The 64,050-nt window shown below is 63.3% G+C and overlaps 2 protein-coding genes across 8 annotated transcripts; both read left to right on the top strand.

Annotated features, from left to right (window-relative positions):
- The first annotated feature begins 22,241 nt into the window (after window positions 1-22,241).
- On the top strand, window positions 22,242-24,027 carry ISG15 (ISG15 ubiquitin like modifier). Its single transcript, XM_046018375.1, has 2 exons — window positions 22,242-22,990; window positions 23,454-24,027. Exons 1-2 carry the CDS (start codon window positions 22,988-22,990, stop codon window positions 23,979-23,981), a joined length of 531 nt encoding a protein of 176 aa, XP_045874331.1. The 5' UTR covers window positions 22,242-22,987; the 3' UTR covers window positions 23,982-24,027.
- Window positions 24,028-26,143: 2,116 nt separating this feature from the next.
- Window positions 26,144-58,637, top strand: AGRN (agrin). 7 transcript variants are annotated; one of them, XM_046007238.1, is made up of 39 exons: window positions 26,144-26,475; window positions 28,628-28,889; window positions 40,605-40,652; window positions 44,284-44,499; window positions 44,661-44,885; window positions 44,993-45,217; window positions 45,409-45,615; window positions 46,650-46,868; window positions 46,949-47,143; window positions 47,229-47,429; window positions 47,512-47,660; window positions 47,741-47,846; window positions 48,589-48,705; window positions 48,788-48,952; window positions 49,137-49,280; window positions 49,384-49,508; window positions 49,581-49,686; window positions 49,784-50,116; window positions 50,198-50,335; window positions 50,777-50,904; window positions 51,039-51,153; window positions 51,236-51,355; window positions 51,464-51,814; window positions 52,019-52,211; window positions 52,348-52,563; window positions 53,011-53,240; window positions 53,326-53,460; window positions 53,674-53,770; window positions 53,864-54,028; window positions 54,149-54,260; window positions 54,475-54,486; window positions 54,710-54,826; window positions 54,992-55,184; window positions 55,272-55,359; window positions 55,530-55,553; window positions 56,059-56,091; window positions 56,325-56,549; window positions 56,952-57,055; window positions 57,413-58,637. In XM_046007238.1, exons 1-39 carry the CDS (start codon window positions 26,269-26,271, stop codon window positions 57,568-57,570), a joined length of 6,204 nt encoding a protein of 2,067 aa, XP_045863194.1. In that variant the 5' UTR covers window positions 26,144-26,268; the 3' UTR covers window positions 57,571-58,637. The 7 variants fall into 7 exon arrangements, with proteins under 7 accessions (XP_045863194.1, XP_045863200.1, XP_045863209.1 ...); XM_046007244.1 differs by lacking the exon at window positions 54,475-54,486 and having other exon boundaries at window positions 26,146-26,475; XM_046007284.1 differs by lacking the exons at window positions 26,144-26,475; window positions 28,628-28,889 and adding an exon at window positions 37,628-37,746.
- The last annotated feature ends 5,413 nt before the right edge of the window (window positions 58,638-64,050 follow it).

The following is a 64,050-nucleotide window of genomic DNA, read 5'->3' as shown; positions in this document are numbered from 1 at the left end:
GGAGAGAGAGCACAAGCAGGGGGAGCAGCAGAGAGAGAGGAGGAAGCAGGCCCCCCCACTCAGCAGGGAGCCTGATGTGGGACTCCATCCCAGGACCCGAGATCATGACCCCCACCGAAGGCAGAGGCTTAACCCACTGAGTCACCCAGGCGCCCCATTTGCTCTTCTTTTTCAAGAGTATTTGGCTTTTCTGGGTTGCTTGAATTTCCATATGAATTTTAACGGCAGCTTGTCAGTTTCTGCAAAAATCTTAGCTGGAATTATGGTAGAGATTGCATTGAACCTAAAGGTCAATTTGGGAAGTATTAACATCTTAATGACATTTCATCTTCTGATCCATGAACATGGGATATCTTTTCCTTTATTTAGAACTTTAATCTCTTTCAGTAATGCTGTGTTGATTTCAAAGTGTGAGCTTTGCCTTCTTTTATTAAATATATTCCTAAGTATTTTATTCTTTTTGATGTTATTGTAAATGGATTTGGTTTCTTGATTTCATTTTTTTTTCTTGCAATGAGCACTTTTTTAAAAGATTTTATTTATTTGTCAAAGAGAGCACACAAGCAGGGAGGATGGCAGGTAGAGGGAGAAGCAGGCTCCCTACTGAGCGAGGAACCCGATGTGGGACTCATCCTAGCACCCTGAGATCATGCCCCGAGCTGAAGGCAGACACTTAACCAACTGAGCCACTCAGGAGTCCCGCAATGAGCATTTTAAAAAGTCAACACTTGGGGCACCTGGGCGGCTCAGTGAGTTAAGCCTCTGCCTTAGGCTCAGGTCATGATCTCAGGGTCCTGGGATCGAGCCCCGCATCGGGCGCTCTGCTCAGTGGGGAGCCTGCTTCCCTTCCTCTCTCTCTCTGCCTGCTTGTGATCTCTGTCAAATAGATAAATAAAATCTTTAAAAAAAAAAAAGTCAACACTTTATTTTTTTATGTAAATGCTATTAAGCAACATATAGTGTATTATTAGTTTCAGAGGTAGAGGACAGTGATCCATCGGTCCTATATAACACCCAGTGCTCATTCCATCCTGTGCCCTCTTTAATGTCTAACACCCGGTTACCACATTCCCCTCACCCTTTAATTTCATTCTCGAATTACTGCCAGTATGTAGAAATACCACTGATTTTTAAAATATCAATCTTGTACCCTGAATCCTTACTTAACCCATTTATTAGTTTCAATAGTTTTCTTAGTAGATTTCTTTTGATTTTTTTTTTAAGATTTTATTTATTTGACAGAGATCACAAGCAGGCAGAGAGGCAGGCAGAGAGAGAGGAAGGGAAGCAGGCTCCACGTTGAGCAGAGAGCCCGATGCGGGGCTCGATCCCAGGACCCTGAGATCATGACTTGAGCCGAAGGCAGAGGCTTTAACCCACTGAGCCACCCAGGAGCCCCTGATTTTTTTTTTTTTTAAATATATAAGGTCATATCATTTGAACATAGACAGTTTTACTTCTTCCTTTCCAATCTGGGTGCCTTTTATTTTGTTTCCTTGCCTAATTGGCCTAGCTAGAACTCGCCACAGTGCTGGACAGAAGCGTCACGAGCAGACACCATGGTTTTAACCCTGCATGGTAGCAATTTGATTATGTGGTAGTTTTCTGATGTAGTTTTCTTCAAACTTCTAATGCTTGAGTTGCATTGAGCTTCTTGGATCCCTGGGTTTATAGTTTGCATCAAGATTGGAAAAATTCCAGTCATTCCTTCTTTCAGTGTTTCCTGACTCTTCCCCTCCTTCTGGGACTCCAGTTACACATGCTAACCCATTTCAGGGTGCCCCACGACTCCCTAATGCTCTTATTCTTGTCTTTCCTTCTTTTCCAGTTTTAAAATCTCTTTCAATTTGAATGGTTTTTATTGTTATGTTTGCAGTATTTTAGCTTCTTGAACACATGAAGTGTGACTTTCACAACCGCTTTAATGTCCTTGTCTACTAATCCTATTATCTGTGACATTTCTAGGGTTCCTTCCAATTGATTAATTTCTCTCCTATTAGGAGTCATATTTTCCCGCTTCTTTGTATTCCTGGTAATTTTTTACTGGCTGCCAGACAACATGAATTTTAATGTGTTGGGTGCTGGATATTTCTGTGTTCCTATAAATATTTTGGGGCTTCATTCTGGGGCACAGTTGAGTTACTTGGACACAGTTTGGTCCTCTGGGGACTTGCTCATAAACTTGGTCAGGCAACACCAGCACTCACTGTAAGGTTAATTATCCCTCACCACTGGGATAAGGTCCCACTGAATACGCTACTGCATGCCCTCTGAATTATGGACTTTTCCAGTCTGGCTGGAGGTGACCCTGGGTGAACTCAAAGGGTTTTTCTCTCTATCTTTTCAGGTGGTTCTTTTCCTGGCCTCGAGGAGTTTCTCCCAGCATGTTCTAATCAACCTTGAGGGAGACCCTCTACAATGCTCAGTAGTTCTCTCTCTGGCATCTCTTTTCCTGCTGACCCTAGGGGCCCTGGCTCCCCACCCCCACCCACGGAAGTCAGCGCAGCTGTCTGGCTTCCCGCTGCCAGCAGTCAAGGCCTGAACACCAGCTTCTGGCAGCCTTGGGGCAACGAGGGCTCGGGTCATTGGTTTCCCGCTTCTCAGGGACCACTGTCTTTCAGGTCTGCTATTTCATCTATTTGTTCAGTTTTTAGTTGTTTTAGGCAGGAGGGAAAACCTGTTCTTGCTACTTCCTCTGCGGCAGAAGCAACGCACTATGCAGATTACTTCATTTAATTCCTGCAACCACCGAGCACTGGAGATAAGTAGTATTACAAATCCTATTCTACATCTAAGATTTCGTGACTTGCCCAAGGTCAAACAACTGAGCGACAGCAGAAATAAAATTCAACCCCAGTCTATGCTGGAAGCCTTCCCTGAACCACTGCTGTGCTGACGAGACCTCGAGGGAGTGCCCAACACGGGAGCTTCACGCAGAGACTCGGGTGCAGGGAGCACGTCTGCGGCCTTCCCAGACACAGAGCGACTGAAGGAAGTTCAGAGACGTGCACGAGAAGCGAGAGGGCCTGAGTCTGTCTGTCTTGGTGGGAAAGGACCTGGCTGTCTCTGAGGGGTTCTCTGTGCCAACTCAGTCTCTATCTCTGACCATGGGACTGTGTGTCTCCCGCTCTGCGGGTTTGTCCTCCTCAATTATGGTCCCAGGTGGAGCTGGCTTCCAGGTGGGACAATTCTGGGAAGCCCAGAGGGAGGTGCTGCTCTGGGCTTCCCTCCCCATTCCCTTCTCCAAACTTCCACCAACGCCACGTGGCAAGCCCGAGGGGACTGTGTGCCCCAGACTCCAGTGGACGGCGGCCACCAAACCCACAGCCTGGTCACACACGTACTCACAGTCGCAGCCACGGGCCCGGTTATGGCCGCCAGCTCTAAGTGCTTCTTGGGGCCTGGAACATCCCAGCACTACCTCATTCACTCCACACAACCCTCCCAAGTTCCAGGCTGGGGGGGCCTAGACATTCCCCAGCATTCTGGGCTTCGCATGTAGGTCTCCCCACTCAGGAAGGAGCTGCCTTGCTGCATTTGGGCGAGACGTCAAATTGAGGCTGCGGCAGAGGCTCACGGGACGGCGGTGGGGGTCATCTGAGGAAGCCCACTGACCCTCAGACTCCATCCTCCCAGCTGTCTGTGCCTCTGTGCCAGGGGCAGTCCCTGCATGTCCATCTGGGGAGGGTCTCCGGTGCACTCTTGTGCCCGGAGCAGCCACAGGCATAAACGAGGGTCAGCCCCGACACCTGAAGTTGTTTCTGCCCTCCAGAGGGGCAGGCGTTTGCCCCGCGACTTCTGGAAAGTCAACAACAGCCTCCTGCCACCAACCTACTGGGTGAAAAGCAGCTCTGGTGTCCTTTGAGGTCACTATGACAAAATCCCACAGACTGGGTGCTAACCCACACCAGAAACAAACTCCTCGCGGTTCTGGAGGCTGGAAGTCCGAGATCAGGGTGCCAACAGGGACTGATTTAGGTGAGGGCCCCCTCCAGCTTGCAGACCGCCACCCTCTCCCTGTTTTGACATGCCTGTGTCTCTCTGATAAGGACACCAATCTCATCCCATCATGGAGGGCACCCTTGTGACCTGATGACCCCCAGAAGGCCCCATGTTCTAAAGCCATCACCTTGGGGTGGGGGGGTCTGTCCGTCTAGAGCACCTGCTCTCTGCTCGGGAAAAGTCGGACCAAACATTGCTAGCTCTAAGTGAGCAGACCGGTCAGCTCAGACTCTGGGTGGTGACCCTTTCCTCCTAGTTTTGCAAACCGAATCCCTAGAGACACATTCATGGAGCTTTTTCTCTTTTCCTGAAGTGACCAGAAGAGAAAGGAGTGGCTTGCTCACGCCAGCGGATGACGGCCGGTTCCACACACCATGTCGTTCACAGCCAGTCTCTGAATGTAGGGAAAGGAGCTCGGCTACGGCTTACACTTTCCTGACCCTTGGCGGGCAGGAGAGCTGAGGCCCGTGGCGCTGCAGGGTGTGGGGCCTCGAAGAACAATGAGAGGGGAGGGCAGGAGCCCAGTCAGCCCCCAGCCCTTGGGTATGAGTGTTTGTTGCAGCCAGTGGTCTGCGCCCGGGAGGTGAGACAGTGCCCCTCCTCACCCCCAGCGGCCGCTGACCTCTCCCTCACTGTGCCGAACAGGGCAAGGGGTGCTGGGGACGCCCTAAGGGAGGGGAGGGGGCAGGCCGGGAAGCCTCCTCTCCACCAGCCTCTGGTTGGGCCAAGCAGTTGCAGGAAGGTTCCCTCCCTGCGCGCACTGTGTGGGCAAGGAAGGATGGTGGGACGTTCCTGCCGGCTCCGATGCGCACACCTGCTTGCAGTGAGGTTAGGGGTTGGTGAGGGCCAAGCACGGGGCCTTCCAACACTGACCTTCTGGTCACTGCTGAGCTCCTTTCTCCCCACACAGGCGTGGGACTCCTCACTCACCGTGGAGGCCCAGGAGGGAGGCCTGAGGCTACCGGCGGGCGTCGGGGTCGGGTGCGATTCACAAGGAGACACCTGAAGTGACGGCAGATGGTACTTTCGGTCACCAGGTCACCAGGCTGCAGACAGGGTCGATGCTCCCCACCGGGGACAGGGCAGTGCGGCCCGGGAGTCGGACAGGGTCAGCTGAGGCCAGGCCCACCGAGGGTGGGGTACCACAGCTCTCAGCAGAAGGCATCTCTCACCTGTCCTTGTTGCAAACCCAGAGCCTGTGACTCCCCAGTCCCGTGCTCTGACCCAGGGCACCCCATCAGTTCCTGCCCCAGAAACGACCCCCAGCCCTGCCTGGAGTCCAGGGGGTGGAACTGGACTGTGGCTGGTCAGCACCACGGCAGGGCCCTGGGCCTGTCCCTGCTCCCATCTGTGGGGGCTAGGAAACTGCTTCCAGGTCAAAGTCAGTCCGACCCCTCTCTGCTTAGGACGACACACAGTTCAGGGACTATTTCTGGGGCTCCTCCCACCATGAGTCCCGTCCTCACCCCTGCCCCACCCCACCCCGCCTCTGCACACTCCCGGCGGAAGGCAGATGGGGGTGACTGCTGGTTAGGGCACATTAGTTGTTTATTGCTATCGTTACTTAAGAGTTACAACTCCCGCTGTTCCTTTACAACTTACTGTTATGTATCGCGGCATAACAAATTAACCTGGAGTTTAGCAGCTTCAAATGACAAATGCTGATTATCTCACAGTTTCTGAGAGAGAAACCCAGGAGCGGCTCAGCCGGGGGCGCTGGTTCAGGACCTCCCCTGACGCCGCGGTCGGGATGGTGGCCGTGCTGGGACCTCATCTGAAGGCTCAGGAACTTGGAGAACCTGCTTCTAAACTCACTCTCCCTCGGGTCCACACTCTTCGGGCCTCTCCTCCCTTCTGCACGGTCGTGGGAGCCAACCTCAGCACACTGACAAGGCTGCAGGCCGGGAGGGGTCCTCCGTGGCCTTCTCGGAAACTGTCGGCCCCAGGGCCTGTCTCCTTGACCACCGTGCGTCCCAGGGGGGGTCTAGTCCCCAGGGCCCAGCGAGCAGACAGGGCACCAGCACAGCTGTGGGGCCCTTTGGGGTCAGCCTCCTGCTCTGGAAAGCTTCCGGGTAATGGGAGGAGGCTGCCGAGGCCTGGAGATAATCGGGGGACTGCTGGGGCTTTGGTGCGGAGCACAGGCCTCACCCCTCACAAACCAGGGCTCCAAATAGCCCAGCCCCTCCCCAAGTCCGAATTTCCAACCGACTGGTTTCCTGGGCCAACTTCTGGGACCCATTCTTTCCCCGAATTTCTAACACCCATGATACGCTGTCATCGTTCAGTCCCCAAGCCCCGGCCCCACAGGCAGATGGGACCCAGACATGCAGGGATCCCACACCCAGAGAGGCAGAGAGTTCTGCTGACCGTGTGCACGAATTTAGCAAACATTTATTGGCCCTTGGTTTTTGCCAGGAACTGGGCTGGAAGGAGACGCCAGACACTGAATGAGACTCCACCTACCGGAGGAGGGAAATGGTCAGCAACCCTTCCCGCCTCCCACTCCCCAGACAGAGGTCCCGATTCCTCCCCCACCCCTGCCGCACAGCCCGGACGGGAGAAGGTGCTTCATCAGGACGTGTCTGCAAGACAAAAGCCAAGACAAAGATAGCTGGGTGGGTGGTGAGGAGGTCAGGGACAGCGAAATCCCAGAGTCCATCTGGGGGCCCCATCTGAGGACCCGGAAGGAGGGGGGCGGGGCAGGAAATGGAGGGAAGGGTGGGGAGGGTAGGAAGGAGGACCCTGGTGTGAGGGGATTACTCCACGTTTTAGGCCCCCCCCACCCCCCCAGGCCTGTAGAAAAGCACCTGAGGGGTTCCCTGGACTGGGCAGTTGTCCAGGCTGGGTGTGGGGAAGGGTGCGGTTCCTTCCACAGCCGGAGGCAAGGATGCTCTTCTTTTTTTTTTTTAAGATTTTATTTATTTATTTGCCAGAGAGCAAGAGAGCACAAGCCAGGGCAACAGGGCACAGTGAAGGGAGACGCCACGCGGGACTCGGCCCCAGGGTCCTAGGGTCATGGCCTGAGCGGAAAGCAGACACTTCACAACGGAGCCACCCAAATGCCGAGGATGCTGTTAAGACCCGGGTGTTGGGGCGCCTGGGGGGCTCAGTGGGTTAAAGCCTCTGCCTTTGGCTCAGGTCATGGTCCCAGGGTCCTGGGATGGAGCCCTGCATGGGCTCTCTGCTCAGCGGGGAGCCTGCTTCCCCCTCTCTCTCTGCCTGCCTCTCTGCCTGCTTGTGATCTCTCTGTCAAATAAATAAATAAAATCTTTAAAAAATAAAAAAAAGGACCCAAGTGCCCTCAGCTGCTGAAAAGGGGCAGCCTGGGGAGGAGGCCAGCTTCGGCCTGAGCTGTGCTCCCTCAGACGTCCCCGATGGAAGCAAGGATGAAACCCTCCGCCAGGGGTGCCTGCGCTGGCTCAGCTGGTTTAGTGGGGAAGCATCCGACTTCAGCTCGGTCCATGGTCTCAGGGTCCTGGGATGGAGCGACCCTCCCAGCCTCCCCCGCGAGCCCCCAGTCAGGAGCTGCTTGTCCCCTGCCCCTCCTTCCCTGCGCATGTGCTCTCAAACAAAATAAAATCTTTTAAAAAAAAGAAAAGAAAACACCCCTCTCAGCCATAAAAAAGCACGAAATTTGCCACTTGTAACAACACGGATGGACCTAGATGTTATGCTAAGTCAAACAATTCAGACAGAAAAAGACAAATACCACATGTTTTCAGTTACATGTAGAATCTACAAAACAAGACAAATGAACAAACAAAAAGTATGCTCGGGGAGCCTGGCTGACCCAGCTGGTGGAGCACAGGACTCTGTCTCAGGGCTGAGTTCAAGCCCCCAGCTGGGGGTAGAGATGACTTAAAGATAACATCCTCAAGAAAAAAATACTCCTAAATACAGAGAACAAACAGGTGTTTCCCAGAGGAAAGGTGGACGGGGCGGGAGGAACAGGAGAAGGGGAGAAGGGGAGTCAGCGTACAAGCGCAGGTACGCACATAGTAAACACACGGAGAGGAGAAGGACGGAAGAGGGAATGCGGTCACGGTCACGGGTGCTACAGCAATTCTGCTGCGGCAGGGAGCACCACCTACGTGACAATTGTGAACAACTCAGCAACCATCGACTGACTCTGTTAATAGAGCACGGTGTGTCGGCCACACTCCAGAAACCCTTCCCAACCCTCGACTCTGTCATTCCGTTCATCAGGTCAGCAGGAATCAAACTGCTCCAAGCAGGTGCTGGGCCCAAAGTGAGGCGCACAGACCTGGCGTTAGCCTCTGGGGCCCCCGGAGCCTGGCGTGGCTGCCTCCAGTGGGAAAGTGGGGAGGGAGTTCCAGCAGAGAGGCTGAGTTCAAAGGGACAGAGAGCCCTGTCGGAGGGACGGCGTGCGGTCCCCACAGAGCCCTGTCGGAGGGACGGCGTGCGGTCCCCACAGAGCCCGAGTGGTCCTCGGTGGGCCCTCACTCCCAAGCTCCCTTCGGCAACACCGCTGAGAAGAGAGTACCAGAAACGGGAAGAGCGGAGCGGGGCAGTGGGGGTGGGAAAGACCGGAAGCGAGGGGAGGGAATGGGAGGGGGGGGTCTACTCTGGAGGTATCCCTGCCCTCTCCTGGGAGGAGGGAGATCTTGATGGCCCAAGTTCCAGGTTACTTCCCCAGGTAACCCTTTCTCCTTTGGCCACACAGGTAGGGAGGTCCCCCTTTTTCCTGCAGGAGGCGTGGGCCCCAGCTTTGTACAGACCCTAATCACCCCCTACCGACCCCAGGCTTCGGATCCCACAGCGCTCCCCGCACCCCTGCAGCTTCCGCCCTGAGGCCCCGAGCAGCTCCCCTTCCCCAAGCAGGTCGAGCTTCCAGCTTAGGCAACAGACCCAGTGCTTCCCGGGTGTGACAACTCTTCCTCCCCACAGTCCTGCTGATGCCCCAACTCTGAAGAAAGAGGAATTACCCTGCAGCTCCCCCAGGGCCAGGATCACTGCCTGTGTACATGTCCAAGGGCACAGCACCTGGCCCACGTGGCCGCCACCATCTAGGACACAGATCCAGGCCCTTGACTCGGGGAGATGGGCGAGGAAACCAGAGGGCAGGGGTGACTGGCTTGGTGGGGATTTGGAGGTCCCTGCAGGGTAAGCGTAGCTGAGGGCAGGAGAGCCCAGGTGAATCCTGCCGGTGACACAGCCACAGAAGCCACTAGAGGAAGAGCAAGCTAACCTCTAGCAGTGACTCACCCTCCTCCTCGATGGGCCCCGGCCAGGCACGCAGCCCGCAACCATCTGATGGACTCAGCTGCAGTCGGGAAGGGAGTCTTGGCTCAGCATCTAATGGGCTCAGGATGAGACATTCCAGTCTCTGCTTGTCCCAGACCACCCCCTCGTTGCAACTGGAGCACAGCCCCCAGCAGCAGCTCAGGGAGACCTGGGATCACAGGACAGGGACTCCAGGGCTGATGGCCAATGCGGCCTGCCATTACTGCCGGGGACTGTAGGGCAGCCACTGGGAGGGGGCTGGGGACAGAGGCAGAGGCAGGGGCAGGCCCACTCTCCAGGTTTTCTCACCAGGGGAGACCTCCCCTCCCAAGGCACACAGCAGGACTGGGCTCCGGTGGGACAGCGCCCTCCGCCAGCTCCTGGCATTAAGCGCTCTTGGCCAGTCTTGCCCTAATCCCCTGTCCCTGGGACTCAGGCACCCGCTCCCGCCGGCTCTCCTCTCCTGAACTGACAAGGCCTGGGTAGGCTCAGTCCCGGCAGCTTCATGTTGGACCCTGAGAACAAGGGAGGAAGTGGACCAAGCCAGGACAGAAACTTCAGGACGCCGTCACCTCTCGCCACAGCTCAGCGGCCCAGGACAAGGGGGAGACACCTTTCGAGGTCCACAGGAGTGGGAGTGGGCTGAAGCACCTTACAAAACAGACAAGAATCCTTGCCCAGTGGTGCGGCCGGGCTGCTTTCCAGAACTGGGATGCGCTGTGGGAAATGGGCCGCCTGTCACTCCGTGAGCCACTTCTCCCGTCCTCCACGCTTCCACGAGGGCCCATACGGCTCAGGGCCAAGCCCGGGGGCTAGAGGAAGGGTCGATGCGGGGCACAGAGCCCCGGGAAGGGCCACCCGCAGTCCCGCCCCAGAAGCCAGCACAAAGCAACCAGCAGACCCCCCACCACCCCACCCAGAACTAAGGACTGAAGGAAACTGCAGACTAGAGACTCCGCAAAGACAAGAACAGGTGAGAACTGTCTGGACGCGGCCTCTCGAAACAAACCCCTGGCTCACTCCGAGGCCCCAGAACGGGGCGCGGCCTCCGCAGCAGTGAGGGTCCAGGCCTCACCGCAGCCACGGCCTCCAGGGCGCGCCCCGGTTCTGCAGCCCCGCCCTGGGGGCGTTGCGGGGCGCCCCAGTCAGGCCTGGCGGGAGCCGCAGCGCGAAGGCGGACCTAGGGCGCAGCAAGGGGAAGGGGCAGCCGAACGCCGGGAGCGGCGGGGGGCGGTGGAGCCGGGCGGCGCGAGGGCCCCAGCGGACCCAGGCAGGCCGCCAAGTGGCCAAGCAGGCGAGAACGCACGTCGGCCGGGACGCCGCCGCAGCCGGCCAAGAAGCGGTTCACCTCCGCGAGACCCTCTCTGAAGCCGGCGCGGCACTTGCCCAGGACCGCGGGGTCAGCGCTGAGCGCGGCTGCGCGGGCGGCCCGGGACAGGCGGTCGGTTCCCGCCGCGGAGGCCCCGTGCGCCTCGCCTGCGCCCGCACCCGCCGCTGGCTCCGCAGGCGCCGCACGGTCATCTCCAGGATGTCTGCTTTCTCCAGCTTCGGGCGCCGGGAGCTCTGGCGGCACGGCGGGGGGAGGCTCGACCCCACTAGAGCGCCAAGACTTCCGAGCGCCGCACCCTCCACCCCGACCTCGCCTCCCGACCCCGACCTCCCTCCTGGTGGCGTCCAGGGGGAGGGTCTCGAGCCGCGCGAGGCTTTCACTGATGCGCGCGGCGCCGCTTCTCCATGACCGGCTTGGAGGACTGCGGGTCGGGCTGCGGCTGAGGCCCGCGTCCGTCCGCCGCACCCGCGCGCCCCATTCACGCCCCGCCGGGTCCCCACCTTGCGGTGCTCCGCCGCGCTTCGGGGCTCCGTCGGGGTCTGCGGGCGCCCGCCCGCGCTCCGGCCAGCGGCGAGGCTCTGGGCTTCCCCGGGTGTCTGCGCGCATGGTGCGCCCCGCGCCCCCGGACCAGCCGTGCCAGGTCTCCCCGAGCGGGCCCCAGGCTGCAGGCCGGCCGCGGAGCCGCCACCCGCCCGGCGTTTTCGGCGGCGCGGCCGCGGGGCGTGTGAACGCGGCTCCGCTTTCCTTCCCACACTCTCGCGGGCCAGTGAGAGGCCGCGCTCGCCCGGCCCGCGCGGGGCGCCCACCCCCGGCTGCGCCGACCGTCGGTCCGGCCCCGGCGCCCCGAGCTGGGCGCGGGCTCCCGTTCAGGCCCAGAGCCCGGGGAAGGGGCGTCCGCGGCGGGCGGCGCGGGAAACCGGAACGTGGAGCCGCGGGGGAGCGGGGCAGGCGCCCGCGACGGGGGGCGAGCCTCGGCGGTCCCGCTCCGCCGCTCCGGGTCCCCGCCCGGGTCGAGGGTCTCGCACAGCCTCCTGTGCCGCGCCGCGTGCCGGGGACCCGTCCCTCCGCCGCACACCTACTCCCCGCACACCTACTCCGGGCCTGGCCGCGGCGAGCGCGGACACCAGCCTCTCGCCAGAGACGAGCTGGAGCCGGCGGCAGGCAGGGCGGCGTCCCGGGACAATTAGGTTAGGGCGCACAAGGACAGGGTGACCCTGCACGACAGGGAGAGTGACGTCGCCGATGAGGCAGAAAGGCGTCCTGCCGCGAACGCGGGACGTCACCGGCCAGGCTGGTCCTGTCACCAGATACTCAGAGGTGATAGCTCAGGGTCAAGCTTGGTGATGATACAAGCCAGAGGAGGGGATGTCACGGGGCAGGTGACATCACACTCTTCTAGATGACACAACATTGGGCTAAGCACCAGCAACGTGGGGCTCACAAAAAATGAAGAGCAATTGCTTTGTTTTTTTAAGATTTTATGTATCTCTTTGTCAGAGACACGGTGAGAGAGGGAACGCAGGCAAGGGGAGTGGGGGAGGGAGGAGCAGGGAGCCCATGGGGCTGGATCCCAGGACCCCGGGATCACAAGCTGAACCACCGAGGTGCCCCGGAACAATTGTTTAAAATCTATCTCAGGGGCGCCTGGGTGGCTCAGTGGGTGAAGCCTCTGCCTTCATGATCTCATGTCATGATCTCAGGGTCCTGGGATCGAGCCCCGCAGGGGAGCCTGCTTCCTCCTCTCTCTCTGCCTGCCTCTCTGCCTGCTTGTGATCTCTGTCAGATAAATAAAATCTTTTTAAAAATCTATTTCAAAGTGGCACAGTGGGAGAAACAGGTTATTTTTCGGTTCGATAGTGTTTTCGTTTTGAATTATGTCATAGGGCTGTAGTCTTTTGAATACTTGGGGTTCCCAGTCCATGCGGCCTGGCAGCAGTGTGGTATCCATGCCACAGACATTTCCCGAAGCCCACTGTGGGCCTGGTCAGACGCTCAGGCTGGGGAAGCCCCTCCTGGGGCTTCTGATCTGGTGCTGGCGGAGACGGCAAGCGAAAACAATCGGTAATCATTCCCTTGTAAGTGATAGAAAGGCATGGGCTGCTGGGGGAGAGGAAGCCCTTCTTTTGGGGGGGGGGCGTCTGGAAGTCTTCTCGCAGTGGGATCTTCTAGGGAGGAGGCAGTTCTGCCAGGCCCCAGGGGAGAGAATGGCATCCCCAGGATGGAAAAGGGGCCACAGGGGCCAAGGGAGGAGGGGAAGGGGCAGGCAGAGACACAGGGAGGACCTGGAGGTTTCTGGACCCAGGAGAGGTCTGGGAGAGCCTTGGGGGGCCTTTTCTGAGCACTAGAGTGAGCCGAATGGCGGGCCTCGAAGGGTCGGTTCAGTTGCTGTGGGTCTACATAGTGGGTGTCCACTGCTGGCCCCTGTCCCAACACCCATTTCTGGTCCCACGCTGCACCCCCTCCAGAGGACTTCTTTCCCTTCTGAGGCGGATTCTAGTCTAGGATCAAAGTCCCCGCCTGCCTTCCAGTGGTGCCCCGTCCACCTGGGGCACCGGGGCGGAGCAGGGGCGGCTCAGAGCCTCCCCATCACACAACCGTTTCTGCCCAGGCACCCAGATGAAGCTACCCATCGTCCCTGCTCCCGCCTAGAGGAGGGTGCGGGAGTGGAGGGGTGTCGGAAAGCAGCCGGGGTCAGGCAGGAGTCTGAGGGGCACCGACTGCCCCCTGTGCAGTCCAGGCTGGAACAGGTCTTGCTGTTGGGGAGGTTGAGGACTGGGGAGGACGGAAGTCCGCGAACGCCCCAGTGAGCACTGGAGACTCCTCTTCCTCTTGGGGGTCGTGGAGGAGCTGTGGTCCCTGGCCGGGACAATGCGGCTGGGCTCTGGGCGGCCCCCAGCCTTCCGTGGAGGCCAGAGAAGCAGGAGTTCAGACTGGGAGGAGGGTCTGAGGAACCACGTTCGTGACCGTTCTTTCCCTCACTACTTGTTAGGTGGGCGACTCATCTTCCGGTGCGTGCCTCCTCCCTGGGAAGTGGGTCACCTGCTCACCCCAGGGCCACTGGGAAGATACATGAGACCCTGCTTGAAGGAACCCAGCGCGGAGAGCACTGAGTACATGTCAGCTACCTCCTTACTGCCTCAGGGAAGCGGGTGGGAGAGAACCGGACAGAGGGGAGACTGAGGCAGGGAGGAGCTGCCTATACTCAGCCTCATCACATGCCCCAGGGCTCGCCACACTCCGAGCACCCTGGAGGCTCGTTCTCCGAGGCCTGCCAGGAAGGGTCTCAGGGGGCCTGTGTCTTGACCTTCCCAGCCTCGGTCCCAGCAAGGAACCCTCTAGGGCTGGAGCGAGGTGAGCTTTCCCAATATGGTCATCACCAACTCCCACAGGGCCACACCCCCACTGTCTGTGTGGTCGTGTCCCTCTGGGCGCTCGTCCCTCAGACTGTCTCTGTAAGGAAGCGCAGCAGGCCGCGCGGACAGGCCACGAGGACAGGCCACGAGGAGAGGCCGCGTGCAGAGGCCTTGGGACGATGTGGTAGCCAGGGGCCAGGAGTCTCCGCTGCCAGACTCGTGAGGGAAGCGCCTCCGAATGTCCGTGACCCGAAGTTGTTATTGCCACTCCCCGCATCTCCCGGCGGCCCCTGAGTGTTCTGCTGCAGCTGGCGATTCAGAGCAGGACCGTGTCGACCACCACGTCTCAGGGGCAGCTGCCGCAGAGCAGTCGTGACTGGGAGAGCTGGGACGGACCAAGCCCTGGACCCAGGGAGAGTGGCCTTTCCCCCCCAACCCCTTCTCCCCTGTCCTTTCTCCTTATTTTCTCTAGTGTTTACAAAGGCTCGGTGGCTTTGAACCCGGGCTTTCCATCCAATGAGACACTTCTTGGGAGCCATCAAAGACCTGCCTGTCTTCCCGGGTCAGGCCGCGTGGGCCAAGCCCCAGGTGGCTGATGGTCCAGGGGACATCTCCAGGGCCCACTGATGGCCATGGGGGAGACAAAGCCAGAAAGTCAGTGGGGGAGTTTGTGAGGAAAGAAGAGGCATCTTCTGGGCTAGACGGGGGGCTCCAGCCTTGTGGGGGTGGGGGGTCTCACATCTGGCCACTGGAACAGCATTCCACAGGACAGCATCCAGCCGATGTCCCTTGAGGGCTTGGGAAGCACTGTCTGTACACACCCCACCCCCAACCTCTGACATGGGGTGGGGGGCAACAGCATCACAGCCCGGCTCTCAGGCTCTCCTGGCACACAGATTCCAGAACGTCAGCACCTGCCCCGGCCCCCACGCATGCTCCTTAGAGTCTGCCCCCGCCTCTCCTGCCCGGAGACAGCAGCCCCTCGACCCGCGCAGCTGGGCCAGAGCTGTCAAGTGGCGGGGCTAGAACTGCTGTAGGTTCTCTCCTGCAAAGCGGGAGCTGGGGGCAGGGTCCTTCATCGGTGTTTGCTGGAGTCCAGCGAGCGATAAGGGCGAGGGCTGACGGGACCCAGGGCGCGAGACAATGCCCAGGGAGTCGAACACCCAGGACCCAGGTAGAGGCCAGGAGCACCGCTCGCGGATGCTGAGCTTTGAGGTTCTGGGGTAGTCATCCTCTGTGGCCAAGGGGGTGTCTTCTAGCCTTCCAGGTCGGGAGTTGACAGGCCTTCCCTCAGCTACCTGAAAGGTGGGCCGGGAGGGCACCTCCCCCAACCACAACTCAGGCCTAGTGACAGCACCCTGCCCCTGGTCTGGGTGTGGTTGATATCTTTCTCCAAAATCTGGCTGTTGACCCCTCTCCACACCTGGGAAGTCATCTCTCTCCAGCCCGGGAGGGTGCAGACCCCACTCCCGTCCCTGTCTGGATAGCTCCTGCCCGTGCTGCTGTCCAGTGTCCTGGACCACTGCACCTGGGGACAGGTGAGCTTCCGTGTCCTTCCTCTTTGGGACTTCCAGACCAGTGTCTTCTCTGCCACAAAGTCCCAGCCTTCGGCCTCGTGTTGTCTCTGCGCCTGGGGGCCTTGTCTCACTCCCTACGTGTTTCTCTCCTGATTCCGACACTGTCCCTAACCACTCCTGCCGTAGTGCCTAGTGACTTCAAAATCCACAAAGATGACATTCCGACCCTCGGGACGTCCTCCCCTTCAGCAGTCCTTTCTCCTCCTCACTGGGCCACTCACTTCCTGGGCCAGGGTCCCTCTCACAGCTGCAACCCCTCCACGGCCTAACCTCGAGGCTCACGTCCTCCACTCCCCTTCAGCTCTGCTGGGATCGGCAGCCCTTGGGTAAGACCGAGGTTGGTGCTTGTCATCCGCCGATGTCCTTCCCCTCCCTGGATCAAGACAAACGTAACTGGCCATTGCGCCCGCTCCCTAACCCTCCCTCCCTCCTCTTGCTTCATCATATTCACTTGCCAAACCCTAACCTGTGTTAAACGGCAGCTGCTTTGGGGCTGTTCCTGTGCACAGCTGGTGGGTCTGGGTGGTGCTGCGGCTTCCCTGGGGCCCCTCCGTCACCCGAGGGCCCCCTGGGATTCAGGGTGGGAGGGGCACCATGTGTAGACCCTGGAGTTGTGGTCACTTCTGGTTCCCTGCCCTGCGGCCCCGTCCTGCCCACACTCATGTGCCTTGGCCAGCGTTTCAGAAGAGTTCATAGACCCTCAATGTCTCCTGAGGCCTGGTTTCCAGACCCGACGCAGCGGAACTTCCACTATGTCCTTCGGCTGAAGCGAGGCTGGCCGGATTCAGGAGTACGACGCCCGGTCGTGCTTCTCTGTCAGTCCCGAGCCCTCTGCCACCCAGAGCTGCTCTGAACCCCTGATCGCCCTGGCTTTACGCTCGGGACTGCGGGCCTTCGGGACCACCCAGGATCTCACACTTCCTGGCCACCCCGCAGTGTGCTCCCGGACAATTCTAGTGCACGTCCTGTCCCTCTCGAGCCCACAGTGCGTCCTCCCTGTCCCCTTCTCATCCGAGGTGGAGCTGAGGCAGATCATAATGGCCCCTGGTTGAGGCCCGGTGCTCCCTGCACTAAGTGGGCACCTGCCCCCCCGCACCCTCACTGCCTCTCCCTTGAGTCCATCCCCACGACGCCGCTCACGCCAGACAGCGTGACACAATGTCAACTTGCCGTCCCCATGCGGCTCTCCACCTACCGCGCCTCTCTCTGGCGCAGGTCCTGCAACAGCGACCCTCCCGGGCGAGCCCAGCTCCGTTCTTCCCTCCCGAACTGCCCGTCAGTCTGTCCCAAGACTGTGGAGACCACGCCCAGCAAGGTCACTGGGATGTCCCCGTCGTGACTAGGGTGGCTACCCAGGCCTCCTTCGCCAACTGCCCTACTCCTGCATCCCCGATTTCTCCGGGACTCCTCCCCTTCCGTCCGTGTCTGCTCCCTGACGCCTCCCTGACGCCGGAGTTGCTGTCCCAGCCTGGACCTGCCCAGGAGCCCCAGGCCATCTCCCGTACCTAAGTCTAAGTCCAAGTGCATTTCGGGCACGATGTGGCCACAAGCAAGTCGCTGATAGTGTCCACCGGCTGGGTTTTGACGGCTGCTCTCAGGTTCCTGCCTGCCCTGCTGCCTCCCATTCCCAGGAGGTCGGGCCACAGGGGCGCAGGTGGGGAGGTTGGTCCCCACTCTCCATGGCCTCAGCCTCTTCGCCCCACTGCACGCTCCACCCGCAGCGACTCGGCAGGACCCCCGCGTTTTATGACCTTCAGCCCTCTGATGCCTACGGAAGGAGTTTATGCACCAAATTCCCTTCAGACAGCTGGGGCCATCTCCGCCTGGTGAGTCGGCCTGACTGAGGCTCCTGCCTTCTCTTCATCCGACCTCTCCTGGGGCTCCCAGACCAGCGCTCAGCCACACCCTTGGCACTCGGCGTCCGCACCCCGCCCTGGCTCACCGGGCCTCCTGCAGCTCTAACTCCTGGTATGTCCGAACAGCCCCTTCCGACGCCTCATGCCCCTGCCACTGACACGCGGCCGCCAGCTTCCCTCCCCCGGTTCTCAGAGAAGCTCCCAGTTGGATTCCAGCTCCCTTCCTGACCTGCGGTCTTTATTCCACGTGGGGTCCTGATGACCCTGTCGGGCCGGAGTGGAATCGGGCCAGGCCCCGCCTCGGGGAAAGCACGCTGTGTTCAGTGGCCATGCACCGCCCGGCGGCTTCTCCGCAGCTGCTCCCCAGCCTCCCTTCCTCGACCTGGGCGGACACACGGCCGCCTCGGGCCTTCTGCCACACCTGTGTCTCTGCCTGGGCCTCTCTAAGGCTTGCAGCCCCCTTTCCTGCTCCTTCTTCTTTGTACTGGCAACACCTGCGTCCTCCTCCTCCTCCTTTCAGATTTTATTTTTAAGGAATCTCTACACCGAACATGGGGCTCAAACTTAGCAACCCCGAGATCGAGAGTTGCACACTTTTCCGACTGAGCCAGCCAGACGCCCTACATACAACATGTGCCTTTTTTACCCACTTATCCCCACGCAATGTCTGTCCACTGCCCAGGAATGTGAGCTCCGCTTTGTCCCAGAGGAGTGCCCGGCATGTAGTGCGAACCCTATAAAAACACGCTGACTCGATGAATGAGTAACAGAAATGGTAACGGAATTAACAGAGTAACAGCCCTCCCAACCCCAGACGATGATACAGTCTTTACCCAAAATCAGGGTGACAATGTCCCACCAACAGCCAAGTTATGGAGGCATATTTTCCAATATCTGACATCAAAATATGATTTTCAAGGCAAAAAAACCATGACTTCATACAAATACACAGTGAACACATGTCAGGTGTGTGTTTAGCTCGCCAGTGGGGAAACCAGAGGGTTCCAAGAGGCTTTGAGGAGGAGCACGGGTCAGGTACATAACTGGCAGATACGACATGGGCAGCAAGGCCATGTTTCTCCAGGACAGAGGGTCTCAGTGTCCAGTAGGACAGATGTCTACACCTCATTAACCTGCAGCTTCACAAATATCAGCAAAAGCACCTCTAGGGAGACCTTCAAGGATAGCAAGGCTCCTCGTGCCTGATTTCCAAGTTTGGGATCATTTTCTTAACCCTGGGGACTGGTGGCCTCTTCACCTCCGTCTGGCAGTGGAACCCTCTCCCCCAGCCTTCCCACCTGCGTCTCCCCCTCCCCACTTTGGCCCCAAGGCCCAGATTCCAACCCGGTGAGGTGGGAGATTGGGGTGTGGGTCAAGGCAGGGGCTCTGGACTCCATGGGGTGTCAGGGCTTTGTGTCCTGGGGTGAATCCTGCAGAAAGGAAGATAAGGTAGCTGATCTTCCCTTCTCTTCCCCTCCCCGACCTCTTTTTCTCCCCTCCATGGGTGGGCAGAGCAGGGGCGCTGCAGACGGATCCCATCCGTTCTCTGCGTTGTGCCCTCCGCCATTAGCCTTGGGTGTGTCAGGTGTCTGCAGCGACACAGTCCTCCAGCACAGCTGGCTGTGGGTCTCCACACTGCACACTCCCGGCCTTGCTATCACGTGGGCCTAAACTCAGAAGACCTGTCCCTGACGCACAGCGACCACGTAGGATTTCGGGGTATGCCTGGCCCTGGAGCCACTGGCCCCCCTAGCACAGGGCCACGTGGGCTCGCGTCCAGCTGCGCTCCTGCCTCGCCCTCCCCAGATCCGGTGGGTTCGAACTAAGCTGAGCGCCCCCACCTTGCTCCTCTCGGACTCACTGCCTCCCCCAGGTTAGAGTAGCTCTCCGCATCTCAGGTCGACCTTCTCCTCTCCCTCCCTGTAAGTCATCCCTACAGCAAGGGCAACCTTTCCCATCTGCAGACTCCTTCCTGACTCCCCTGAGGGCCAAGTGCCCCCACCAGCCCAGAGTCTGTTTGGGGGAGAACCAGACATGGAGCTGTCTGAGCGGCCCTCTGAGCCTGCAGGTCAGGTCAGTGTGGGGACAGCAGCTTCATTTGCATTTCCGGTCTGCCCTGAGTCCTGCATCCTCTAGACACCCATTAGAAGGGACTGTGGCTAGGAGAGGGATGTGCCCACCAAGTGGGGGTGAGGCTCTGGCTTAAAGAGGGATGGGGTCCAGGACAGTGAGACTGTGGCCCAGGTCAGGGGGGGCTCAACCTTCCTAGTGCTGGGTGGGAGAACAGAGTGACCCTGCTCCCTCCGAGAACATGGAAAGGAGGGGGACGCCTAACTAATCAGCCCAGCCAGCAGGTACTCACCGCAAATCAGGCTTCAAGAACACAACTTCCCTAAGAAGTTTTGCCCCGCGCCCCCAGGGTCCCTGAAGACTGGTCTGGTCAGCCACGGTGACTCACAAGCTCTGTGCTACTTTCTCAGCAAGTAATGGTGCCCCTGTGGTCTCCAACATCTGTCTATCTGGAGGCCTACGGGGGCAGCCCACCCCGTCATTCCACAGGGCCTCAGGGGGACCTTCAAGCTGTGACCAAAGGCCTTTAGCTAACCAGATGTCATCTGAAATGATGGTCTCAGGAGCTGTGACTGGCCAGGTGGAAAGCTGGGAGACAGGAATTAGATTTGAATGAGAGCAGAGTGTCTTGCTGAAAGGTGAAAGTGGTAGGTTGGGATCTAGCGGAGGGCTGGGCTGCGAGACTAGTGCCTCCGTGTGGCAGAGCGGTAAGGACTGGGACGTTCTTGGAAAGGTTTTTTTTGTGGTTGCACTTTTAGATAAGTCGAAGGGTTTAAAAATAAAATCAAGTATATTAAATGTTATAAATGCTGTTTTAAAGGTTTAAGGAAGTTTAAGTTAGTAAATGAGATAAAATATTAACCAAAGGTCCCTTTATAAATGACTGTTATAATTTCATAAATAGAATATTAATATTTGTGACAAGAACTTATATATTTTGTGGCCATATTATTAGGTGCATACAAGTTTAAAATTATTTTATTTTACCAGTGATCTCAACTTTTTATTGTTACATGACTTTTTGTATCTCTGTAACATTTTATCTATAAAATTTCTTTGTTTATAGAATTGTTAATATGGCCATATGTGTTTCATTTTAGTTAATAGTCATGTGGTGTTTCTTTCCATCCTTCTACTTTCAAATTTCTTATATCCTTGTATTTCAGATGATTCCTGTCTTTTGTAAGCCAGACAAAAATAGATTATTTTTTTAAAGGTTTTATTTTTTTAAATTTTTATTTATTTATTTATTTATTTTAAAGATTTTATTTATTTATTTATTTATTTATTTGACAGCGAGAGAGAGAGCTCACAAGTAGGCAGAGAGGCAGGCAGAGAGAAAGAGAGAGGGAAGCAGGCTCCCTGCCGAGCAGAGAGCAGAGAGCCGGATGTGGGACTCCATCCCAGAACCCTGAGATCATGACCTGAGCCCAAGGCAGTGACTTAAGCCACTGAGCCACCCAGGCGCTCCCCAAAATAGATTATTTTTAACCAGCCTGACAATACTGGTCATGTAGTCCCCCTGGATTTCAGACCTCTTGTCAAGGTTTCAAGTCCCCGGTTTGTGGTTCTTTGTTATGACAGTCCCAGGAAACTGAGACAGGTTCGATCAGTTTGCTTCCTTAATGTCTTTGCAGTTAGTTCTTCCTGTCAAAAGCAGGAAGGGATGAAATAACTAAAAGAAAATGAAGACTCTGGTACCATATGACAGTATTAAGAAATCAGAACACATGAATACCTTGTTTAAGAAAGGCCATCTGGGGGAGATGGGGGAATTTTCACATTCTGTATTCTTTATTTCAATAAACATTTGTGGTTTTCTTTCTACAACGGTAAGGAATGAGTGGAGATATATACTTAAAATATAAAAAGAAGGAAATTTAAACCCCTCTGTTTTTTTGTGTGTTCACAATTTTGGAGCCCTATGAAAAACTTTCTGGGGGGTGGATAAGTGAAATGGCCAAGATTTATATTGAAAACATTTATTTTTCCACTTTAACCTTTTTATTTCAAAAATTATTTACTTACTTTCTTATTTAAATTTTATTTATTTATTTTCAGCTAATGTATGCCTGTTAGGCAGGGCTGGATCCCAGGACCTTGGGATCACAATCTGAGTCGAAGGCAGACACTTAACAAGTCCCCTGGGTGCCCCCATCCCTTTTTATGGCTCAGTAATGTTCCATAGTGAGGGTGAACCCTGTTTTGTTTACGCATTCATCTGTTGATGGATTTGGTTTTTCCCACAGTTTCTACCTCTTATCTATTATAAATTGTGCTGCTATGAGTATTTGGGTACAAGTATTTGTTTGAAAACCTGTGTCCAACTCTTTGGGGTCTGTACCTAGGACTGGAATTGCTGGGTCCCATGAAAATCCTGTTTAATCTTGAGGAGTGACTACACGGTTTTCCACAGTGGCTGCACCACTTACGCATCCATCAGCAATGTCCGAGGGCTCCAGTTTCTGTACATCGTCAAAGCTTGTCACTGCTCTTTTTGAATTATCATCTTATTATTATATTGTACCCACATTATATTTACAGTCGTGCTGTAAGAATGGGTGTGACATGGTATCTCACTGTGATCTTGATTTAAGTTTCCCTGATGACTAATGATGTTGAACAACTTTTCATGTGGTTCTGGCCGTTGTGTATTTTCTACAGAGAAATATCTATTCAAACACTTGTCCAATTTTTAAAAAAGATTTATATATTTATTTGAGAGAGAAAGAGAGAACAGGGGAGAGGGAGAAAGGAAACCCAAGAAGACTCCAGGCTGAGCACAGAGCCCAACATGAGGCTCGATCTCACAACCTGAGCTGACGAGAGTTGACTGCCTGACCGACCGCACCGCCCAGGCGCCCCGTTTGCCCAAGTTTAAGTGGAATCGTTTATCTAAGTTCTAAGTTCTAAGAGTTCTTTTTAGTATAGATGCTAGACCCTTATCTGACATGATTTGCAAGTATTTTCTTCCATTTCGAGAATGGTCTTTTCGCTTTCTGGGTAGTGTGCGTGAGTCCCTCTTTACAGGAAGTAAGAGATACACTCTTTCTTTAGAAAGCAACGACAACAACCAATCTGAACAAACACCCTGCTAAACCACTGGTCGTTATTTCTGGGTAGTTTGGATTGCCACTATTTTGTTCTTTCTGAATTAACTGAGGCAATGTTTTCCAAGCTTACTAATTTTGCAAATCGGTAAATGGAAAGTGAAAGTCTCCAATTGCGACTTCCATGCCTCCTGTAAAGAATGGGAAGGGCTGGGCATTTAGGGGGTTTCTGGGTTAGGGTGCCGTCCTGAGATCTGGACAGGTGGACAGTCCCAGCTCCTACCCTTGTCATTCTGTTTTGTTTCTGCGGCTCACCGGAACGCACCTTGGGAAAAGGAAACTGAAACCGAAGCTAAATTCAGCCACTGGTGAGGCTCTCGCCCGACACTCCCCCTGACGTGCACCGCTCAGGCTCATAAAAGGGAGGAGCAGGAGAGGAGCTGAAAGCTGAGAGGCTGTCCACTGGTCTGTGCTTGTGGAGGACCGGGTGCCCGAGCCCACGGCCATGGTGAGTGCCATCTGATGGGTGGGGGCGGGTGGGCTCTGTCCCAGTCAGTTTTCCTGCCTCTGCTCGGGTCATCCAGGGGTGGAGCACCCACCATGTGCCAGTCCAATGGAGTTGCTCTGAGCTCCCCCAGGTCCCTAAGCATGAGGGGAGGGACAGGGTTCCTTCTGATAGCGGGTTGGGGTCTGGATCTTGGAAAGCACATTCTGCCCAGTGTTTAACCCTGAGATCCCTTGGCATTGGCAAAGAGGGGCATCTTAGTGGGTTAAGGAAGGTGGAGTGACGGTCGTGGCTGGCTGGCCCTTCTTCCGGAGATGCTCCCTGCTTGCCTCCAGTGCCTGGGGTCCCTTTCCTGGCGGGTGGGGAGGGGAGAGCTGCATCCCCAGCCTTGTCCTTTGGCCCGTCATCTGCACATAGTGGCTCCACGACTGGTGCCACGTTCTAGGAGTCTGTGTGATGTCCACAGGCGGGGAACCTGAAGGTGAAGATGCTGGGGGGTGAGGAGTTCCTGGTGCCCCTGAGGGTCTCCATGCTGGCGTCGGAGCTGAAGCAGCAGATAGCCCAGAAAACTGGTGTGCCTGCATTCCAGCAGCGCCTGGCTACCCACCCCGCCGGCCAGGTGCTGAAGGACGGGGTCCCCCTCATCAGCCAGGGCCTCTGTCCTGGCAGTACGGTCCTGCTGGTGGTGCAGAGCTGTGACGAGCCCCTGAGCATCCTGGTGAGAAACAACAAGGGTTGCAGCACGGCCTACGAGGTGCGGCTGACGCAGACGGTGGCTGAGCTCAAGCAGCAAGTGTGCGGGCAGGAGCGTGTGCAGGCCGACCTGTTCTGGCTGAGTTTCCAGGGGAAGCCCATGGACGACCCACACCAGCTGGGGGACTACGGCCTGACACCCCAGTGCACTGTGTTCATGAATTTACGCCTGCGGGGGGGGGGGGGGGGCGTGGGCAGGAGCAGGAGGGCAGCGCTGAGGGCCACCCGCCTGAGTCCCTGACCAAGTGCGAGTAATAAAAGTTGACCGCAGTATTAAACGGTCCTTACGTTTAGTCCTTCCCCAGCACCCCTCGCTCTTGCATCCCTGCTGATGAGGCTGGGGGAGGGACAGAAGAGGAAGTGGGATAAGGAGACCCAGGCCCACTGGGTGGGCACTAGGCTGGGGTTGCCGAAGGGCAGGACAAGTCTGGTGAGGCCAAAATGGTGATCCACTCACACCCAGCCCTTGGACAAATTGAAGATGTCCCCACACCTTTGGGAAATCAACTTCTAGAGAAAGAAAAGAGGCCCCTCTGCCCGAGCTCACCCCAGCTCCAGACTGAGCCCCACTCAGCCTCTACACAGCAGGTTTCCTTCCCCCACACCCGGGCCAGCAGACAGTACAGGGAGGGGAAGGTGTGGTCAGGTTCCTGCTGGGACCAGCACCCTGGGGAAGTGGGGAGAGGGTGAGGCCCTAGGCCACGACTGGGTGGGCTGTGAGGCTCCCCCACGCCAACCAGGGCCTTGGGGCCTCTTGGCCCTCCAGGCCGCATCCACCTGCCCTGTCCTGTCTGCATGGGTCTAGGGAGGGTTGAAACTCACATCACCATGGGGTTAGCTGCTGAATGGAGACTGTTCTCCAACAGACACCCTGGCCTTCGAGGCTTCACCTGGTAGAGAGGCCATGGCCAAGAGGAGAGGGGCCTCCAGGAATGAGGGGTTCCTCTAGTCCATGTGAAAGAGCTTGTCCTAGACAGGGCACCGAACTTGGCAAAGGCTGCACCAGCCCCCACATAGAATGCTTCTTTCTATACCGATTTCCCAAGAGCTCCAGGGGAGCCAGATGGGGTCAGTCCCCGACACAGGCAAGATGGGGGTGGGGAGACAGCAGGAGACACTGAACGTACACTTCCCTGGGCTAAAGTCCATGGCTCTGGGGACATCCAGACCCCAGCTTTCAGACTGTTCAGGGTAATTTGGCGGGAGACCCAGACGCCCCTTTCTGGTCGGTGGGGGTCTGTCTCTAGGCCCAGGGACTTCGATGTCTGGCTTATCTGTGACCACCAGCTGTGCGTACGCGTGTGGAAGCCGTGCTCCCCGGGTTCCCGCTTCCCTTCTCACTTCTTCGCCACAGGACACACTAGCACGTGCGAGCCTGCACCCTTGGAGCGGCCGTGGGGTCCTCTCCCGCAGGGTCTCTTCTCCCCCTCGCCCTCCGTTGCTTCGGACACCTGTGGCTGGCTTGGAGTGAGGGGGTCCCGCAGACCCACCCTGGAGGAACAGAAGCGGTCCCCTCTCCCTCCCCCTCGATCCTCAGCGAAGGCAGGCTCTCATCTGTGCGCTCCGGATCTCAGTGTACCCGGTACCCAACCCGCCCGCCGGGGGCGGGGGCGGGGGCGGGGGCGGGGCCGGCCGCCCACCCGACGGCGTCTCGGCTGGACGGCAGAGGGAGCCCTCGGCTCTGCGGCGAGGCCCGAGCGGACCCGGGAGCGCGCGGTGGGCGGGCCCGCGCTCCGTCCGGACCAATCACCACAGCCCCGGCGCACAGTGGCCCCAGCCCGCCGGGGGCGCGGCCTGCCGGGGCCGCCTCCTCCCCCGAACGGGCTGGGGGTCCCGCGCCCGGGCGAGTTTCCGTCCCCAGTTTCCTAAAAGAGGCGGTGGTTCCCCGTCGTGTTCTTCCCGCCGGGGGAGGGGCGCGGGCCTGCGCGGCCCGAGGGGCCCGGGGTCCCAGATCCCGCGGCCGGGGAGCTCCCGCCGCCCCGGCCGCGGCACAGCCTGGAACCTCTTGGAAGTCCCGTCACGTCGCCTCCAGATTATGCATTAACCCGACTGCAGCCGCATTTCCTGGGCGGGGGACGGGCGTCCGCGCGGCGGGGGAGGGGGCGTCGGCGGGGGCGCGCCGCAGGAGGGCGAGCACCCCCGCCCCGGCCCGCCCGCCCCTGCTCCGCCCGCCCCCCGCCCCCCGCCCCCCGCCCCCGCGAGCCCCGCCACCCACCTCGGCCCGACCCAGCCCGGCCCCTCGCTCGCACCCCCCGGCCTCCGCCCGGCGCCGCTGTCCCGACGCTTTGTTCGCGGCCGGCGCGGGGCGCGGGGCGCCGGGCGGGCTGGGGACCCGCGCGGGCCCGGGAGCCGGGGCGGGGGGAGGCGGGGAGGCGGGGAGGGGGCGGGGCTGCCCCGGGTCCCGCCCCCGCGCCGCCCGCGCGCCCACCGCCTCCGAGGAGCTGCGTCCCGTCCTGTCCAGTCCCGTTCCCGGCGCGGCCAGGCCCGCGCGCTTGCTCTGGCCGCCCTCCGCGTCCTCGGCCCGCGCCATGCCCAGCCTGCGGCCGTCCGGCTGGGCCCCGCTGCCGCCGCTCCTGCTGCTCCTGGTGGTGGCCGCGCGCGCCCTGCCCAGCGCCGACGGGACGTGCCCCGAGCGCGCGCTGGAGCGGCGGGAGGAGGAGGCGAACGTGGTGCTCACCGGCACGGTGGAGGAGATTCTCAACGTGGACCCGGTGCAGCACACGTACTCGTGCAAGGTGGGCCCCCGCCGGGACCCCGAGACCCCCAGCAAACACCCCTCCGGAAGCCTGGGCTGGGGGTCTCTTCCCCGCCATCCCGGACCCCTGCCCAGAGGCCTTCGCTTCGAGAAGCGGGCCGCCCCACTGAGACCCCCGCCCCAGGCCGTGGGAACGGGCACCAGACGCTCTGCCGCTCCCGCTCCCGCTTCCTTGGCGACCGCCGAGCCCCCGGGTGGGGCCCCGGGTCCCGGGAAACTCGCGAGTGCCTGCGGGAAAGTTCCTGCGGCACCTCTGCAGTCCCAGCTCCGGCGCCCAGGCCTGGGAGACCCGGTCACGTCTGCCCCCACCCCCAGCCCGGCCCACCACCTTATTGCGGACAAGTGCGCCGCCCCCCCTCCCCCCCCCCGCCCCGGGAAACTGGCTACCACACCCCTCCCCATCCGCTAAAGAAAAGGAATGGGGACGAGGGGAACCGACGCCTTCCGCTTGGGGTGAAAGTGGGGGTTTGGCCGGTGGCCCGTGCTGTGACCCCTTCGCAGAGGGCAAGACGGGGTGGTCAGGAGAGAGAGTGGGGTGCACAGCTAGTATTCCAGCCCCGGGATCCTGGGGTGTGGCGCTGCAGTGACTAGGTTTGGGGGACAGGAGCCGAGAAGTGGGCGGGACCGTTGCTGAGCCTCAAATGTGGAGGGGTGCAGGGACAGGTGCCCCATCCTGCTCCTGGGAGAACTGGATCCCCCTGGCCAAAGAAGAGGGTACTCGCCTCAGCTGGACTTGGAGCCCCCTGGACTAGGTTTGGTGGTTTTTTGTAGTTGTTTTTTTCCCCCCACAGAACGTTCCTAGGGAGGGCTCAGGGGACCCGGCCTGTCCCAGCTCCGGCCCCTAAAACCACCCCCTGTGCAGAAATCGGATCATTCCTTCTCCATGGAGATGGGGAGCGGTGGCAGCTTCTTTCAGCTCGGCCTGTGCAAGCTCCGGCTGGGATCCCCAGCCCAGCCCCCTCCCCTCCACCACACCAGGGCACTTTGCCAAGTCCCTGCAGGATTTTCCCGACTTCCTCCCCGCTGCTCCTGGGTGTGGCTGGGGTGGGGGGAGGCGATGAAAGCAGCCCAGCCCTCTCCGGGCTGGTTATCTAGCTTCTAGAGCCTACTGTGTGTCTCAGGTTGGGAGGGATAAGGTTGGACAAGGCTCACCCCCCAGCTGGGCCGCTGGAAGGAGGAGGGGATCCCTACAGAAGCTGCAGTCCCGAGGCTCCCAGCAGGGCCCTGGCAGGTGGGCAGGCCACCATGGTCTCTGATCACCCATTCCAGAAGTGCCGGCTTCCCAGAGCTCCCGAAGAAAGGGGTTTCTTCTCAGAGAGTGTGTGGGCTCCTGTCCCCTGCGCATGTGTCCCCGTGGACATGCCTGCACGGCCTGCAGCTCCGCAGCCCTTCTGCACCCCCCACCCCCCAGCTGTGGGTGTCTCAGGGCTTGGTTTGTCGGAGCAGGTACCCTCAGGGCCCCAGGAGTGAGAGTGTGTAGGGTGGGGCCACCCTGTGCTGCCCAAACTTGATTTTGTGGTTCAGAGTCTGCCTTGCCTATGTTCACCGTAGGAGCCTGTCAGGAGGAGGGGTCTTTCACCTCCTGGGGCGTGGGGGGGGGGGTGTCTTAGCCCACCCACAGGGCTGCAAAGAGCCAAGCTGGCTCGGAGCCCATTGCCCTGAAACTCCAGGGTCCATGTTAGGTGCCCCTGGCTGCTGGTGGGTGGGCGGATGGGGAAAGTAGGGCCGTGGAAGGCAGGAATCTAGACCAGGTGGACCCCCTTCCCATACCCAGCCTGAGCCGAGATGGACATTATGGGAGGCGGCCGGGGTCAGTTAGACCTCGGGGGTGGGAGCGCTGCTTCCTGGGAGAGGGCCTGTGTTCACAGGCCTCCTGTCCTTCTGGGTGACGCTCGCAGGCAGTGGCCTCCCTCGTATTGGTGTGCTTCCTCTGGGGAGCTGACCCAGAGATCTCCATCCATCTCTGCCCGGGGCTTGAGCCTACCCTGGACATCCGGCCTGAGCCGCTGAGGTGGGACGAGAAGAAAAAGCCCAGGTGGCCAGTCTGCTGCTCGTCCCTGGACTCTGCGGCCTCATGTCCCCAGTGGAAAGGGGACACTGACACCTCCCCCCCCCCGCCATGTTCACCGCAGGTTCGAGTCTGGCGGTACTTGAAGGGCAAAGACATGGTGACCCAAGAGAGCCTGCTTGACGGTGGCAGCAAGGTGGTGATCGGTGGCTTTGGAGACCCCCTCATCTGTGACAACCAGGTGTCCACTGGGGACACCAGGATCTTCTTTGTGAACCCTGCGCCCCCATACCTGTGGCCAGCCCACAAAAATGAGCTGATGCTCAATTCCAGCCTCATGCGCATCACGCTGCGGAACCTGGAGGAAGTGGAGCACTGTGTGGAAGGTACGGGGCCTTGCGAGGGGGAGGGCGACGGAAGGGCAGGCTTGGAGGAGCTCCGTCACGCCCTGGGCGGCGCAGGAGAGTTCACCGTAGGCCAGAGCACATGTGTCTTGCAGTCTGACCTCCTTCCTGTCCCCCTGATCTCCCAGCTGAGTCCGGCCATCTCGAGGTCAGCTCCGATCTCTGACATTAGTAGGGTTTCCCACGGACCAGCCCCCGCCCCACAGTGCCACTGTCTGCTGTCTTGCAGCCCAGTCAGTCCCAGTCCTGCAAAGGGACAGGCTTCCTTCTCGTCTGCTTCCCCTCCCCCCAAGCTCCACACCCTCTCCTGGAGGGTCCTTTTCTGAGTGAGAGGCGGGGACCAGGTGAATGAACACCAGCTGTTTGTATTCCTGCAGAACCCAAACATCTGTCTGGATGGGTCCCAGATGTTGAGCAAACCCCTCAGAGTGGGGCATAGGGACGGGAGGAGGGGCCGCCCCGCTCTGTGTTCCAGGAGGCCTGTCATTTCTGGAAAGAGGGAGTTCTGTGGCATGGATACGTCTAGGGGGTTTGAGTGGATGTGGAATTCCCTGAGTCGCCTGCGGTGCAGATAGCACGCGTCTGCTCTGAGTGGCCCAGCGCTCTCCTCCCCCAGCCCGGCCTCGGTGAGGGGAGCTGGAATCACAGGACCCTGGCTTCCAGGCCCCACCCCCCTTTTCCCCAGGAGAGCCCCAGTTGGGGGCTGAGATCCTTTGCTGGGGAATGTGGCAGGGAGAGTATAGGAACTGCCCGTCGCCCCCACATCCTGTCTGTCCCCTCATGGCTGCCTGGGAAGGGATGCATTGGAGGGGGGCGGTGGGGGGCGTGGAAAGAACATTTCCTCCTCAGGCCAGTGGGAAGGGTCTGTGACTTCCTTTCCCTGGAAGGCAGCTCTGTCCCTCCTGTTGGTTCTTTTGGGAGCAGGGAGGTCCCACCTTCTGTGTAGCTTAGGGTGTGATGTTGGCTTGGTTTTTGTGGGATCCTGTGGTGGTCTGAGAGGGACTGTACAGGAGTAGGCAGAACCTGGAATGGGGAGGCCTGTGGCATTCTGCCCAGCCTCTCGTCATCTGTTTCTGGGGCTGCCCCAGGGCCCAGGGCCTGAGCGTCACACAGAGAAGCCGGAAGGTCCCTTCTCTTCAGTGGCTCAGATGAGGGGTCCCAGACCAGCTCTCCCAGAGCCAGGACTTGAGACCCTGGTCCTGCTCTGGACAGGTCCAGGGGCAAGATGGGAGGGTGGCCTGGCGATGGCGATCCTGGGGGATGCTGCTGCCGGGTTTTGGGGATGCGCAGGATGCTGTGCAAGGAGAAGCTGGAGAAGAGGGTCAGGGTACAGAGAGTCTCCTGGCCTTTGAGATAGAGTGAATTATCAACTTTGCGGCTGGGCGGGTCCAGCCTGAGGGTCCGTGACTCAGTAACTGTGGCCTTCTGTGGGGTCAGAGGGCGTGTGGCCAGAGGGCCACCCTGGACAGAACAAGGTTTGGCATCTTGCCAAAGCCTGTTGTACCCACGCCAGCCCCTGGCTCTGGATATTCCAGAGCATGGGCATGGGGACAGCTAGAAAGGAGGGTACGCAGGGAGAGCCCCCCCAGCCGGGACTGGCTGAGGCCCGACCTACTGTGTGCCCTGGGCAGCCCGCGCTCAGGTATGAGGCTAGGACCTGAGCTCCAGCTGGAGGGAGGGCGGTGCTGGACACGCAGGCCAGTGTACCGTCCTGGCATGAGCTCCCAGGGTGGGCGGAGACCTCGACTCTCCTGGGGTGAGGACAGTCTTGGGGACAGGGCATGAGAGAAGGGCCGACACCGGGACCGGCTTGGGGCCTCACCGGGGGAGCCAGGTGGAGGGGAGGAGCTCAGTCCACTGTGAGGTGGCCCGAGATTTTGAGGTGGGGGACCCAGACCTCTGCTTTGAAAGCAAACCAGGCGCCATGGGGAGGGGGCGGGGAGGGCTGGACCCTAGGACACGGTTGATGTCCCCAGAAGCCCAGGGTGAGGGAGGGCGCCTCCCTGAGACACGAGATCCCCTAGAGCCAGGCTCAGGCTTGGGGAAGGAATAATTCTGTGCCCCCCTTCCCAGGCTGGGGGCGGGGCCAGGACGGCCCTCCTGTTCTGCAGGAAGGAAGGACTCAGACCCCCCCACCCCACCCCAGGACTCCATTCTTGGCTCTCCCTGAGCCAAGGCCTCACCCTCATGAGGGGTCAGATGGACAGGACTCGGACTAAGCTGAGTCTTCCCCGTCTGACTCTGACCCCATTCTGTTCCCAGGGTCTCCATGGTTGTCCCAGCCCCACAGGGCCCAGAGGGAAGGGGGGCAACCCTCATCTCTGCAGGTCACCCTGAGGCCACAAGGTCCCGCGGTCAGCAGGAGGTCCTTGTCCATGGCACACGTCCCTCCCCAGGCCTTCCCATTCCTAAAGGCCCAGAGTGGCCAAGGTAGGGGGCGTGTCTTCCCAGGCCTACCTCCTGGGGTGCACCCTTGGTCTGCTCCCTTCTCCTGCCTGCCTAGCACTGTCCTGAAGGGACGCCTGCCGCTGGGCACACCTGCCGCTGGGCACACCCAGCTGCTCCCCCAGGGCCGGCAGGGTCTTGCTGGCTCTGCAGGTCGGCCCCTTCCCCAGCCTCCACCCCCCAGGAGGGCTCCTCCTCCCCCTTCCTCAAGTCCCCCTCCTCCTCCTCCTCCCCCCGGGGAACCACATTCCTGGCATAGCCGAGACAGGTATGTGTCCCTCCCTCTGCGCCACCTTTGGGTGAGGGAGGCCTGTCGCTCTGGGCAGCGCCCGCCAGGAGCCCCCCACCCCCTGCTCTGCCAGGGAAGTAGCCGGGCCCCTTCCAGTGGCAGCTGCCCACGCACCGAGAGCCTGCCCAGGCTGGCCGTGAGGCCAGTGTTTCCTCCGGCCCTCAGCCACACCGCCCCCAGCCTCCCACTACCCTCCTCACCCTGCTCCGTGAAGACTAGTCCTGGGGCTTCTCCTGCAGCCCCCAGAAAGGACATGGGCCTGGCTGAGGGCCTGGAGCCCTTCCCTCCCCACTGGGAGCCAGAAACAGAGAAAGGAAGTGTTGTCTGCCCTCAGCTGGGGCCTGGCACAGGGACGGGGTCAGATTGAGTCTGGCACTGGCCCAGCCCAGCCCTGCCCAGCCCTGGAGGGGGTCCTGGCAGACCTGATTCTAGTGAGTTCCCTCCCTTCCTCCCTGCCAGGCCAGCTGTCTAGGACCTGAAGGAGGGCAGTGCCGCAGGTCAGGTCGGGATGGGGAGCCAGTAGGTCCCGAGCCGCCTGACTCCTTTCAGGCCCTGCAGGCCTTGGAGCCCGTGTGGGTGACAGACAGCCCCCGGCAGGACCAGCTCCCCACCGTGCGGGGCAGGGAGATGTCCAGGAAGGTATCTGGGCTCCTTCCTCTGTTTTCTGGCACTTAGCTTCCGTCCTCCCCCCACATTCCTCCCTGCTGAAGTGGGAGGCGGCTTCTCCCTGGTTCCTCTTCTGCTCTCTTCTAGACTGTGGGTTCTCACCCCACCCCTTTGCAGACCCCACCCAGTGTCCTCCTGGGCCCCTCCCCCAGGCAGGTCAGCCAGGAGGGCTGAGGGGGAGGCAGGCCCAGACGGGAGGCAGCCTGCCCCACGCTCTCCCCTTCCCTTTGCTGGGGGAAGGAGTCTGCCCAGGTGGGGTGTGGCCCCCCACTGTGCTGGCCTGTCCCCACCTGGGGCGTCCTTGGCGGGAAGTCAGGTGCTTCCTGGGCACCTGCTGGCTTCGGCTTTGATTTTGGCCGTTGCTGGGGCAGCCCCGGGGTGGGCTTTGCTAGCTGAAAGACTTCCCTGGGGATGTCTTTCCCTTTGGGCCGGGCCAAGCCAGTAGAAACAGCTCTTGGCTTTTTCCAGACCCCACCCGCCCCCTGGATCCCAAGCCCCTGCAGACTGGAAATGGAAAAAAATGTTGTTTTGGAACCGTCCTCCCTCTCCCTCTGTCTTCACCAACCACCCCGAGCCGTGCCGAGCTGTGCGGGGCAGAACGCATCCCGGTGGGGCTGGCTCCTTGCCACCCCTCTGTGGGGGCTGGGGCCCCACTGCAGAGATGAGGAAATGGGACCCTAACCCTCACCCTAACCTGCTCAGTGCTAGCTGTCCCCACGCCCCAACCCTCACAGGCGGGGGGGCAAGGATGGCAGAGGAGGGGGTGTGGCTGCCCCAGGGAAGTTAGTGGAACAGGGGCCTGCCCTGCGTTGCTTCCTTCCTGAAGGGTTAATTCCCCCCCCCCCCCCGCCCCCAGCCCCATGAGAGTCAGAGCCTCTGGCCCAGCAGCACCAGAGGGTGGAAAACAGGCCTCCTTCCCACCCCCACCCTTTGCCTCTGCCTGGGGGACCCAGGACAGTCACCCCTGTCTCCCCTCACCCAGCAAGTTCCTCCCTTGTTCAGAGACCTGGGGGTAGGGTAGAGAAGGGACCCCCTTTTCTGCTGTGCCCTCCTGGCCCTAGCACTGCCCTTGTCCCTGGGACGGGGGCTCTGACTCGAGACTCCCCACTCTGGCCACTGAGGCCTGGCAGGGCCGGGCTGGGGGCTCTAGGTCCCCACGTAGCCCACATAGAGCTCTACACCCCAGAGTCCAGGAAGTGCCCACTGAGAAGACAAGGGGGTGGAGAGACAGGCAGCACCCGGTGATGGTCACGCTGGCGATAGTGACCCAGGTCGTCGAAGGAGGGTAATGTGCCCCCCTTAGTTCCGTACTGGGGCTTGGGAGGGGGTCGTGTTCAAGCCCTAGGCTGTGTTCAGAGTCTGGAGGGGGGTGACGAGGCGGCTGGTGGAGCATCCAGTGGGGAGAGAAGTTCCCTCCAAGGGGCCTCTCTCCCCCCAGAGCAGATCCTGAGAACTTCCTCTGAGGAAGACCCCCTGCCAGGGGCTGCTTCCCGCAGGACCCGGGAGGGGGAAGACGGCCCCTCCCCCACGGAGTGGAGGCTCAGGAGAGGGGAGCTTTCTGTCCTCCCCGTCAGCCAGCTGCTTCCAGCTGCGGGGCCGCACGTGTGTGCGCGCGTGTGCATGGAGCCTGGAACCTCCGATGTCCTCCCCTGTGCGCGGGAGGATCGCGGTCAGAGCCCAGCCGCTGGCCTGCGGTTTCTGCCGCCCTCGTGTCCCTGGGCTGGGCCTGGGGCGGGAGTCCCTCAAGTGCTCTCACAACGGCTCCTGGCCGCTGCTTGCTGTGGGTGCTCCTGGTCCTGCCTGCTGCCCACCCTGGGCCTGGCCGAGGGCTGGGCACCTCCTCCTGCCAGCTCTGCTTCTGGGAGTGACCGCAGCGGTTTCAGACACTGAGACGAAAGTGCCGTGCTGACAGGACGGGGTCCCTGGGCCGCTCCGGCCCACGGTGTCAGCCTGCAGGACGCTGAGTCCCGCACGCGGTGTCAGCCTGCGCCTGTGGGACGCTGAGTCCGGCGCAGGGCTCTGGGGTGGCAGTGCGTCAGGGAGTCGAGCTGGGCCGGGCGGAGAGCTGGGTCTGTGCTGGCCGAAGTTGGGTCTGAGGGGTCCCTGCTCCCCACAAGTCACCGCACGGTGGCCCTGGGAGAAGCAGGCGGCGCCCTGTGACTTCGGGAGCAGCTCTGCGTCCATCCGCGGGTGGGAGAGTCCAGTGCACCTCTGGGGACACCGAGCACAGACCCCTGCCCCAGCAACTCCTCTTCCCGGGGCGGGAGGCCGTGGGATCGGGTCCTGGCATCGCTCATCCAGCGGCTCCTGCCTCAGCCACATCCACCTGCTGCCCAGCGCCGGGTCCACCTGGGAAACGGGCTCGCGGGAAGGGGCAGCCGCTGGCCCCTGCGCAGAGCCCCGCTCGGGCCGGATGGGTTTCTCAAGGAAGCCGCGTGTGAGCTCTGTGCTGAGGGATGTAGGCAAAGGGCGGGGGTTCTGGGCAGGCAGACAGCGCGAGGTCTGGTGGCTGCAGGGAGCAGCAGGTGTGCGGGGCCTGGGGGAGCCATGGGGGGAGAGCGAGCTGGAAAACCCGAGGCCGCGGCTGAGACCTGCTGAGGGGCAGACTGGCCCTCACCCTTGGTACTTGTGCCTTCCCACACGACAGCACCCTCCGGGCCCGACTGTCCCCCTGGGGGACACTCCGCCCGCAGACACCATGCCTGCCTGTTTTTCTGTCCGCACCTCCCTCCTCTGTGGGTCTCTGCCTCTCCGAGCCCCAGCAAGTCTGCCAGGCGTCACCCTCAGCCGGCGCGTGCGCCCTCCAGGCCTCCGCAGGGTGCCCAGCAGCGCAGCCAGGCCTCCTGGTTCTCCAGGCCCTGTCCACACCTCGGTGCCTCCTGGCTCCCCCAGCTCCCTCTTCCTCCCGGGGACAGGCAGGCGGGATGGAGAGAGGCGGACTGGGGGCGTCCCCGAGGAGAGGGACGGAGGACACACACCTGCCACACTCCGTCCCTTCTTTTGCTGCCCGCAACGACTCACCGCTGTTCCGGTGGCGCCCCCTGGTGGCGACCGCCTGTGTCCTGGCCGGGGTCCAGGCCCTGATGGGCTCCCTCCCCGGGGCTGCAGGGCCTGAGGAGCTGCACCCCCGCGCCCCATTCTTGCTCCTTTGCCCCGCTGGCACCACCTGGCAGGCCCCGGGACGTCGCAGCTGTGTCTGTCTGGAAGCTCTCTCCACGCACTCGTGCAAACCTCCTCCTCACCCAGGTCTCTGACCCCAGGGGACCTCCCTGAGGGCAGACCAACCCTCTGACTCAGCACCCACTTAGGCTGCACAACGCAGGAGCTCAGACAGGCTAGCGAGACAGGGCTGGAGGGACCCTGGACACCAAGGAGCAACACCCAAGGAGTTGGGGACAAGTGTAGCCTGCGGTCAGGCCACTGGCATCCAAGGACGTGGACTTGCCGAGCCGCTCCTCGAAACTGCCACGTAATCTCACCACCCCGCCGCGTGGACTCATGGGCAGGAGGGTGGGCCTTGCCAGCCGTCCAGAGCGGTGGACACTCAGCCACCAGGGTCAAACACAGCTACCTGCCGGCCTCACCTGCGCCGAGATCGGGAGGCTTGGGCCTCACGTGGCCTCCTTCCCAGTGGCTGGCCCTGGGCCGGCTGCAGCATCCCACTGTGAAGTGCCCATTGTCGGCCGGCCGAGGCCCAGACAGAGGGAACGGCTGCAGCTTGAGGGCAGACGCCAGGAGACGGGGACCGGAGGGGAGGCGCTGCTCTGTCTGACCGGGGCAGCCAGACCCCTGTGACCCCGGACAAGCTAGGGAGCCGACACCTGAGCGATCCACGGCAGCCACGTTTTCTGTCCTGGTGATGCGCCCCTCGATATCCGCAGGGAATGTGGGACAGACAGGGTGGCTGCGGCCAGGGGAGGGCCCAGCATTAGAGGTGTGTGCGGGCGTGTGCCCTGGGGCCGTGCTGAGGGGAAGGTGGGTCCCCCCCTCGCCCTTCCCTGGGTAGCTGGACCCAGGTCCCTCCAGAGTGGGAAGGGTCCTCGGCCTGAGAAACCGTCAGGCTGCTGGTGGGCTGGACGCCCCGTCCCCTCCGGACCCCGCCCCTCGGCTTCCTTCTCGCGTCCAAACAAGTCCCTGGAGAGCCTTCGCGTGTGCACACGCCTGTGCTCGGGGCAGACCTGACGTGGGTCGTGTGGGCGAGGGACGAGGCTGCTGCTGCCTGAAGGCGAGAGTGTGTGTGTGAGCTGCCCGGGCCCGTTCACGCCAGTGAGCGAGGAAGGAGTGCGTCAAACCTGGGTGTCTCCATTGCACCTTCTGGAACGCTGAACGTGCGTGTGCTGACCCACAGGGCTGAGTGGGAGCCCAGAGACCAGAGGGGCTGGTTCTGGCCCGGAATATCCTCTGTTCCTTCCAAGGGTATGTGCTGGCGTAGGCTGGTCAGAGCTGAATGATTTTGAGTCTGAAGATCCCAAAATAGCTCTTGGTAGCTGTGTTCCCCTCCCCCTGCTGGGTCTGGGGCCTCAATGGCCCTTTGTCTCTCTGAAGGCGTGGAGCCCCTGTCGGGGGCTCAGACTCTGACTGAGGCCAGGAAGGACAGGCTGCCTGCTGGCTCCCCTTCCCCCAAGCCAGGCCCTACTGCCCAGCCCGCTGTGGGCCCAGTGGGCCAGCTTCCCCCCTTGTGAGCCTCTGAAGGCGAGCCCGTTTGCCCACAGAGACAGTCCGCACCCCAGACTCACCCGGGTCCCTAGGCTGACCGCTCCCACAGCCTGGTGGCTTTATCCCCTTCGTCCCACACTCTTCCCGGGCTGCTGTGGCCGTAGCCGATGGCGCCCGTGTGCTTGGGCGAGTGAGCATTGCCTGGCCTTTGACCCCTGGCACTGTCCGCGGGGCCCTCGCTGAGCCAAGGGATGTGGATCCTGGGGGACTGCAGTGACAAGTAAATGGGAAAACGTGGGAACTGCCTGGCTCACCACACCGAGTGTCTGGGCTCTGAGCCGAGCCCGGCCCCGAGAAGATAAAAAGTCAGACCCTGCCCCGGGTGCTCCCCGTCCAGGGCGGTGCCCTGGGGAGCTGCTGGCGCTCCGTGTGGTGTGGGCAGTGCCAAGGTCCGGTGAGGTGAGGTAGGGGATGGGAGGCACCCCTGAGAAGGTGAGGCTGACCGGGGGCCGGGGTCTCCTGAGGGGTCCTGCTGCTCTGCGCCCGCTGCAGTGTGAGGCGAGGGGGCCTTGCTGTTTGTCGGTTTGTCCCACGAAGTTCCATGAGGTTTCCTTGGGCTCTGGGAGGTTTGAGGACCTCCGCAGTGGGTGGTGGGGGCCCCTGGCAGGATGGTAGCCCCGTGTGGGGTAAGGCACTAGTGTGCCTGGCCGCAGGAGGGAAAGGAGTCCAAGCAGATGCGCCTCGGAGAACAAGACCCTGGCCGGCTGGCAGGCGGCTGCTGGGGTGAGGAAGGCTGGGGCAGGAGGTTGGGGGGGGGGGTTGTGCAGGAGCCTCCTGACCAGGACCTGGGGGGCTCTAGGGATGTGTCCTTGACACAACTGAATGCAGCGTGGGATGGAGGGACCAGCCGGAGGCTTGGTGGGAGTTGAGCACCCAGGTGTCCGCTCGTGCCCTGGGGGGTGTCCCTGCAGCCGAGCGGAGAGTCGGCAGTCGAGGGGCTGTGCTCGGCGCTTGTTTCCAGATGGGGACCGAGATGAGACCTCCAAGTGAGCGGGGTGGCGCGGGTGGCTGTCTGGCTGAAAGGGGGAGCTGCTGACCACATGCGCCGACACCCCTCCGGAGGCCTGAGCGCAGCGTGTAGGTCTGAGCGAGTGGGCAGCTGTGTGTCTGTTGAGTGTGGGCCTGTGGGTGGATGGTGTGACGGAGCGTGCATGGCGTGGGGGGCAGTGGTGCAATTAAGGTCTTTTCAGCAGGGCTGGGGAGTTGGTCAGCAGCCCTTGGAAGGAACTGACCCGAAGGGGTCCTGACCCCAAGGAGAAGAGGGATCCTCTGTGCCTTGGAGGCCAAGCTTCCTCTTCCTGTCTCTCCAGAAAGGACTGGCCGACTGAGAGAGGGACAGGCAGAGGTCACTGCAGGGCCTCGAAGGCCTGTGACCAGGTCCAGGCTGGTCCAGGCGGCCAGACGTGGCGGGGTGGCGGTAGCGCTTAGGGGTCCCTCCCAAAGGACTGTGGGCGGCGGAGGGATGGGGTGCAGGGGAGTGAAGGGCTGGTCCTGGAGATGGCCACCGATGGGGTTCCGGCTGCGGAGCGTGCGGCGTGACCGCTGTGGATGACGGGGACGGTGCACGACCGTCGCCTTACCCCCAGGCCGGCAGGAGCTAGGAAAGGGGCGTCCTCAGGCGGCCGACGTGGAGAGGCCTGAGTCGGGGTGCGCCCCCTGCGCCCCGGCCCGGCTGTGACGTCACGGCCCGGCCGCTCGTGGTGGCCTCGGGGGGGCGCTCCAGGCCCGCGGGACCCGGCCCGGAGGCCCGCGACGTGGGGGCTCCTGCGCGTGCTCCGCTCTCCGTCGGCGCGGGGAGGCGGGCCGGACGCGGGCGGTTGGAGGGGTCGCGGGCAGTTCGGGGGGGTGGGCCTGTCTCGCCCTCCGCGCCCCTCCGCGCCCGGCGCTGGACCCGGCGCGCTCACCACCTGCGTGCGCACCTGGGCCCGCCCCCACAGGCCACCGCCGGGCACCTACGGGGGCGCGCACGCGGGCGCGCAGACACCGCCGCCGCCCGTGGAGTCCCGCGCGCGGGCGCGCGTCCCCCTGCGGGGAGTCGGCGTGACCCTCCCGCCCCGCGCCGCGGCCTCGGCCGCTGACCCGCTCCTGCCGGCCCGGCTCCGCAGGGGGGGGAGCCGCAGGGGGCCCGCCCCGCCCCTGACCCCGCCCCGCCCCTTCTCCCTCCGCCCGCCCCGCGCCGGCACCTGCCTCCGCCCGCCCCGCCCCCGCCCCCCTCCGCGCCCCGCGACCCCGGCTCCTTCCCCGGCCCCGCCCCGCCCCCGCCGCTGCCCCCGCCGCTGCCCCCGCCCGCGCCCCTTTTGCGCCGCGGCCCTCGCGTCCTCTTCCGCCCGGTCCCCTGCCCGCGCGCCCCGACTCCCGGCGGACAGCGGGGTCCCCGGGGGCGGCTCCCTTTGTCTCGGCTCCCGCCCTCCCCCCGCGGCGCCCTCGCCCCTCGCTCACCGCCCAGCCCCGGCGAGGGCGACGCGGGCTGGCGCTGCTCGGCCGGAGGCGGGAGCCGAGGCGCGGCCCTCCGAGGCCCTTTATTCTCCGCTCGCCGCCGCCGCGCCCCGGCCGGGACTGGAGACCCTCGCGCCCCGCACCGCGCCGCCGGGGCCCCCGGGAAGACCGGGCGCGGCCGAGCCCTGCGGGAGCTGCCGACCCCCGCGGCTCCCGGCTCGTGGACGCAGGGGCTGGCCGCGGCCGGTCCGAGCTTCTCCTCTTCCTCCTGAGACCCCTGCCCACCTCGATGAGCCTCGAGGGCCACGGCGGCGTCCTGCGGCTCTCCGGGCAGGGACCGCCCTGAACTTGGAAGCACAGCTGCCCTTAGCTGCCCCGGGGGTCCCAGCATGGGGGGGGTTGCCCCGAAGAGGCCCAAGGGCGCCCCTTGAGGAGCCCCACGCCCTGAGCGCGGGGACTGAGAACCCAGGGCCATGCCTCCGCCGCCTCTGGAGCGGGACCCGCGGCAGCAGCGCGGGGTGTCCCTGCTGGTGCGCTATTTCATGATCCCCTGCAACGTCTGCCTGATCCTGCTGGCCACTTCCACGCTGGGCTTCGCTGTCCTGCTTTTCCTCAACAACTGTACGTGGTCGCCGGCATGGCCACCCTGGGCCAGGCTCGTGTCAGCCTCCTGCTGGCTGAGTTCGCTTGCCTCAGCCACGGGCCGCTGGGGGGGCAGGCAGGGTCGCACAGAGGCTACCCGCTGAGATAGGGCTCACGGGGGCCACCTGCATCTTCTGAGGACAGGATGGGCCGTTCTTGGGATCCTGAGCTGCAGAGACAACCTGCTCCAGGGGGCAGGAGCCGCGGACTGACCTGCAAGTGGGAGCCTTGGCAGGGCCTGCGGCTGGGCTCCGCAAGGGAGGGCGTGGCTGCCCACACCCCTGTTGTTCCCCCCGCCTGACAGGTGTCGGCCACGACCCTGCAGGGAGGAGGAGGGCCTCTGCTTCGGCCCCCCACAGGCTTTGGCCGGTCCCCAGGGCTCAGAATGGGGCCAGGGAAGGGATGGGGAGGGCAGAGGCGGCCCCTCCAGACTGGGCAAAGGGACAGGCCATGGAAAGGCCTGTTCAGAGAGAACTAACTCCGATGTTTGGGTTCTTTTCCAGACAAACCTGGGACCCACTTCACACCAGCGCCCTCAATGCCTCTGGATGGTGAGTTGAGTGAGGGCCTCAGTTGGTGACAGGCTGTACTTGGGAGACTGTGCCTGGGGTGGGGCAGTGGCACTCTTTGGGGTCAGGGACCATTGTTGGGGCAGCCACACCAGACATATTCGGTGTATTCGGAGCAGAGAGGAGGCTGGATGGCGGACCCTGGGTCCTTCCTGGGATGTCCACAGTGGTGGGCAAGCAGAGTGCGTGTGGGGTCCCTGCGCCTGGCCCTGTGTCGGCCACGGACCATCACACACAAGCATGGCTCCAACTTCTCTGGGCCTTGGCCTTCTTGGCCGAAAAACTGGGACTAAGACCAGGGGTCTGTGCTGTGAGATGGGTCGGACAATATGTGCGTGCAGTGGGCAGTCAGGAGGGACCAGCGACCGAGGAGGGTTTGGAGAGCCTGTCCTTGGACTGAACTTGACCCTCCGTGAGGGGCCTGCTCATCTGTGGGCCACTGTAATTAAGGTAACGTGAGGGGGAGGGGTGAGCCATTAGGGCCACAGGAAAGGGCAGCTTGGGGTTCTCTCCTTGGGTGGGGACAGTGAGAGCTTCAAGTTTGTGCTCAGTCCCTGGGCCCCCTGCTGGGCGGGTACCTGTCCAAGGTCGTTGAAGTCACTTAGAAAAGGCAGTCCGTGTGCGGGATAGGGGCTCTAGTGGGCTGGGGGCTGGCAACCAGACTGTGTCCCACAGGCTGCGGGCGAGAGGCGCGGGGAGGTCTGGATTTAAACACTGTCCTCGGGCTCCTCTCCCGAAGCCTAGAAGCCTGGTGCATGTCCTTCGCTTGACACCCCCCGGTCTTCCCTACGGAGGCTCACGCGGGCCTCCCACCCACACCCTGATCCTGCGGCCCACGTGGGGATGGCTCCACGCCGTGGCCGTCGTCGTCCCCCGCAGGCATACACACTGTGTACTTGTGGCCGTGGGCAGGGCTCAGGACACCCATTCCGTCCCCCAGCTCACGCGAGACCAGGAGGGGAGGTAAACATGCCCACTCCACCCGGGGCCTATAAAAACCCACTGCTGTCTCCAGCCTGGCGCAGGGCGCGGGCCCCGGGCGCACAGGGAGCAAGACTGCGCAGGGGCGCCTAGTGGCCAGAGAGCCTCCGTGGGAGTTGGAGCTGGGCAGGTGTGGCAGAGTGCAGGGCCCACGGGCACGTGGGTGGGTCCGTGCGTTCGTGAGGGCAGCTTGCACGGTGGCGAAGGGCTTGGGCAGCCGTGGGGCTCGTGTTTCTGGGCTCCGGCCCCCAGGCCCTCCCCTTGCAGTCCGCCTTCCGTACGCCCGACCCAGTGCTCTAGGCTCGCTTGTCATGGTTAGCTGTCGTCGCCGTCGTCACCGTCCTCCCCTAGTTACTGTTCTGGGGGGGACAAAGCAGAACCGTGGGCTGCGGAGGGAGAGTGCAGGTTTCGGTGGGCAAGGAACACGCTAGTCATCCAGGAGTAGATGTCTTCGTTCGAGGGGTTGGGGTCTGGGGAGGGGTCTGGCTGGACTGAGGTGAGAAGAGGGGGAGACAGGCCTGAACCCAAGGGCACAGACACTCTGCAGCCTGCTCAGGAGCCTGAAGTTTAGAGAGAAGGACCAAGTTTTTGGCCATGGGCTCAGAACTTAGGGGAGACCTTGGTCAGCAGGTCCCATCGAAGCCAGTCAGAGAAGTCAGCTGGACATCAGCAAGTGCCCGTGAACTCGGCCTGGGGGTCCTGAGGGCCTTGGCGAGAAGGAGGAGGAGGAGGAGGAGGAGAAAGAGCTACGCTGGGAGTGGAGGGAGGCGGCGGGAAGAGGCCTCAGTGCGCAGCCTTTGAGCTGGGTTGGAGCCCGGAGGGGAAGCCAGCGAAGTGACCGTTCTCATTCCTGCCGTTACTGGGGCAGCGGGCTGGGCACCCTGCAGGTCCCGGCACAGTGAACCTCACGATACCCCTGGGAAGTAGGTCCCACTGTCCCCACTCACAGCAAGAGGTGCGCAGGTGTGGTAACTTGCCCACAGTCGCGGGGCCGGTGACTCGGTGGCGGTCGTCGGGCTCTGGGGTCTGCGGGGTGGGGCGCACAGGTGCGGCGGGGAGGAGGAAGGCCAGCGCGCGGGTGGGAGGGAAGCATGGTGGCGCGGGTCTTCAGGCTGGGGGTCCACGCGTGGGGTGGGGGTGGGCGGCCGGTCAGACCTCAAGGAGCCTGAGGGGTCGCTGTGGCAACCGCTTGCTCCAGCTCCTTCCGGGGCCCTGGCCTCCAGCACAGAGGTGCTCTCTCCCTCCGGCCTACTTCCGGAGCCTGCTGGGGGGGGGCGGTGGGGGCACCCTCCCTCTCCAGCATGACTCGGTAGCGGTCGTCAGACCCGGTGAAACGTCACAGACGTCGACGGCGCACCTGTAACAGGTCCGCGCGCCTGTTCGTCGCCGGGCCGGTGGGGTCCTGAGGACTGGCGTTAGCCTGCCTCTCGTCGGGAGGGTGACCCGACGGCTCTGGGTTTCGGTGGCCCAGAGCCTTCTGCGTTCCTCCGGGCCGCACGACTGAGGTCCCTCACCGGCGGCGGTCGGGGCGGCCACTTCTAGGGATGTGCCGGCAGTTTGTGACCCGAGGGTCGGAAACTAAAACGCTGACAGAGAAGGAGGACAGGTCAGCAGAGGCCCTGTGCCAGCCTCCTGGAGGAGGTCGCTGGGGGGTGTGAGGTGCGGCCGCAGGCCTGGGGGGCGGGGGGAGGGGAGGCCATTTGCTGAGGTGGGGATGGCAGCTGGGGAGGTGTAGGCGTGTGGGTGCCTGAGGGGCCTCAGAGAGAGAGCCCCACCAGCTTTCATCTGGGCAGACCTGGGAGGGCTGGAGGACCAGGAACCTTCCAGAAAGCCACCGCTGAGGGACCTGGGGGAGACGCAGAAGTGAGGGCCCACGTAGAAGAGATGTGGGAAGGAAAGAGGAACGCGGAGGGAGGCCTGGGGTCGGGGTGCCAAGGAGGGAGGGAGGCCTGGGGTCCGGGTGCCAAGGCGGGAGGGAGGCCTGGGGTCGGGGTGCCAGGGCGGGGCGCAGAGCCAGAGGTGGAGCGTGGGGCCTGACTCCGAGACTTCCCACCTGTCTGTCTACAGCCATCTGACCTCAGAGCCGAGGTGGGGCCGGAGCAGCCCCGGGAGGGGCCGGGGCCATGAGGGACTAGGTCAGGAGTCAGCCGAGGGCCTTCCGTTCTGGTGTGAGGAGAGGTGGGCTCCTGAGCGAGGCAGGCGGATTCCCTGCCACGGAGCGGGTCTGGGGCTGGTTTCTCGCGCTGCTGCATGTGGGGCTCCTGGTGACGGGGCTCGTAACTCCTGGTGCTGCTGGAAGGTCTGGGAGGTGCCCCGCTCCACAGCTGAGAAGCGTCTGCTCCAGGGAAAAGCTCTGGGGTGGGTGGGGTTTGAGAGGGGAAGGGCCAGGCCCTGTCAGGGTCCGAGGGCGTGTGTGGACGCGGGGCTGTGTGTTCCGGTCAGTGCCCAGCCCAGAATGTGTGGACACGCATGGCATGGGCGGAGGTGTCCGTGGGTTCGCAGCAAACACCCTGAGTGCGTCTTGAGGTCTCCGCAGGCAGGTGGACACTGCAGGTGCGCACAGGTGCCCAGGCCAGGGCAGCAGACCTGGGTGGCAGGGCTCTGACCTTCCCTTCTCCGGCCCTGCCCCCAGCGTGCCGAGGAATGTTGTGCGGCTTCGGCGCGGTGTGCGAGCCCAGTGCAGAGGGCCCGGGCCGAGCCTCCTGCGTGTGCAAGAAGGGCTCCTGTCCCGCCGTGGTGGCGCCCGTGTGCGGCTCGGACGCCTCCACCTACAGCAACGAGTGTGAGCTGCAGCGGGCCCAGTGCCACCAGCAGCGCCGCATCCGCCTGCTCAGCCGCGGGCCCTGCGGTGAGTGTGCATCCCCGGCGGGCTCCCTGAAAGTGGCAGGGACGTCTTTGTGACACCCACCCCCTCCCGCTTAGCCACGGGCCCTGCGGTGAGTGCCCGTCTTGGGTGGGCTCCCTGGAGGCGGTGGCGATGGCCTCGTGACCCCCCCCGCCCCCCTGCAGGGTCCCGGGATCCGTGCTCCAACGTGACGTGCAGCTTCGGCAGCACCTGCGTGCGCGCGGCAGATGGGCAGACGGCCTCGTGCCTGTGCCCCGCCACCTGCCAGGGGCCCCCCGACGGCCCGGTGTGCGGGAGCGATGGCGCCGACTACCCCAGCGAGTGCGAGCTGCTGCGCCGCGCGTGTGCCCGCCAGGAGAACGTCTTCAAGAAGTTTGACGGTCCTTGCGGTGAGCCCCGGGCCGTGCGCGTGGCGTGACCCCGGGCCGTGCGCGTGGCGTGACTCCGGGGCGTGTGCGTGCGTGCCCGCGCTCTGACCTGTGCCTTCCCCTTCTAGACCCCTGCCAGGGCGCCCGCGGTGACCTGAGCCGCGTCTGCCGCGTTAACCCACGCACGCGGCGCCCGGAGTTGCTCCTGCGGCCCGAGAGCTGTCCCCCCCGGCAGGCCCCCGTGTGCGGGGACGATGGGGTCACCTATGACAACGACTGCGTCATGGGCCGCACGGGAGCTGTCCGTGGTCTCCTCCTCCAGAAAGTGCGCTCTGGCCAGTGCCTGCCTCAAGGTGGGGGGTGCTGGGGGAGGGTCCAGCCTTGCCCCTCCGTGTGCCCTCTGGCCCTGCCCGTCCCCACCCTCTGCTGCACCCCTCCCTGGTGCCCACCCGCCGCCCCCTACGCCCATGGGTCCCTTGCACGTCCCAAGGTGGGGGCTGGCGTGGCCCCCCGGGCTGTCTGATCGCCTGCTTCACCCTCCCAGACCGGTGCCCAGATGTGTGCAGGTTCGGTGCCGTGTGCTTGTCCCGCCGAGGCCGTCCCCGCTGCTCCTGCGACCGGGTCGTCTGCGACGGGGCCTACAGGCCCGTGTGTGCGCACGACGGGCACACGTACGGCAGCGACTGCGTGCGCCAGCGCGCTGAGTGTCGGCAGCAGCGCACCATCCCGGCCAAGCACCAGGGCCCGTGCGGTGAGCGGCGGGGGTGGGACCCGCACTGAGTGCGGGCGGGTCCTTGTCGGTCCCTGTGGCCGGTCATCATGTGCCATCTCCATCCTGGGTCATGCTCCTCCTGGGGTCCCGGGGAGGCCTGGCAGGGCTGGTGTCTGTCCGTAGGCTCTGGGTTGGGGGTTCTGTCGGGGGGAATGTGTGGAGCCCCACGGGAGGGGGTAAGTGGGCAGAGGCAGGCCTCTTTGGTCAGGCTCCCCCGTGCCCACGTGAGGCCTCGTGCCCCATCCCCCTCCCGGCCCCCGGGCCCCACACTGTGGGGACACCAGTGCCCCCCGCAGAGGCAGAGTCTGGCATCATCCTGTGTCGGCGGGAACTGCTCTGCTCTGCCAACCCCCGTCTGTGTCCGTCGGTTGGTCTGTCTGTCCACTCTCTCTCTCTGCCTCTGTATTTTCTCCTCTGTCCTTCCTTCCCTCTCTGCTCGCCTCTTGTGTCTTCCAGCCTGACCTGCTGGCAGGATGACGTACCGCGCCTGCCGCCAGGAGCCCACAGCCCGAGGTCTGCCCCCGGCACAGCAGGGGGGGTGGCTTGCTGCTGCCTGGCCTTGTGGTTCTCAGAGCAAGTGGACAGACACCTCCTCCCCTTTGTGGCCCTGGGTGTGACCGTGGGCTGCAGACTCCTTCCTCCACGGAGGGGAGAGCCCCCCCGCACGGACGAGTGTCCCCGGGCTGCTGGTGGCTAGCAGTCAGGCTCAAGTGTCCGCATAAGCCTGGCCCTCCCCCCACCCACCGTGGGCAGTCAGGGAGCTCCTGTGTCTTGGGGGCAGCCCCTCCCCACCGTCAGGCAGGGGGCTGAGGCTGTTTGGGTCTGCGTCCCTGTCTGCGTCTGTCGTGTGTCTGTCCCTTTCTCTGCCGTGTCCTGAGCGTCCGGCTGTTCTGCTTGCGCACTTGCCCTCCGCTGTCCCCACCCTGGGAGCAGGTCTGCCGCGTGGAGCTGGGGGCTTTGTGCGGAAGCCGGGGGAGCAGCAGGACCTCACCGACTGCCCGTGCTCTCCCCAGATCAACCCCTGTCCCCGTGCCTCGGGGTGCACTGCCCATTTGGGGCGTCGTGTGCCGTGAAGAACGGTGAAGCGGGGTGTGTGTGCCAGCAGGCATGTCCGGGCATCTACGATCCCGTGTGCGGCACCGACGGCATCACGTACGGCAGCACGTGTGAGCTGGAAGCCACAGCCTGCGCCCTTGGACGGGAGATCCGTGTGGCTCGCCGAGGACCCTGTGGTCAGCGGCGGGCAGGTGCGGCTGGCTGGGAGTGGGGGGCGGGCGTCCCGGTCGCCGTGGTGATGGAGCCCCTTCCTCAGACCGCTGCGGGCAGTGCCGCTTCGGAGCTCTGTGCGAGGCCGAGACCGGGCGCTGCGTGTGCCCCTCCGAGTGCGTGGCCTTGGCTGAGCCCGTGTGCGGCTCCGACGGGCACACGTACGCGAGCGAGTGTGAGCTGCATGTCCGCGCCTGCACGCAGCAGATCGGCCTGCACGTGGTCTCCGCGGGGCCCTGCCGTGAGTGGGGCTGTGGGGCGGGCGGGCGGGCAGGGGTCCCGGGTGCCCTCCGCCGGCCTGACCCCCGCCGGTCCCACTCCTGCAGAGACCTGCGGAGACGCGGTGTGCGCCTTCGGGGCAGTGTGCTTGGCGGGGCGGTGTGTGTGCCCCCGGTGCGAGCAGCCGCCCCCCGGCCCCGTGTGCGGGAGCGACGGTGTCACCTACGACAGCACGTGTCACCTCCGAGCGGCCGCTTGCCGGCAGCAGACCCAGATCGAGGAGGCCCGGGCGGGGCCCTGTGAGCAGGGTAGGCTTGGGGGAGGACTGGCCCGGGCGGCCACGCGTGGGCCTCGACCAGACCCCGCGGGTGACCTGGCCCCTCCCCGTAGCGGAGTGCGGCTCCGGAGGCTCTGGCTCTGGAGAGGACGGCGAGTGTGAGCGGGAGCTCTGCAGGCAGCACGGCGGCGTCTGGGACGAGGACTCGGAAGACGGGCCCTGCGTCTGCGACTTCAGCTGCCGCGGCGTCCTGAGGAGCCCGGTGAGGCCCCCCTCCTCCCCGGCTCTGGGCCGGCAGCACGCAGCTGGCTGTGGCCACCCACACTGACACCCTCCCTCCAGGTCTGCGGCTCCGACGGGGTCACTTACGGCAGCGAGTGTGAGCTGAAGAAGGCCCGGTGCGAGGCACAGCGAGAACTGTATGTCACGGCGCAGGGCGCCTGCCGCGGTGAGTGGACCTGCAGGGCCCGGCAGGTGTGTGTGCGTCTGTGCCCTGCCTTTGTGTTCCCGTGTGTGTTCACGGCTGTGTGTGCCCAGGCGTGCAGTACGTGTCCGCACGGGTCGTGCATGGGGGGGGACGCACAGAGGGTTCAGGGGCGCAGCGTTGGTGAGCGTTCATGTTTGTGCGCGTGTGGGTGTAAGTGCCTCGTCGTGGCCGTCCTGCTCTGAGTACCCGCCGTCCGCGCCCCGGACGGGTCTCGTGAGGGGAGGCCTGACCTGCTGCAGGGGCGCCGGCAGTGATCCGATTAATACGTTTGCTACGTTTTCGCGTGTGCACGAGTGCCTCTGCGTGTTTGTAGACTTACGTACGCGCAGGTGTACGTCTGTGCGTGTGTGTTTGACGTGTGCGGTTTGGGAGGAACGTGGCCGCGTGTGTGCACGTGTGTGTGTGTCCGTCTGTGAAAACGTACGAGCCCAAGCAGGCTGGGTTCTGGCTGTGTGTCTGTGCGCAGCGCCGCGTTCCTGACCGTCGGGTGTCCTGCGTGTTTCGGTGCCGTGTGCGCAGGTGAGTTTGTGTAAGTGGCGTGGCTTCCTCACCTGAGCCCCGAGCTCCAGGTACCCCGGTCCTGGTGGCTGTTGGCTTCAGGAGGGTTGAGTGGTGACGACCGAGGAGGCTGAGGTGCTGTGGCCAGGCCCACAGCGGACACGTGGCCATGCCTGTCCTCTGAGCCCCCTGCCTCTCCCCGCAGGCCCCACCTTGGCCCCGCTGCCCCCCGCGGCTGCCCCACACTGCGCCCAGACCCCCTACGGCTGCTGCCAGGACAACAGCACTGTGGCCCGGGGTGTGGGCCTGGCTGGCTGCCCCAGTGAGTGCTCCCTCCCGGCCACACCCCAGAGCTGCGCGGGGCCACAGAGCCGCGGTGACCACAGCCTGCCCTGGCCTTGCAGGTTCCTGCCACTGCAACCCGCACGGCTCCTACGGCGGCACCTGTGACCCGGCCACGGGTCAGTGCTCCTGCCGTCCGGGTGTCGGGGGCCTCAAGTGTGACCGCTGCGAGCCTGGCTTCTGGAACTTCCGTGGCATCGTCACTGATGGCCGGAGCGGCTGCACCCGTGAGTGACGGGGGCAGCGGTCAGTTCCCGGCCAAGCGCTCACACCTGTCCATCTTGTCACTGTGCTCCTTGTCTCACCTGCTCAGACCCTGGCCTGACCCACACCAGGCAGGCGCTGGGCCAGGCTCTGCAGCCGGTGAGGAGAGCAGGCACAGACCTCGGGTTCTTTCCCCCGGCCCTGCAGCCTGCAGCTGTGACCCCCGGGGTGCCGTGCGGGACGACTGTGAGCAGATGACCGGGCTGTGCTCATGTAAGCCTGGGGTGGCCGGACCCAAGTGCGGGCAGTGTCCAGATGGCCATGCCCTGGGCCCCGGTGGCTGCGAATCAGGTGAGAACCAAGCCTGGCATTGACCTTGTCTCACCGTGCCAGGGGTGGGGCCATCGTGGGGCAAGGCCTCCTGAGCCGGCAGGGTCTCCCATGTCTGCCTCAGACTCCTTGGCACCCGAGACGTGTGCTGAGATGCGCTGTGAGTTTGGGGCGTCCTGCGTGGAGGAAGCTGGCTCCGCCCGCTGCGTGTGCCCAACATCCACCTGTCCAGAGGCCAATGCTACCAAGGTGAGGGCCGGGGCACATAGAGGGCGTGGGGGGAGGGGGCTTCCATCACAGCATCCTTGCCCTGTGCCCCAGGTCTGCGGGTCAGATGGAGTGACCTACGGCAACGAATGCCAGCTGAGGACCATTGCCTGCCGCCAGGGCGTGGATATCTCCATCCAGAGCCTTGGCCCGTGTCAGGGTAAGGCCCCACTCTCCGCCTCGAACGGACCGAGAAGGCCTGGCTCAGGGCTGACCGCCTGCCCTGGGCCTCCACTCAGACTCTGTTCCTCCCACAGGGTCTGTCGCTCTTGGTGACCGCCCAACACCTGTACCCGTGGCTGCGTCGGGGCCCAACCTGAGCGTGGCGCTGCCTTTCCCCCCGAGCGCCCCACCCCTGGCGCCCACCAGCACCCCTCACGGCCAGTCCACTCCCCGGCCCTCGCCAGGACCTCGGACCACGGCCAGCATGCCCAGGACTACCATGAGGCCCATGCTGACCGTGCCCCCCACAGCCCCTGCGCCAGCAGCCAAGCTCGCCACGTCTGCCTTCGGCGAATCTGGCAGTGCTGACGGGAGCGGCGATGAGGGACTGAGTGGTGACCTGGAGGCCAGTGGGGCTGGCTCAGGGGGTGAGCACAGGCTCAAGGATGTAGGGGAACGGGACCCGGGAGGGCTGCCTCCAGGGCCAGGCTCAGACTGTACTTCCCCAGGACTCGAGCCCCCCGAAGGCGGCAGCGCTGTGACCCCTGGGCCACCCGTGGAGAGGGCTTCTTGCTACAACTCCCCTTTGGGCTGCTGCTCGGACGGCAAGACCCCCTCGCTGGACGCAGAGGGCTCCAACTGTCCCGGTGAGTGGGCAGCCGGGGGCTGGGGCGGAGCGTGGCCTGTAGCCTGGACACGGCCAGGAATGCTGTCTCCCCTCCCAGGCAGGAGGCCTGCCCCACAGGTGGGCACTCAGGGTATACGGTCTTCTGATGTGGGCACACACGTGCGCGTGGTCTTGGGGACCAGCACAGGCATGTACACGTGTGGTCTCGGCTCACACACACACGTGGGTGCCCAGGACCCCGCAGCTAACGTGTTTTTCCTGTTGCAAGCCGGCCTGGAGCACGGCTCCAAGAAGTCCGCCCGGTAACTGGCGCCAGCCCTGCCCCAAGACCCCACTAATCTCATGACCATCTGACTAACCTGCCCGCACCCCATGTGGCTTGCTGCTGGGGCCTGTGCCTGTGGCCCACCCAGCGGCCAGGCCGGTGCCCAGCAGGGCCTCACCGCCACCTCCCCCACAGCCACCAAGGCCTTCCAGGGTGTACTGGAACTCGAGGGGGTCGAGGGGCAGGAGCTGTTCTACACACCGGAGATGGCTGACCCCAAGTCAGAGCTCTTTGGGGAGATCGCTAGGAGCATCGAGAGCGCAGTACGTGCAGGGGCGCGGTCCTGCCCGGCCACTAGCTTCCCTCCCAGGATACACCCCGAGAGGTGCCGGAATGGGCGGCCGGACAGTCCGGCCTGGGCAGCTCCCCAGAGCCCTCCCCCACTGCCCACCCACAGCTGGACGACCTCTTCCGGAACTCAGACGTGAAGAGGGACTTCCGAAGTGTCCGCCTGCGGGACCTGGGGCCTGGCAGCTCCGTCCGAGCCGTCGTGGACGTGCACTTTGACCCTGGTGAGGCCCCGCCCTGGGCCCTCCCGGGAGGCCGGCGGGTGTGTGTCGGGCTCTCCCACGCTCCTTGTCCCCTTCTTCGCAGCCACGACCTTCAGGGCATCCGACGTGGCCCAGGCCCTGCTCCGGCAGATACAGGCGTCCCCGCGCCGGTCCCTGGGGGTGAGGCGGCCGCTGCAGGAGCACGTGCGCTTCCTGGACTTGGGTGAGGGCTTCAGCCCGCCGGGCCCCTCCCCCACTCCCCTGGGACTCTCGCCCGCCCTCCCTCCCCGGGCTCTGCTCTCCGGGGGTCCGACGGTCCCTCTGCCCTCAGACTGGTTTCCTGCATTCTTCCTGGGAGCCACCACGGGAGCCACGGTGGCCACAGCCACGGCCAGAGCCACCACTGCGGTCCACCTGCCTTCTGCTGTGACCCAGCGGGCCCTGTCCCCCGGTCACACCAGCCAGCCTGCTGCCAGGACCACAGCCCTGCCCACCACACGCCAGCCACCCACCACTGCGCCCCGTCGCGTGCCCGGACGCCGGCCCCTGCCCTCAGGCACCCAGCAGCCACGGAAGCCCTGTGACTCCCAGCCCTGCCTCCACGGGGGAACCTGCCGGGACCAGGACCCTGGCTTCGTCTGCAGCTGCCCCGGGGGCTGGAAGGGGGCCGTCTGTGAGACGGGTAAAGGTCATCCCTGCTGGAGAGAGGCAGGGAGGCAGATGGAGGGTTGGCAAGGGTTGGGGCCGGGTCAAGCCACAGTTGGGAGTTGGGGGGCCAGGTCGGGGTGATGGGATGGGGCCGGCCTGGGGGTCAGGGCTGGGGCTTGCAGGCTGGAGGAGAGGGTCCTCGGTGCCCTCCAGTGGGTCCCTCCTCGTCCGCCGACAGCATCGCACCCCTCCGTGCCGGCCTTCGGGGGCCACTCCTTCCTGGCCTTCCCCACCCTCCGTGCCTACCACACCCTGCGCCTGGCTCTGGAATTCCGGGCCCTCGAGCCCCAGGGCTTGCTGCTGTACAACGGCAATGCCCGGGGCAAGGACTTCCTGGCGCTGACGTTGCTGGGGGGCCGGGTGCAGCTCCGGTGAGTGGACGGCCCAGGTGGCCCCGGGAGGGGGGGAGGGGGGCTGAGGTGAGGGACGGGGGAGGGCGGGAGGCTGAGGCGGAGCCGTGGTCCCGGCCTGAGGTCGCTGTCCTGCGTCCCCGCTCCCATCCCCCAGGTTTGACACGGGCTCGGGGCCAGCGGTGCTGACCAGCTCGGTGCCTGTGCAGCCCGGCCGCTGGCACCGCTTGGAGCTATCTCGGCACTGGCGCCGGGGTGCGCTCTCAGTGGACGGTGAGACCCCCGTTCTGGGTCATAGCCCCAGTGGCACTGATGGTCTCAACCTGGACACAGACCTCTTTGTGGGCGGCGTCCCGGCGGACCAGGCTTCCGTGTGAGCATCAGGGAGCGGGGGACGCCCTGACCCAGACCCCTGAGCTTGGTCCTGACCCCTGACTCGTGTGGTCGGCATCTGGGAGGCCCAGGCAGCTTGCGAGCAGCAGAGTGGGTGGGGGGCCGAGCGTGGATGATGGCAACAACCCTGGTTTGACCCTGGTCCCGATTCTGTCCCCCGGGGGGCATCCCTGAGCCCCAGGCTGTTGTGTTATCACCAAGGAGGCGCTGGGCTGCCCCGACCTTTTGTCCTGAGCCGTGACCCTCAACCCACGTCTTTATTCAGTCCTCTTCGTGGGACGGGCGTCCTGAGCCCCGGAAGCACGGACGGGGACGGGGGCAGCCCTGATCCGGCTGGCGGTGGTGGGGCCGCCAGTGCTGGGGCGGGCCGGGAGAGAGGGCGTCCCTGGTCTCTGGCCACTGACGCCTACCCTCCTCCTGGTGGCAGCGTGCTCGAAAGGACCTCCATCCACGTCGGCCTCAGGGGCTGCATCCGCCTCCTGGATGTGAACAACCAGCGGCTGGAGCTCAGCGGCTGGCAGGGGGCTGTGACCCGGAGCTCCGGTGTGGGCGAGTGCGGGGACAACCCGTGCCTGCCCAACCCCTGCCTCGGTGGGGCCCCGTGCCGAGCCCTGGAGGTTGGCATGTTCCACTGTCTGTGCCCCCCCGGCCGCTTTGGTGAGGCTAGAGCCTGGGCAGGGCGCGGGGGTGGGGGGCATGCCCACGTGTCTGTCGGTGTGGGACCCCTCGTGTCTCCTTGCAGGTCCGACCTGTAGCGATGACAAGAACCCCTGTGAGCCAAACCCCTGCCATGGGGCAGCGTCCTGCCGCGTGCTGCCTGACGGGGAGGCCAAGTGCGAATGCCCCCAGGGGCGAGGGGGCACCACCTGCCAGACAGGTGGGGGCATTGGGCCATCCGTGCAGGGAGGAGGGTGGGGATGAGGCGGGCAGGATTCAGCATTAGGGTGTGGGTTCTGGGTGGGGTTAGGATCGGGGTTCTGGCTAGTGTTAGGGTTTGAGTTAGGCCTGGGGCTCATAGACCAGTGGAGGTCCAGGGGACCCCAGGGGTCAAGGCCCGGCCCCTGTGTGACTGCTCTCTTGTCCTCCACAGTCTCGGAGCGGGATTATTCCCAGCCCTTCCTGGCTGACTTCCACGGCTTCTCCTACCTGGAGCTGAAAGGCTTGCAAACCTTCGAGCGGGACCTGGGGTCAGTAGGACGGAAGGAAGAGCCCCCCAGCCCCTGTCCGGCCTACAGGGCGAAGGGCCATTGAGATGCCCCCTCGTTGCTACCTGGCCCCAGGGAGAAGATGGCTCTGGAGGTGGTGTTCCTGGCGCGCGGCCCCAGCGGTTTGCTCTTCTACAATGGGCAGAAGACAGACGGCAAGGGGGACTTTGTGTCCCTGGCATTGCAGGACCGCTTCCTGGAGTTCCGCTATGATCTGGGCAAGGGGGCTGCAGTCATCAGGTACGCCCTTGCAGGTGGGCCTGGGGCCGAGGCCGGGGACGCTTGGCCGTGTCCCACAGGCCCCTGGGGGGACGGACCACCAGGGCCCAGAGCCTGCTCACGGTACCCCCTCCTCACCAGGAGCAAGGAGCCAGTGGCCCTGGACACCTGGACCAGGGTCTCACTGGAGCGCAGTGGCCGCAAGGGGGCCATGCGTGTTGGCGACGGGCCCCGCGTGCTGGGGGAGTCCCCGGTGAGTGTCCCCAAGGCCGCGGGCCTCCCACCAGCTCCCCCAGCACCTCCCTGCTCCCTCCCCTCCTGGGAGGCACAGCAGCCCCTGCCCCACAGCTGGCTCTCACAGAACTGTTTTCTCCCCCGTCTGTCCTGTGCCTCTGTCTGTCTGCTCTCTGCCCCCACTGCTCTCTGGCCCTTGCTCTGCAAACCCCACCCTGCTCTTCGGACGCCAGAAATCCCGCAAGGTACCGGTCTCCGCTCTCACCGCTCGTTGGTTTTCTAGAGTAGCTCCTGACCCACTGGGTCTCCACACGGCCGTGTCTGTGTGTTAACTCCATGTCCCGGATGCGCTGGCGGGGGCCGGGGTGGACCACCGCGGGCAGGAGGGGGCGTTGATCTGGGCCCCGGTGTCCTCGCCTCTGCCCCGCGAGCAGGCCCCGCAGCCCCTCACCCAGAACCTCCCCCCAGGTTCCGCACACTGTCCTCAATCTGAAGGAGCCGCTCTATGTTGGAGGGGCCCCTGACTTCAGCAAGCTGGCCCGTGCGGCCGCCGTGTCCTCCGGCTTCGACGGAGTCATCCAGCTGGTACATGGGGCAGGGGCAGGGCCCATCCACGGGGGCTCTGCAGGGGTAGGGGTGGTCGAGTCTGGGGAAGGGCCCAACCCAGAGGGGTCTCTGTCCTGCGGTGGGGGCTGCCGTCGGAGGGAGGAGGGCAGGCCAGACAAAGGTGTTCTGCCTCTTCTCCCCCAGGTCTCCTTGAAAGGCCACCAGCTGCTGAACCAGGAGCACGTGGTGCGGTCCGTGGATGTCTCCTCTTTTGCCCACCACCCCTGTACCCAGGCCTCAGGCCACCCGTGCCTGCATGGGGCCTCCTGCCTCCCTCGGGAGGCCTCCTATGAGTGCCTGTGCCCCGGGGGCTTCTCAGGGCCTCACTGCGAGCAGGGTGAGATGGGCGAGTGCTGCCTGGCCCCTGGCCGCGGCTGGATGGGGGGCCCCGCCTGAGGCAGCCCTCACCCCGACTGTCTCTCAGGGCTGACTGAGAAGTCGGCAGGGGATGTGGACGCGCTGGCCTTCGACGGACAGACCTACGTTGAGTACCTCAATGCCGTGACTGACAGGTAACGTGCCACCTGGGTGCTGGGCGCCCCTGCCCTCTGCCATCTGTGTGGTCCTGTCTGAGCCTGCTGTGCCGGGTGAGACGTGGGCCCCCGCAGCCCCGCCGCCCCGCCCCCCTCTGCCCGCCTCCACCTTCCTTCCCTCTCACCACCTCTGTCTCTTTGTTTCCAAGCAAACTGACCAATGAGATCCCAGTGTAAGTAGCACCTGGGCCCCCACCGCGCCATCCCGCCCCCCCATTCTCAGCGCCTCACCCACAGGAGCCAACCCCCACGGAGGGCCAGGCTCCCCATCCCGGGGCAGGAGGCTGAGCTTAGGAAGGGGGCGGGTCACCCCTGCACGCACTGCAGCTCCCGCCCCCGCCGTGGGGCACCCGCATGGCGTGCACGCGTGCGTGTCTGTGTGCGTATGTGTCTCCCCATGCACACGCGTGTTCAGACACCCGGGGGCCTCTCCCAGGCAGGGGAGCCCTGAGCCCTGCCTCTTGACCTCTGCCCTTGACCTGGGTCGTGCCCGCCCGCCCCGTGCGTCCCCATGACATCACCCCGGCTCTGCGCGGCCTGTGTGTCTTCTCTGGGTGCTTGCTCCCACTCTCCATCGCCAAAACGGGGACTGGGGGGGCAGGGCTGCCAGATACCCCCCCCACCGCACAGCCTGTCTGTCCCCTGCTCACCTGCTTCCCCTCTCTTCCGGCTTCTAAGTCCTGATGCTCCGGATTCCGGGGCCCTTCCCAGGTGAGCAGTGGCACCCAACCCCCGCTCTCTGTCCGCCTCCTTCCTCTGCGTGTGTGTCTGCCTGTCCGGTCCGCCTCCTGCCGTCCGTCTCTCCACCTGTCTGTCCCACGCGGGTGTGCGCCCGCCTGCCCGCCCAGGCTCCCCGGGTTCCCTGCAGCCGCCATCGTGGCCCTCCCACCCCCTGCGCCCCACGCCCGGCCGCCCTCAGAGGCCCTGACCGTGTCTCCCCGCAGCGAGAAGGCCTTGCAGAGCAGCCACTTCGAGCTGAGCCTGCGCACGGAGGCCACGCAGGGGCTGGTGCTGTGGAGCGGCAAGGCCACGGAGCGGGCCGACTACATCGCACTGGCCGTCGTGGACGGGCGCCTGCAGCTGGCCTACGACCTGGGCTCCCAGCCCGTGGTGCTGCGCTCCACCGTCCCGGTCAACACCAACCGCTGGTTGCGGGTCAGGGCGCACAGGTCAGCAGGAAGCCCGGGCACGTCCGGTCACTTGTAGCCAGGGCCCAGGTTTGAGGTGGGGGCAGGGCGAAGTGCCCGACTTGAGGCCACTCCCAGGGCTGGGGGAGGGACAGGAGGACAAAGGAGGAGGGTTGTGGCCAGGGACTCCCTGACCTGGGAGGGGCTGCTCGGTCTGCCCGGATGCCGTCCATTGGGTCTGAGCCTGGTCACCCTACAGCAAAGCGTAACCCACGTGAGGACCCCGCTGCCCTAGCCACCAGGCACTCTCCTGGGTATCAGTGCCCCTCGTTCCGGCCCCCAGGCGGGACTTCAGGAGAGAGGGATGTGGGGCTGAGGACCTGGGGGCGGCAGGTGCGCCGTCTGCGACCAGCTGCTGATGGCCTCACCCCACCACACCCCCAGGGAACAGAGGGAAGGTTCCCTTCAGGTGGGCAACGAGGCCCCCGTGACTGGCTCTTCCCCGCTGGGTGCCACGCAGCTAGACACAGATGGAACGCTGTGGCTGGGTGAGTGTTCCGGGGGAGGCCAGGGGAAGGTACCCAAGGCTCTCAGTCGGGGACGCCCCTGATCCCCAGGGCTGCCAACTGAGTGCTTCCTGCATCAGCCCGTGCAGGTCCCCAGACCTGCTGGCCGGGGTGGGACCTGTCCCCTCCTGTGTTACGCCCTGCAGTTCCCCGGGTGACTGTGGGGCCAGGAGGCTGGAGCGTGTCTCCTGGTCACGGGGTCCCCCTCCCCCCGGGGTGCTGACAGGCTTTGGGTAACTCAGGGTCTCCTGAGTACCCATGGGTCTCTCTGCTGGCTGGTGCCCCAGACTGCCCGTCCCGAAGTCACAACTGGGTGGCCTGCCTTCTGTCTTCCTGCAGGTGGCCTGGAGAAGCTGCCCACGGGCCAGGCCCTGCCCAAGGCCTACAGCACAGGCTTCGTGGGCTGCCTCCGGGACGTGGTGGTGGGCGGGCGCCCGCTGCAGCTGCTGGAGGACGCTGTCACCAAGCCGGGGCTGCGGCCCTGCGCCGCCCCATGAGACACACCGCAGCCCGCCACGCACCCCGTTGTCATTACTTTCTATTTTTGTAAACTCATCGATTTTTTGATACGGTTTTCTTGCCTATGTGTTGGCCAGAGGGACTGCTGGGCCAGCTTCCCTACCGTCCAAGCAGAGAACTGCAGATAAACTCTGTGTCACGGGACTCGCAGGGGGAGATGGTGCGGGCAGCATGGCGGCCTCGTGCCCCTGCACCTCGCCCCTGCATCTCACCCCTCCTGCTGTGCCTCCCACGTGTGTCCACCTGGGCTGGGCCTGTGTCCCCAGAGCAGGCAAGCAAGCTGGGGCTTGGGGCCTTTCCTCCCCGCAAACCCTAGGAGGCCTTCCTGGGTCCCCACTTGAGGTGTCCCTCGTGCATGTGCCGTGGGCCAGGGTAGACCTCGAGCCCAGCCCGGCCCCTCCCAGGCCTCCCGTGTCAATACTGTGACTTAGAACCAATGTTACATTACCGTCGGGGCTACTGTACCCTTCAATCGTGCCCACCAAGCCCCGAGTGCTGGAGAACCAGGCCGACCTGGGCAGGGCACCTGGGCCCTTAGCTAGCCCAGCCAGCTTGGACCTAGCCGTGTCCCCTCCCTGACACCGCAGGTCTCATTCGGCGTCCTGAGAGGGAGCAGGGCTGCTATGTGGTGTGGTCAGTGTCCACTGCCTGCTTGCTTGGGCAGCTGGCATCCCCCTCTCAAGGATGGATGTCTGGGCCTGACCACCAACCTTTATGCATTGATTTTGGTTGACACCTGGGGTGACGGGGCCATCATCCTTCCTGTCCTGGCCCCAGGGCAGCTGAGCACTCCTCTAGCTCTGGCGCGAGGGGCGTCGTCCAAGACCACGGCCAAGGTGTGGGTGTAGGGGCAGCAGAGAAAACTGCAATATTGTGCCCCGTCCCACCTGCCCCTCCCCCGCACCCTGCGGTCCTGTGGGGCGGCACCCCTCACCCTCCCACAGCCGGCCATGGGCCACTGAGCCCCGAGGCTGGAGCGAGCCCCGTATGTCATGTCACTAACTCCAGTGTGTGTCCGTCACTGTAATAAAGTCTAAACACTTGATAAGAGGTGCAGGCGTCTGTCCACACCAAACACCATCCCTGGGCTCTGCCCGGCCCAGGGACCGCCCACCTGGCTGGCTCCCCTCCCGCAGCTCCTTGTTCACAGGCACCAAGCTCCCTTAGGGTGCTCTGGATGAGAAAAGGACCTTGCCCTGAGGTGTGTAGGGCTGCTTTTCGCAGCATGCACCCTACTGGGTCTGGGGCAGGGCCGTGGAGGCGACCTGGCCGCTTGCAGGCCCCGTTTGTGCATCTGCTTGTTTGCACGTGATCTCCGTCTGTACGTCTGTACGTCTGTACGCGAGCACAGGATGGGAAGGGGGACTGCGAAGAGTGGGCAGATTGTACTGCCTGAGGTCAGAGGGGCTGGGGGCAGGGTCGGTGGAGGCTGGGAGGGCTGGGGGTCCAGCCAGGGTGCATGGGGGCCGGGCAAGCAGCCTTTCTCAGTGCCCAGGTGGAAAGGCAACCATTGGCTCTGCTGGGAGACCCGAGGTAGGAAGCCCTGAGATGGGTTGGCCCAGCCCCACAGCAGCTGTGAGCCTCTAACAAGGAACGGGAAGAAGGGAGCGTTGAGTGGCTTCCTTTCTGGAACTCCTGGCTTTTATAAAGGGTAACTCTGTTCTTTTTTTTTTAATTAATTTATTTTGGGGGGGGGGGGTTAACAGAAAAAAAGCAGAAAATGAATATAAGAAGACAAATACCCACCCACTGCGGGGCGGCGGGGTCGGGGGGTGACCTGTTAGCCCCTGGGCTTGCACATTTTCATCCATTCTTGTTTAACTTGCTTGTTGGAGTGTGTGTGGCACGGATGGCCTGTGCCAGTCAGCTGTCCGGCCCTGGGGCTGGGGGGTGGGGCCTAAAGCCCCAGGGGCTGAGGAGGGACAGACAGGTGGTGACGCAGGGCACAAGGGGCAGGCCCAGCCCGAGGCTCCGGGAAACCCAGACCTGAGGTAAGCGAGTCGCTGGAGCCAGGATATGAAGGCCTGAGGTGGGCAGGAGGGCACCCTCACATCCTCACATCCATGCAAGGGCCCTGCTGCTGAACGGAAGGTGCTCTGCATGGAAAGGAAAGGCAGGCCTGGCCCAGACAGCTGGAGGCCCTGGGTGCAGGACAGGCCAGCAGGGTGGGAGGACCAGGCGAAGACAGGCAGGACAGATCCTGTGGGGCCGGGCCAGGCTGGGGATCTGTCTGAAGAGCTGGAGGGGTTTGAGCCAGAGTGGGTCAGACCTCCTGAGACGTGTTCCTGCTGTGCAGGACAGAGTGCTGGGGCCCCAGCCTGCTGAAGAGAAGAGTGGGATTTGGGAGCAGAGGGGCCAGGCCTGGGCTGGGCTGTGTGGGGGGGGGGGGGGGGGGCAGTGTGAAGGCTCTGGAGCACCTGGGTGGGTTCAACCCCACCGCACCTGGAGGGTCTGGGCTTGAGCGGAGAGCCATCGGGACAGAGACCAGGAGGCCTGTCGCACCAGGTGGAGGGGATGCTGAGCACAAGGGAGCCTGTGGGCTGTTCTGGGATCCTGGAGCTGGGAGAAGAGGCTCTCACACTGGGAGGTCAAGGGGAAGGTGGGTGGGGGCCAGAGTGTCTGGGAGTTGATGCTTCCAGAGGGAGGGGCTCTCAGGACAATCGCTGCTGAGCCTCAGCACCCACGGGTGGCTGGGTGAGGTGGCCCCGCTGAGCAGGAGGGGAAGCCCTGACCTGCTCTCCGCAGCGCTGGGCAGGGATCTGGGCTCCAGGCTGGGAAGCTGCAGGCTTGGAGGAGCGTCCCTGCCTTGGTGCACCGCTCCTGAGAGCAGCTGGACAGGAGAGGGCCTTGAAGCCCCTAACAGGGCATCTCAAGGTGGGCAGCCCAGATGAATTAGGTGCTGCTCCCCAGCAAGGGGCTTGTGAAAGATGGTTTGGCCCCCGGGGGACAGGAAGCGAGCAGATGGGGGCAGCTGGAGCTGGAGCAAAGCATCACTTAGGAAGGGAGGAGACTGTCTGGTGTGGGTGGCAGAGGTGGGGAGGAAAGGCGGGAAGCCCCCCAAGGCCAAGAGAGCCCGAGGTGGTCCACTGGTCATCACACTGGAACAGCCACCCACCCTCCCAGCTCCATCCTTCCGGGGTCTCCTCCTCTGGCTCCGAATACCCCCACCTCCCCGGGAACGCAGCCCCGCCCCGCCCCCTCCCACAAGGAAAATGCGGGGAAAGGCCTGCGGGCGCGGGGACTCCCGGGCGCTGGGACTCCCGGGCGCTGGGACTGATGCGTTTACAGCGCGGGCAGTTGGCCAGGCTGGGGCTCACCGGGTCCCGGCCGCCCCCGCCCTCGCCCTCGCCCTGCGAGCCCGGGACGCCCGCGTGGATCCCCTGGTTCTCAAGTTTGGTGCCCTCGAACTCGGTCGACTCTACCCCAACTTCTACGCGGAGGAGACCTATGGACACGGCGCCTTTAAGGGAGCCCCGGGACTGGGCTCTGGGTGGGCGGGGGCTTCGGGGCGGGGCCTTCTCGAAGTGGCCCGAGGGCGCGGCCGCCTGGACTGGCCAGGCGCCCAGCGCGGAGCAGACCTGACCTCGTGCAGGTGAGCCAGGGCCGCTAGGTGGCTGGACGCCGCGATCCCGGAGATGGGCTTCGGGCCCGACAGGCACGGACCGGTAGCGCCGAGACCTGCCCCCGGGCCTGACCTCGGGGCAACAGACCTCTCTCCACCGCCGGGGCCCCAAGGCCAGGGTCCCAGGCCCTCGAGGGCGGGCGTCACCCGGGCAGTTGAAAGGGACCCTTTCTAATGGGGGTGAGGGATGGCCTGGGTGAAGGTCAGATGTACCCTGACCCCAGGGAACAGAATTAGCCCTGCAGGTGGTGGGTGGCAGTGGTTGGAGCCTAGAATGGGCAGCAGGTGTCAAGAGAAAGTCAGGCCCTCCCACTATCCCTCCCGTGGACTCCTTGCCCTGCTCCAGGCTCCCTTCCCTGGAGATTTCCACCTGATAGACCCAGTGGCAGTTTGTGGGGAGGAGAGGGGGACGGGAAGTATGACTGAGTCCCTGAAAGGACAGCCAGGTGCCCTTCACCCTTCTCTGTGGCTTTGATTCTGGGCCTCCGCCCTCTACCTCTGCCCGCATGCTCTGGGCATTGCCCATCTCGCGCTGGAATCGGGGGCTTCTGGGGCTGGGCGGGGCGGGCCCCTGGGTGGAGGACGTGCCGCAGCAGAGCAGGGCCGCGGTGGAGGGGGTTGGAAGGGTTCTGGGTTCCACTCCCCCCGCCCCACACCGTCTCTCGTTGGTCCAAGGACGGTGTGAAGCCATGGCCCTTTTCCCGGTGGCCCCACCTACTCTCCTGTGGCTGGCTCTGGAGGTCACCCTGCGGCATCCCCGCTCTAGGAGGCCTTCCCGGGCAGCCTTACCTGCTGGGCTGTTTGACCAAAAGTTGCCCCCGGGTCCGGCTCCCCAACAAGCCAGCGTGGGAGAGAGCTCAGGCACGAGGCTCAGAACATGCCTAGGAATGTCCTAGAGGGCGGTCACCCGATTCCCCGGGAGGAAAGTGTGTGCAGGCGTGTTGCTCAGGCTCGGTGGCCCCGGGGCAGGCTGTCTGAGCTTCCAGGCCGCTCTGAACTAACCCATGGACCCGGGGGAGCCATCAAGGTCAGAGCTGAGCCTGGCTTCAGTGAAGACACAGGGCGACAAACACGGACGTGTGCGTGTCTCTGGGCTGCTCGTTCACACGGTGGGGCAGCAGCGGGGCTTCGGGGAAACTCAGGCAGTGTGAGCCGTGCCCCGCAAAAGGGCTGGGTTCTGGGTGCATTTGGAAGGGAGGCCACGAGGTTGCCGGAAAAGAGCGCGCCAAGGGGCTACGAGCTGGTGACTGGAGCCACGTGTGAGCGGTGAGGACCCGGGAAAGAGCAGGGCTTCCTGAGCGTGGCCAGGAGTTTCGAACTTCGCAAATGTGGTTACCTTTCCTAATGGAGGGGCCAAGAAGAGAAGTGTCTGTGAGTTTGAAGCTCAGATCCCAGGTGAGGCTAGAGGCGTAGGAGGTCCGTGGACATGTAGTAGACACACGCCCAGCCCAGGTGAGCAGCTCTGATGCCAAGAGGTCAAAAAGAGGAGGCCCCGGCAGAGGACCCTGGCCAGGTGAAGCAGGACACCGGGTGCAATTCTGGAGGACAGCGGAGCGGAGGCCTGGCCCTGGGTCAGTTGGCTGCTGCTGAGGACTGAGGCCTGGCCACAGGCCCCGAAGACAGACGAGCACCCTGAGACCAGAGGTCTCTGTGGGGCTGGAGGGCGGAGGGAAATGGACCTGGGAGGATTCGGGGAGGACGCGCAGTGCAGGCCAGCACGGGCCAGAACTTCCCGCGGTGGTGGGGGGTTTCCCCCCGTCCCATCAGCAGGCTGCCAGCCACGGCTGGCTCTGGCAGCAGAGTGTGGCAGTGTGACCCAGGAACTGGGCTTCGATTCTGTAGAATTTTGATTCATTTACATTCCCATGTCACGCGCGCTCTGGGCGGCTGTGTCGGACCCACGAGTATAGCCTGTGGGCACGGGGCCTCCTCGGAGGACAAAGGACGGGCACTGAAGGCCTGGGGCACAGAAAGGGCTGGAGGAGAAGGACCTGGAGGGAGAGGTGTCGGGCTGGTGCTAGACATGGGTCTGGTTTCCACTCTAGAAAGTTCTCTGTGGGCAGGATCATCCTGGCTCCTGTCTCTTGGGTCCAATTTAAACCTGGACCAGAAATTCCTGCCCTAATAGGGGAAACAAGAGCTGCTGGGGCCCAGAAGGCAGCAGTTAGGACCTTGGACTCGGGCTCAGGCATAGCCCGGAGTGTGGGCCGTCCGGGGGATAATCCTGGGGCTGTGCCCCGCTTCCCCGGGGGAGGCTGTGACGGAGGACCAGCCCAGGCAGGCAGGGCTGGGGGCAGACGCAGGGCTGCTGCCCCTCTCAGCAGCCTCGTCGGTCCTTCAGCCACGGGACTCAGCCTGTGTGGAGCTCCCGGCCGGGGCGGCCATCCCTCCACCCGCTTAGTCATTCACCACCACTACAGCTACTGTTCTCCGTCTTCTAAAGATTTTATTTATTTACGTGACAGAGACACAGCGAGAGGGATCACAAGCAGGGGAGAGGGAGAAGGAGAAGCAGGCTCCCCGCCGAGCAGGGAGCCCGATGCGGGGCTCGATCCCAGGACCCGGGAATCGTGACCCGAGCCAAACAGGCACCCCACTTCTTCTTTTTAAGATTTTATCTGTTTGTTTTCGAGAGCATGAGCGCAAGTGGGGGAGGGGCAGAGGGAGGGGGAGAATCCCAAGCTGACTCTGCGCTGAGCAAAGCCCGACATGGGGCTCAATCTCACAAACCTGAGGTCATGACCTGAGCCGAAACCCAGAGTCGGAGGCTTAACCAGCTGAGCCGCCCACGTGCCCCCCTTGTTCGTTCACGGCTTAATTCAGGTAAATTTGTTGA

This window comes from Meles meles, chromosome 1 (assembly GCF_922984935.1).
Source record: "Meles meles chromosome 1, mMelMel3.1 paternal haplotype, whole genome shotgun sequence".
Taxonomy (NCBI): domain Eukaryota; kingdom Metazoa; phylum Chordata; class Mammalia; order Carnivora; family Mustelidae; genus Meles; species Meles meles.
This window is presented reverse-complemented; position numbering and strand designations above follow the sequence as displayed.

Coding starts and splice junctions, on each gene's coding strand:
- AGRN (XM_046007238.1), top strand. CDS start 26,269: ATGCCCAGCCTGCGGCCGTCCGGCTGGGCCCCGCTGCCGCCGCTCCTG. Junction 50,336..50,776: donor AGAGGGCTCCAACTGTCCCG/GTGAGTGGGCAG, acceptor CCTCCCCCACAG/CCACCAAGGCCTTCCAGGGT. Junction 55,185..55,271: donor AGGGCCTCACTGCGAGCAGG/GTGAGATGGGCG, acceptor ACTGTCTCTCAG/GGCTGACTGAGAAGTCGGCA.